This window comes from Perna viridis, chromosome 5 (assembly GCF_037379345.1).
Source record: "Perna viridis isolate PV_CMFRI_1.1 ecotype Kerala chromosome 5, ASM3737934v1, whole genome shotgun sequence".
Lineage (NCBI taxonomy): Eukaryota > Metazoa > Mollusca > Bivalvia > Mytilida > Mytilidae > Perna > Perna viridis.
In genome coordinates, this window is record NC_142449.1 from 38,978,892 (window position 1) to 39,050,980 (window position 72,089).

The window sequence follows — 72,089 nt, forward strand, 5'->3', positions numbered from 1 at the left end:
ATTTGAATGTGTGACTCTTAGTCTTTCTTCTTGTATAAGCAATTTAAGCATGATATTCATTACAACTACTTGAAGTTCCATCCATAGGCATACCAGTATAAGTTAATATAATAAAGTAATTATATATGATTTGATAAATTTTTGGAGAGTAACGTGATTTTTCTATCCTATGAGCCTTACAAGATAAAAAGATGCACTTTTATAAGATGCATTGGCTTTTGAAGAGATGCCTAGTCCAAATTTCCACTGGCCCGGAATATTCGGATATTGATTTGTCGGTTGGGGTCAGAACGATGTGTGATACAAAAAAAAATTTAGTGAATCTAGTAGGATTCCGGAATTCTTTTCCTGTATGCTAATACTATTTTACATGGTAAAATCGGAAAGTTTTTCTCATTTTTATCTCCATCCCGTCCCAAACTTAGAGGACAAGGATCCGGTTTTAACTGATAAACATGAATTAATTTTGTAATATTATGAACTAATTTTTAATAATAGTTCATTCGTTTTTTTTTATAAAAGAAATAAAGTTTTATTAATAGTTTTTTTTTCAAATATCTAAATTCATTTTTTGACAATTTTGTTTTACTATTAGAAAGGTTTATTCCTGATTGTTCAACAATAAAAGTTCTGATTGTCCTACTTTCATTGTTTTTAATTAACAGTTATGGTCATGCATCATTATAATTTAAGAGTTGCAAGGGGTTTCTATTGTAAATAAATAAAAAATAAATACATATTTATATAGATTAAATATAAAACAATTTCTTAAAATAGATGAAAGATAATTTCAATTTGAAATACATATTTATTTTTTATAATATTGTTTTGGATATTTTAATCTGAAGCAAACAATAATATTAAAACAAATCATTATTTTTAAAAGAAAAATATTTGATACATATTTTTTATAAAAAAAAATATCAAGTATTATTAATGCTTTAGGAATCAAATACTATATGAATTAATAATGATCTTGATTTGAGTATAAATTCCAGCAATGCAAATTATTTGATAAAATCATTATTAAAATTTAATACATGAAGTGTACTTTTGTAATGAGTTGTAGCACTTTAAGCTAATTGCTTAATAGTATGCTTCATTCAACAAAAATGACAAATGATTTACATGTATAATATCATATTTATTTGATGAAATAAAAACATTTGAATATAAAATGTATAAAAAAAGTCACCTTTCACAAGCTTCGAGCTGCTGCAGGTCTACTCTTTGATACCTGGAGGGGGCAATACAGCAACAACAAAAAAACAACGATAATCGAGATAAAGCATGAGCTAACAAATACTGATACAACAAACCAAAAACAAGAAAAACTAAGACAAATAGAGAACAAACTAACTTTACAAACCTAAAGCAACACATAAGTTTTTTATTCTTTCAATGAATATCCCTTATAGAACCTCAAAACTATCTTTATCAAAACATTTTCTAATTAGCAAACACATATGTTCCTTATCAAAACATTCCCGATTGTCCAACATTATTTTACCTGTAATTTTCAAATGTTGGACTATCGGGAAGACACCATTGGAAATTCATTCATTTTCTAATATTATTGTTTTTTTTTCTTTTTAATATTAAAATTCAACATCTTTTCTCATTAAAAATGCAGTGGACTTTTTAATATTAAATGCCATTTTCAATATTTAAAATCCATTTTCTTATTATTAAAAAAATTTCTTATTAGAAATCAAGTTATAAATTGAAATAAACTCTTATATTAGAATTATATAAGAATTAATATAAATTCTTATGTTAGAATTAAAATAAATTCTTATGTTAGAATTAAAATAAATTCTTATATTATAACTAAAATAAACTCTTATATTAGAAATTAAAATAAATTCTTTTTGTAGAAAACGATTTTTCTTTTAATCAGAGCTTGAATTTCCAATATTAAAAAATAGATTGCTTGTATAAAAAATAATGAATGGCTAACATCCCTGTGCTAATATTCAGAATTCTTTTTTATATAATGGAAAATTCTTTTTTAAATTAGAAACATATTTTTAATATTCAAAATTATTTTCTCATATTGAAAATTCATTTTCTATGATTAAAAAATCAATTTCTTGTTAGAAATAATATTAGAAATTTAAAGAAATTCTTACATTAGTAATTTAAATCAAAGTCTATTTTTAGAATACGATTTTCTTTATTAAAAATTGAATTTCTAATATCTAAAAATAAATCGCTAATATAAAAACAATGAATTGATAATATTTAACTATCTCTTTTTTTTAATATGGAAAATCTTCTTTTTTATACTAGAAATTCCAATTTTACTATTGAAAATACGACTTTTTGTGCACTTTCGTTTGTCACATACATGAACATCATTTACTTAAGTTAATAGATTTGTGGTATACTACAATGCAAGGAAGGGCGTGCCAGACGTTCGCCTTCCTACAATTGCTAATTATGAAGCAATAAAGTTTCTATTTCTTCAATTTAAAAAAATGCATAGTGTCGAGATTCTCTCCAACCCCAATCCCCCCCCCCATCCGTCCATTAATTTCCGTCCTGATTTTATTCGGCCCATCCAAAGTCCGCTGAAATTCTTAATTTCCAATCACAACAATATTCACTCCCTGATCACAGGTACGTACGTATACCTATGCAGGACGAACTCTTTATCTGGTGTCAATATATAGAAAGTGAGCCGTTTGTCGACGTTAACTGGGGGTGCATAAAATGTGGATACAACATGCGCCAGGGATGAACCCAAGGCAGAATTTTTTGAAAGACGGGAACCTATCCAGAAATTTATTCACAAATTGGCTTCAAGGACACCCGCGACCACTTTTTCTCTGGATCAAACCCCTATATTGAAATAAGCAATTAAAATCTTAATTCTATATGTCGAATATGCAGGCCGAAGAATCGAACCCCGATTTCCGGCATGCTGGCGTTGGTTCGGTGTGTTCCCATTTCGCCTTAGCTGTGAATTTCAGGTAAAAAAGGTAAAAAAAGTACTAAGGAGAAATGTGAATTTACAATAAATCCATTATAAAAACACAGTTACTAATTTATGGCATGTTTTGATAACTAAATAAACATAATTAAGAAAAACATTTTTGTATATTTTAATGTGATTTTATACATTTTTTGCATATTTTTCTGCATAAAACATAAAATATTTCTATGTAGAAAGTATTTTTAATTGCTAAAAACACAAGTAACACTTAATTACATGTTTACACATGTTCCTATTCCGCTTTAGTCCACTCCAAATTTTACTAACGCGAAATGGGAACAAGTCGGTGTTTTTTTCCATTATATGTTGTGAAATTTTGGAAGTACTGCTTCTAGAATTAGGTAAGTCATGATTTCAGGCTAGAAACCACTAATTCCACTTCCAATAGGCTTCTATGCTAATTTCACAATATTCAATGGCTTCTCTGGACTTTACCTTAACTTTAACCTGCAGAGGACTATATATCAGCATGTTTCTACATATGTCAGCTCACAATCCTCAGAATGGCATGTGGGGTTAGCAGACTTGCAGTGCAGTACTGGTCACCGGAAGTGAAGGGACTATAAATAGCATGGGAAATCCCAGTGTTTTCAAAAGATAGGGGTATATTTTGAAATTATTATGGAGGTTAGACTTCACATCACAAGAAGCACAATGCACCTATAAAATGTACAGAAATATTTTTCCTTTCAGAAACTGTTTAAATTTTTAAAATAAAATGAGAACTTTTTCGCAGCACTATGAGGAACAGGGGGTAATTTCTGCGTAGGACTATTTTTGCGTACGTTCCACATGCCCATTGGTTACATTGGTTGGCTATAACCTTCATACAGTTAAGGAAATATACGCGTTCCCAATTTTGTTATCAATATATTGATATTATGCTTTATAATCGATTTGTTTTCTTTGGCTTGTGTTGACTTAGATCACAATTCTGTATCAATAAATCGAAGTTTTTAAGATAATGTTAAACTTTTGCATTTTAAGTTTAGCGCGTGGTGATAATGACGGTGGTAATTTCGGTGATTGATTTTTTAATTTATAATTACCTCCTATTGAAAACTAATTGTTCGATGATATTTGTATATATAAGGTACTTAAACATGTATCGAAACACACGCTTCAGCAGTGGTAAACATTCTCATGGTGGGTGTGACATATGACGCGAAATAAATCGATTGAAACATATCGAACCAGATATATATACACAAACAGGGTGTAAATTGGTTTCATTCATAACTGATAGTACATACGAGATACGACAAAGATATACGACTCGTTTAATTTAATTTTATGATGATAATTATTATTTTTATGAGACGCAAAAAGGGAGGCTAAAGCCCCTTTAGCTCCCCCGGTAAATCGCCACTGATACGGTATATTGGAAACACAATGACTTAGATTCAGTAAATGTTTAGTATGGGAGAATCAACACATTATATTTTGAGCATGAGGAAGGCGCAGATTAAATATTACATGTATTTACCTATTTATAGGGGAGAGTATCTGTCCAAGACTGACCTTTAATATAAAAATGTAAAACAATACAGTTGTAAAAGTTCTCAGCATCTGCTATAAGACATATTGTGGTAAAATGTGATACATTGTACATGTATAATAAAAGAAAATTGAATACATTAAGTATGTTCTTGTTTCTTATATGTGGCAAAGCCCAGTGGAAATTTCATTATTCTGATATCCGGTACATTTACTATATACATTTGTGCATGCATAAACAGTATGCATTAAGGTGTCTATCTCCTTTTTTCCACTTGTATTTACACATTAAGCCAACACAATGGACAGTCCAATTAAACCATACTTTTAAATTTAAACTTAACCATTACTGTGAACAAGGATTTATATATAACTCTGTGCTGTGAACACAAATTTTGTATAACCAACCAGTTTATTACTTAAAGCAGTCTTCTAGGATTCCTATTCCCGTTACCCAGGGCAAGTGAAATTTGGGTCAGGGAAAGTTAGATACTTGTTCACACTTTCCCGTGGCAAGTTGAAAACTTCATATGCTGTAAGGATTTGTTTTGTTAGGAAAGCAGTCATTGACTGTGGGAATGTTGATTTTATATGGATTTTTCCCAAGGAAACCTAAATTTTTGAAAAATCCTGGAACACTGGACTTAGTACATGTGCATTTGTACATATTGGTTTGACCTAGGAATAATATATGTGGTCAGCAGTTTAAAAAATAGAAAATGAAAAAGTTTGACATTTTAAGTTAATAATAACAAAAGTCCAGGAAGCCATGCAGTCAACAGAGACTAATTTTGGTATCATTATCGCCTGCACTTGTGACTTTAGTGTTATAGGAGTGACGTACAGGCTTCTCTAATTAAAGTAAATTATTTTTTCATTATTGCCAAATGTTACATTAAAAATAAAAATGTAGCATTATACCACTGCGAATATCAGGGATACGTGTATCTGGACTTACATTATATTACTGTACTGAAAGTTGTACAGCATGAAAAATTAATATGGATGGTTTTAACATCATGAAAGTGAACTGCTATATGTACAAAATATGTATGTAAGATTTTTTTTATAGTTGCAACCTCTGCAAAGTCTACTTAAAACCTTGCAATCCCTTGTTAACATGAATTTTCAGATGAATTTCTGTACCCTCATTATGTAACACACCTAATTAAAATTACAATTTAAGTAAAGTTGCCACATTTTGATCATTTTAATGTATAAAATTGGTACATTATCTGTATCTTGAAATTCACAAAATAAATCATAGCACACCTTCTAAGTCATCCAATTATTAGTGGTATAAATTACCACATGAAAACGATGACTTCTCCAGGAGGAAGCATGCAATATCAAGACTCAATATGATCAGTCATCATATATATGATTGATCGTATTGAATAGGTAGAACGTAATATTGAGTATAGAGTTGAATAGAAATTTACCATGACATTAAATTTAATGTGAGCATTTTAAACGGTGTCATTTCTTTTATTAAATTTCACAAATGATAATAACACATTATGATATCAGAATGAAAACAAGTCCAAACATAAAGAATATTAAAATAATGTCCATATAAGTAAGCATCTCAATTTAAATGTCAATAATTTACACAAATATTATTCATATAAACAATTCGCAACGAGAAAGGTAGGTAACTCCGTCCACATTGCTTCCAAGTCCACAGACAAATACACGTAGTCTATGCGTTTGCACTTATTTAAAGCATGTGTGTACAGTATATGTCTATTTGAATAACAAAGAAGTGAACTTTACCTTTGAATATTCAATCAGTCAGTATGCAAATTATCTATCGTAGTATCTGAACCAAAAAAAAATCCGGAACTGTTCTTGTTTACTTAATTTTTCTCTGAAATAGATGGCAATAATTAGAGAGGTTCCGATGATGTACGCCATATTTCATTAACACCTGAGGCGACTTAGATTCCCCTACCTATGACCTCCCTTTTTACAACTGTTTCCATAAAAAAACAGAAAGCTTATGACTTTTACTGCTTGTTTTTTTTGTAAAATTCTTGAGAATATGGTAAGTTATGCGTGTTTAAAGGTCCGTTCAATGTAAATGTAGTGCACGTTTTGTTTTTTTTTTTTTTTTTGTTTTGTTTATTTGTTTATTTTTTTTTTTTTTTTTGGAGGGGAGGGGTCTGAATTTATTCTATTTTTTTTTACCTTATCCGGAGGTCAGACATCTGGGCTTGGACAGCGCGGAATTGCATCCTTAAAAAGATTAACTAAATTTGAGTAGTATGTGTTTTAAAATCAGAAAGTATACATAATAACATGATTACAAGAAATTCTTAACGATTATGCAGATTAGTAACATTCTAATCAATATTTTAAATTCACATTGAAAACCATTTTGTCTGAATTGTATTTCTGGAAGGCTTTTATTATTTGTTTGTTGCTTTTACAAAATTGCTTACATGAAGTAGTAGCATATGTATCTCATAGTACTATAAGTAAGTAGCATTGTAAAAACATAAATATAATGAAAATAGTTTAGTAAGGTCAATCAGTTATTTTCATTTTTCTCTCAATCACTCAATATATGAATGAGTGATGTCAGGCGTTTGAGGGAGCGAGGGTGAACTCAAAACCCTGACTTGGGAGGATGACGTGAAGAGTGATAACATACTTATGAATTAACTACAGGTAACTGTCAGCCATGTACATGATATAAGGTAATCAACATACATGTCACCTTGTATATTAACATTGGGTATCTCAGTTGATGGATTTTTTTATCTTCATAATACTTTTCACACTTATCTTATTTAATTTAATACTGAGGCAAAATTAAATCATTTTATAACAGTTTTATGTCCCCATAGATATTATAATCATGCACAGACAACTACTGAGAGAAAACCTAGACCACACTAATCTTGAAAATTTACTGTAACTAGTGCAACTTCAAAGTTATATGTTTAAGTAATGGGGGTATCAGTAAGAGCTTTATTAGTTCGGGGTTTGACACTTAACTTTTCTGGCTATGTAGCCCATAGGACTATTTGATAAGTAAATTAAGTGGTTCTCACAATTGTTTTTGGATCCTCTCCTTAAAACTAAACAAATAAGAATTAATTAAGGGTGCCTGAAGGACTATCAAATTTAAATTTCATGGTTGTCATGGCTCAAATACATGTATGTTGGCACAGGACTACCGGACCACTGTGAAGTGTCAAACACTGAAGTCCTTTTTAGCTACAACGCCAACTTCCATTCAGGAATTGAAAATTAAGATTTAGGAACACCCATAAGCAACACAAGGTTAAGTTTTGTTAGGGTTTTTCCTAAGACCATGATAGTGGTGTAGTCTCCAGATTTTGCAATCTTTTATTATATGGTACTGTTAATTTTGTCCTTAGACACTTAGTTGTTGTGGAATAACGTTGATATTTAAGTTGAGTTAATTTATCATAGTAAAGTTTTCAAATATGTCTCCAAACCACAAAAGAAGGGTTGGTATTGATTTTAGGGCTATGGCCCCAACTGGTTTGAAATTATAGGCCAAAAATATTTTAACTGTATATATGGCTTTCTATGATATTGTTCCACAATATTTATACCACAAAAGTAGGGTTGTGTTCAATTTTATTTTGGGTTAGGTCCTCTACCGTTTGGGATTGTAAGGACCAAATCTTTTTTATTACGCCAGAAACAACTATTTTCCTAATTCTTGACAATAATTTAACAATAAATGAATAGATTTCTTTGAAATTACAAGAAGTTGCAAACCATTCTAGTCAAATTCTTAATGTGTGTTAAATGTTTAATCACAATCAAAATTCCAGATTGTATCAAGCTTGACATGCTTGGAAGTGTTTCAGTACTTGCCCAAACTGTTAGGGTTCAAGGTTGAACTTCTGTGGCTGTATCAGGCTGTGCCCTGCAAAGCATTTTTAATGGGTCATACAAAGAAATTCTACAGTGAAATTTGGACTACTTACAGTGTATATTGTTACAAAATTGGGTTTAGGTCAGTAGGTTTATAATGAAGATATATTTTTGAGTGTCACTCAGGTTCCTTTTTCTTGTTTGTTCGTGTCCGTCTGAGTGAATTCACGCGCGATATGGACAATTTAAACATAGTTATGTGATTGTATCTGTATTATTGTATTGGGATTATTATGGGAATCTTTTCTAAGGGTCAAGACAGAGTTCGTTCTCATTGTTGCATCCCTCGTTTCCAGTCAGTCCCAGGCTGTCGACTAGTCCCCAGCTTCATTTGGTCTATTTATTCATATTTCTCACCTGTCATTATATTCGTATATTCTGCTAAGGGATATGATTGTTATGGGCTTATTTTCCCTGTATCATAAGATATAGTAGGTCCCGTCTTACTTCTTTTCCATCCCGTTACTATATTTTTCCCCTCGATGTCAACCATGTTTATATTTGGCACATCGGAATTAATTGGTTAGGAGAATATAAACTTCTTTGGGAATGCAGAGATTTCTTAACCAATCATAATTTTTGGGGGTCCACAAGGATAAACCAATGATATTAGCCGAATCCCCACATTCCTGAAAGTGGGCCTAAAATTCCAACAAGTGTGGCAGATATACATAAACGGGGGACCGGCGTCCTGAAATTAATCCTGGCAGAATTATTCTGAGAGCAGTTAGTTCTATTCAGCTCGATTTTGACCACTGAGCGCTACCAGCTCGCCAGGAGAACAACACCCGTGGTATGACCCTGTATTTTAGTAGTAAATATTTTTACTACGACCTGACCTTGACATAACCTATAGAACCTAGCAGCCCTTATCATATTTTGGGGGACCTTCGTTTATACTTTAGCGTTCAGTGGTAGGGTTTTAACATTATATATTGCATGTATTAAATTATTGAGAGGTTAATAAATGTTATTTATAAGTTGGAACTCTGTTGGGTTGTGTATTAAGAACAAGTATATGGAAATACCTTCAAAGGCCACGCTACCAGTGAAATACCACTTTCCTATACACTTGCGCTCGAAATATACCTACACACCCGTGAGGGCGTAACAATATATTCATTTAACCAAAAATGTGTTACCTCTTCTTCGTGTCATTCTTCGAATTATTATAAGGTGTTTTTTTCCTTAAGAAGCAAATATTTTTGATAAAAATGAATGAATTTATGTACTTGTAGGGATTAACTTTAAACATGGAAATAGGCAGAATCAAAAGGGCTTTACTGTACTCAACTGTACTATGCTAAGCTGTTCACAAAAATGTAAATACATGGAAGCGACTTGGTTTGACAGATCAATGATCAATGACAGATCACAATCTTAGTTCTGTGAATTGGTTAAGGTACTGTATGTTATTTTGCTTTGTATGTGTTAACAGTTATTTTGATGTTACGAATTGTCCATAATAGGCAATTTATGAAGATTTGACGGGAAACACAAACAATATGTATTTATATGTTATAGTTTTACCCCCTCAAAGATCGGAAAAACATAAGAAATCACCCTCAGTCCATATTTCTTGTAATGTTTATCACAAAAAGACTTTAAGTCCCATTTCGGAGGTACGTATGAATTAGAAACGTTCAACGTTTATAGGATTATACTTGAGTCGTTCCATTTTCACATAAAAACAGCAAAGGCGTTACCAATTTCCATAAATTTACTGTTATTTCAACAACAACAACAAAAAAAAAACAAAAATAATAAGGATTAACATGCTATGAAATTATAACTACAAAGTGGACTTAATTATGCTAATATTTCATTGGAAAGGATCTGGTGATAAACGATGGAAATTTATACTTTTAAGTTAAGTTCTGTTTCTGTATCCAAAAAAAAAGAATATAACACAATCCTTTTCCTGAATATGGACGTGTATAAGGGTCATAAGTTACGATTATTTTTAGTATATATTGACTTGTCTCATGTTGATACCTGAAATATAAATTGTGTTGGTTGTAATAAGACAATTTAAATCGATTTATGATCATGAATACAAACGAAAACGAGACAAATGAAATTCTGTCCTTTACTATTTGATCATTTCTTTTGTTTGATATTCCAGTAGATCCACTAAAACTTGTTATTTGTTAAGATACTTTAATCTCGTCTAATTTTAAGCATTGGAAACTGAACTGATACAAAATAGTATAGCAAATATTCAAAACTCAAATAATAACCACACGCATGTTAAAAGCAATACTATGTTAATTTTACACTTTACAGTTCAATAAATATAATAATATATATGTTTCGATTGTGTTATAGTTAAGTGCTATTCAATACCGACAAATTTTGAGTTTGTACTGCATTATGCCCTGATAACCTGCTATACCAAGTTCAACAAGTAAATAATACTCAAAATCTTGTTGTTTGCTTGTCTTGATAAAAGGAAACTTACGTGTGTCAATTTGTTTATTTAACATGAACACCATTTCGTAATTAAAGATTTAATATGAATATGATCATTTTTAGGACTTTCTTGTTTTCACATTAGAAGCTTTATTGCTCCTTCAAAACTTAAGGTTTATACGCATATACCGTAAGACTTTTGTTTACTATTACTTCTTTTTGATAAATTAAGAGGTTTCTTTTAATGCAGTCATACATTTTTAAGTGATTAATAATTACTCAAAATAGCTGAACTCTTGTCATTTGGTAACACAAAACCTACACAAATTTGCTTCAAGGTTTTGTCTCAAAAAAAGGATGATAAATACTCTTATACGGAATCTGCCTTGTGGAAAAGAAGTGAAAATTGGGTTTATGCGATTCAGAGTGCTCAGTGTTTGGCTACAAAACATATTATTTAATTCTTTATGTAGCAAAATTAATATTAAATGAAACTTTTACTTTATATCATTGTGAAGTCTTAGCAATATAACATACAGTATTATAGTGTATATCGGGACTCGAACTCGTAACGCTGTGACATCTATGGCAACACCGCCTGCACTAAGTCCAGCGCCCTAGACCACCCGGCCAGCTAGGCTAATTTAAAATATAGCTTTCGCTGGCCGGTTCATTCCTCGACTTCGTCTCGTGCGATATTCTCTCTTTGTGTGGTAATCCAGTATACCACCCTCAATTGCAGACAGTATGTGTATAATATTCTGTACCAAGATTATAATTTGAATAGCGGATGCCACAGTTGTCTACTTTGTTATCTGTAAGTCATTAAACAAGTAAAATCATGTAGTTTTATAGATAACACAAGTATGTTGAAACACAGAAGATTTATATTTACACAGTGTGTGATGTTCGTTTTTATTAGCAATTTGAATTAATATTGGATATCTTTATATTTTAATCGCCAACCCCATAGCGTCATCAAACAAGCAGTGCCGTAGTTAAAAAAAATGCAATGAATTTGCTGAACTGAACCTGTACGAACATTTGAGAAAATCAGACATAGGGTCGTCTCGTCTCACATTTTAAATGATTAGAACTAGTACCTAGTATAAGTAAACAATTCACTGAAAGCAAGAGATCATGTCGGGTGGATGCAGCATAATAGTGTCAGAGTTGCTTTTCGAGGTATGTTTTGTACGAGTATCGGGATTTTGTTTTCAGGTTTCTTGGGTCGGACTCTTGCCAACGTGACCTCCTTTACGTCTGGGTAGACTTTGGGTAAAGGGCTGAAATATATGTTCAAGACACAAAAATATTTTTTTGTTCTTTATTGTTCCGAAGCGCAATGTAAAGTGACCATATAATAATTGTAAATTATGAATAATATAACAACAATAATGTAAAATATTGAATAATGCCTAAACAAACATGTAGCATATATGTTATACATTGTCACTAAGTAACTCTTGCAAACGAATTATAATACATGAATGAACCCAAAAAGCTAACTGACTTAAAAGTCATGGGTGCAAGTCCAACTTGCACAATAAAAGTGATAAAGGGGAATAACTCTATTAAATTAGCTAACTAAACTTGGTTGATGAATACATAACTTAAGAATGTGAAGAGGGGGATATCTAATATGTATTACGGGATACTTTTTCATGCCTTCAGCATGTTATGTGCGCTGTTCTATTAATTGTGTAACAATAGCTTCGTATCACATTGTGCGGGAAAACCGTCTTAAATTTTGTTATGAAAAATCAGAGTAAAAACTTCAAAACAAACTTCACAAAGAGAAATCTTGCCATATTGGCTTCTAAATAAACAAACCTCATGCTTGCTAACCAGCTGTTTCTAAATAAACTATCAAAAACTAGAGGACTTGTTATTTTTCAACATTTGTGATTATGGTTACTTCCCTTGCACAAAATAATTTTAATATCATGATATCAGGCTAAACGTACCACTTAAATTGATAGCGGCAATGATAATATAATCATACCAAAACAAGTATTGAAGCACAGTTAACAGACAGTTCAATAAAGAATCTTTTCTTTCTTTTTAAAAATATTTACAAAGTTTCATGTATTTACAAGTTGCGAGACTACTAAAATAAACTGTCTTGCATGATATGGCATATTTTTCTTGAAAACTATTAAGTAACATTATTATAAATAATATTTACATCTCATTACAGATAAAATACTCACATTAATGTTTAATTAAAATATTTACAACTAAATAACCTTAAATATAAAATATAATACAGCATACATGAAATATATGTTAAAGACACAAAAATGATTTTTTGTTCTTTATTGTTCCGAAACGCAATGTGAAGTGAGCTTGGAACTACTTTTTTGCTGTATTTACCAAAATCACACTTGTTTCAACCAATCAAAATGTAAAATATATCTCGTTGCTTAGTAAAATGAGTGGAAGAATTGAACCCGAATTCCTTAAAACTAATTTTTGTCGCGTAGTGCTAAAGTATGTAAAAAGGGGCTTAAATTGTTTACCTCTTGGACATACCTATCCATTGTTGTTTACATAGTTTATTACTGCCAGGAAATCCAACAAATAAAATTAATCTGCTTTGACTTGTTCAAATTGCTATAACTCTTAATTAACAATAGAACATTCACAGCTTACCCAAAAGGAAATATATCTTACGTAATCCTCTTGCATGTGCAAAATACTTCAAATGATTTATTTAATTTCAGAAAATGTTAATAATTCTAAAATCTAACTGAAGAAAATTAATGTCTAAAACTTTAGTCTAAATTTCTGATATAAAATAAAAAGAATAATACTGCAATTTTTACCAAAATCACCATTTTTGTTAAAATCTGTACTAAAAGAATCTTTCAACCTTTTTGCTATATGCGACAATAGGTTTGGTTTAAATCTAGGGGGTCTTTTTTTAAACACTAAGTTCTTGATTGTTTTGAGAATGATGTGCATGTCGGGGGCTTCAGTTTATTATCCGCTCTAGGATCCAAGATCGTATTCTTCATGTCATGTAATCATAAAACAAGTAGTATCTTTAAAAAAGATTCCCGACGCATAAACATGTTGGGGTTTTACATTTATTACTAAAGAAAAAGTGGGAAAAAATGTGTTAACTTTTAAGAATCAATAAATATGTAGGGCCTATTTTTGTGTAATTCATTAAAATTCTTGTTCTTTCATTTGAAATTTACACATGCCTTAAACAGAAAATTTAGAGGTTAAGAAACTTGAGAATGCTTAAGAAGGGATCAGATTACGTACAAAACGATGACTAAGTACGACCGTAAACTATCGTAACATTGGCAAAAGTGTTTTAGTGGAGTGTTAAAAGTTTCCAGAGTACTATAGCTGAAATATAATAAGCACGTACATGTACAAATCGTTGTTGATAAACTTATTACTTTTAGTTAAATCAACAATTCCTATAATATTTGCGAAGTTTTAAAAAATATAAATGAGAAAAATAAAAGTGAAACTTTTTCATTAGAATAATGAATACGAATAATAGTAAATTATTGCGGGAAAGTTTAAAATAAATGCATCTCTATAGGTATTAAACCTCCCGCTAGCGACCGCTTTCGGCTGGAGCCTCCCGACATTTTTTCATACATTCCATAATCTCCAATGGTCTTGTCCGTCTCATGATGGGAGCTTAAATCCTGCCGCTTTCGAAATTTTCGCTATTCATCAGTCATAATAATGGGAAAGTTAAGAACCCAGAAGTGACGCACTTTAATTTTGGATAAAAATAACGGTAGTCTCCTTTTGTAAATTTCCGAAGATTAACACCAATGCTAACCGTATCTCCGCTAAAATGCATAAAAGCTTGGCATATGTTAAATTCAGGTTCGAAACTAATTTTCAATAAATGTCAAGTGGATATTCATAACACTAAACCTCAGATGGTTCACGGTCAGACCATGCTTATTTTACCTGACAACCTACATGTATAAGGCATAGTCGCACCCCATCAAATCCACCACCCGGGACGCGCCTGTTTTTGTTTTTTTTTTTATATTTTGAAAAGGCGGATAACAAAATATTCTAGACATGGATTTAATACAAACGTTACACAGGATGCAGCTGACTGAAATAAGACAACTTCGTTCATATAAAATACAGACGCTACAATTTGCATTAAATATTCAAGAAGGCACGGATATCATATTAGATCTAGCTGTCATAACAAATACTAAAACTACATGTAGGCTGTGTCTACATGTTTTTTTCCGGATAAAGAAAGCATTGTTGAAAGAACTTTGTTATACATAACTGTGCTTAATCATTGCGATAGATAAATACCCAGAACCTGGAGTTTTTACAGGCAAACAAAGCAAACGGCTTTTAATTTTTCTACTTTCAAAATAAAGACAGGAGCGATTAAAACGTTTTATTCGCGCTTGATCTTATAACAGTGTTTTTAACTTGCCAGATCGCATAAGGGAATAAAGTGCGTTGCAACATTTATTACAAATAAAATTATCTTTAGACAGCGTGCTACAGGTTTCTATATACTGATGCTTTTTCGAGCTTATTTAAAGCCTCTCATTTTATTTTACTACGTTCCACGCAAAAGTAATCATAATACAGAACAATCTTCTATCGAGGAGATTTAAACGGAAATTAGAGCAAACAAATATTTAAAACTATTAGATTCAAATTATAGATTCTATTAGATTAAACCCATGTAAATAGCAGTAAAGCGGTTAAAAATAAATACATTCACGTACATGCAATCATGTTCATAGCAATGGCTATATCAAAATCGACATCTGATCAAATATTATTTCAGACATTATTTCATTCTCTGACATAAAGATAAGGAAAAGCTCTTTAGTTAATATATCTACTGCACTTGCTACAGTGTAATTAGGGTTTCAATGTATATTACACGGCTGGCCAGGTGCTTAATCATGTGACAGTAGCTAGGTCACATGATTAAAATCCTTTTTCCTGTAGAAAGAATTTATAAATGCACACTTTCAGTTTCATTCTGATTTTTTTAACGCTGGATCTCACTATAAAATAAGTGGCAGAAGTGTGAAAAAATGCTATTTTATTTACAGAATAGCCTTCCAGGCGGTTTTTGTGCATTCGTTTCTGCATTGTTATTTTTTAAATCACAAACTAAATGCATAAAATTGAAAATTTACAATAAGAATTATATTATTATTTAGTTTTCTTCCGAATTGATAATATTTTTTAACAATTATTTCAGTAGTCAGAATAAGACCTTTTGGACCTTCATCCTTTCGGTTATTCCATATAATTCTGAAAAATAACGAAAATTACAATATTCTTACCACTGTTTCACTTATTTACACACAAACATCATTTGTTTTACCACTGTTTCACTTATTTACACACAAACATCATTTGTTTTGTTATTAAAAGAAGTAAGGCACTATTAGTGCAATTCATGCACAAACTCATACTGAAGATTATGTAAATTACCTCAGCGGATTCTGAGGAAAAAATCACACGTTTTATTTGTATATAAATTAAACAGAATAAAAACTCAAATATAGATATGATTTCTCATTTTTTCTGGAAGGTCACTATATACATACTATAGAAAAGCTTCTAAAATTTCCCGCAACAGCACTTTAATAAACACTAGATGCTCAGATGATTGATCATGAATTATTCACCTGGATACTGAGAACTAGTATATAAAAAGTTTTATATTTGGTATGCAATCTATTGATATTGTATGACCAAAACAATTTGACCATTCTTTGTTAGGGAATTAATTATGAATACTCCTAGAAAGTATACGTGAAAATTAACCAAGCTATAACAGAGAAGATTTCAAAATTTGTCTTGTTTATAGAATAGCTAACAGCAAATAGATGCAAAGTAATAACTCAAAATTGGCATTGACCAGGTAAGCTTAACACAATCAAATAAAGCAATATAAGCAACATTGAATACTCTAAATTTGAAAAAAAATTAAATCCGCCACTAACTAACTTATCAAGCATATAAGTAACGAAAAAGCAATGAATTATATCAAGAATCTTTGTTTTATACATTGGTACCAGTACTGATTGGAAATAAAAGATAAATACATATACACACAAAAGATAACAATTACTGAATGTAAAGTACAGTGTAATAATATTGCTATATCTTTCAGAACATATAATTATGTTGATCTTTACAAAATTAAAATATATTAAAAGAGTAATAAAACATTTTAACAGATAACAAGATATAAATCTTGATATTTTATTAACAATATTCATAATCCAAAAAAAAAATTATCACACATATGGAACACTTTGAAAAAAATTGAATGTAATACAAGATTGCACATGTTTGGAAAAACCTTTGGATAATTAATTAAATTTACTGAATGCGTGAGTTGTTTATACTGCAATGAGATTATACCACAAAGTTGAACAATATACAGCCAATATAACAAAAAAAGTTTCAGTGCAACATGATATTGGACGTGAGATTGTTGAATCATGTTTGTTCGGGAACCAATGTGGACAGCATTAATGTTTAACAGACGTCATGCTTAATATTCTTATCTGAAAAGCATCTCTGACTCTTGAAACAAGTTTGGATAATCGATAACAATAAAATTGTTGAATGCCAATGACTTAAAGAGACTATCCATGCAGAAACCAGGCAGTGCAGTTTCTTAAATAATAATGGCATTTTATCCCCCAGAATTTTGTGTTCCAATGTAATGTTTTAGATCATTTATATGTCAAATAGTACAAAGATTTTTTTAGTTGACAATGGATTGCTCAGAAAATTATTTTAACGTTCCCTAAGAAAGCAACCAAATTTCACACAATATAAATGCGTTACCTTTAGTTTTTCAATGAATTTCAAGGCTTTCTATGTAATTGGTTTCCATTTAACAGTAATCAAAAATTAACAGTCAAATCGAATCGAGAACTTTGTATTTATTTTATTTGTTATTCAGTACAGAATATTTAGGTATACATTTAATATTCTACGGTGCCTCATTTATTTCTAAATCATTACAAATGCACTAAAATGCAACCAAATTTAGAGGCATTTTTGTTCAGTGATTAAATAGTTAACTTTTGTCGAAAAAAGTTATTTGCTTATATTCTTGAAATTCTATGCATGTGATCTTTACATGTTACCCGTTTCCCGATACCTACAATGAACAATTAATAAATGACTTATCAAAGTGTATTGGGGTCGATTGATCTTTGACCCTTCTCTAATCAATGCAAAATAGCAGATAACTTTACTACTTTTCAATTAGAAAAGAATGATATTCAAAAACTGCATGAATTTATCTTTCCATTGACATATACTATAGCCGTATACCCTCTAGCCCCATTCAAGTTCAAAAAATCCTTAACCGTCCGCAGCACTAATACTATTCTTCAGTTTTCCATATTTTGCAAATTTATTAATGTTTAAAATATTAAATTGGGCAATAATAAATATTGATACATTTGGCAACAAGTTTGTTGAAAAGTGAAGAAATGCCAAATAAAGATGCATTTTCATGTATCAACAAAGATTTGCCTTGGCTATCAAAATAAAACTATAAAATAATGACAATTAAGCAAATTACTAAGACTACCAATTGTAAATTTTCAGAAGTATTTGATTGACTTGTAATAAGAAATGTCTGCAGATATCAGTAAGGTACAAATGTGTCAAATTAATGTTAATTGTCATACATACTTGGTTCACTTTTTTAATTTTTGTGGTTGCTAGTCATATTGCAAATATACATGTACAGAACCTGAACTTATCAAAATTTACATAAATTGGTGCAATGCATGTTTTTTATGCTTCCTTCGTATTTACATGCACCTTATCACTGATTAACATTAGAAATTTTGGCCATTTGACACATTCAAATTTAAAAGGTCCCATATAATGTTATTTTTTTTTACAAACAATGTTAATAATTGTTCCATTGAAAATCTGAATTTAATAGAATACGTCCCACTTTCAAATTTCTGATCACTGCCTTATAATCATTAAATATCATACATGTAGCATACATTTGTTGGAATTTAAATACACCAATCATGCATCAATTATGATAATACTTTATTTCAAGAGAGTAACACAATTAGTTTACAACTAATCTTCCCTAAGGCCCTCACACAAAAAAACAAAACTACAAGATTAATTTCAATGGCACATAATGAATACCAGCAATTACTATATGAATGCATGCTAACAAAAGTATCTTTTAACATTATAGTACATGCAAATTCAGTTGAATTATTCTTTTACCAGTTGTTCCATTAGGATGATTTTTAATTCATAGAAAACAAAGAAACTAAAACAAAGGAAGCCCAAAAAGCTGGAATGGCTCACTTGGTAAGCAAATGCAAGCATGTGCTTGTACATCAGAAATCCTTCTTTAGTGATCAGATTGTAAGTATTATTCAGAAATGATAGAAAGGAATAATAAATGCAATAGGAATAGCTAATGTGACCCTCCAACCAGGAAAATTAATAACGTACATGTGCATGTAATATAATGGCCAGTAACACATGTCGACTGCAATGTTTTGATCTCACCCTATCAATATTTAGAACAATAAAAAAGAAATCTTTTTTTTTTTGGAAAAATTAGTATTTTACAATAAATTCCAATTTTATTCTTAATATATATAATTTCCCTTTTGAAGCAGTCCTGTTATAAAATTAGCATTGTCTTACATCTACAACCCTGCCTATAACATTAAATGGTTCCCTCTTTTTCTTCAAGAAAATTGGAAACTTTGATCAGGCGATGTGAGGTTACTGTGTGTATATGAAAGCTCGCTTCTTTAGCTGCGGTTTTCACTTCTTCTGGCACCTGAACTACCTCTTCTGCTTTTCTGATAACCTTTGTGTCTCCGAGAGCAACAATTTTTGATATTGCTCCAGGGGAAGTCAACTCTGCTGTATACACTGATCTTTTTAAAACCACTGCCACCTGCCACTACTCCTTCTTTTACTACCATTTCCTTGTTTTTTGTTTTGTTTTGTTTTTGTTTTGTTTTTTTTTTAGGTTATGTATTCTCTTTCAGACTGTGCTGTGATAACTTGTACCCGAATGGGTTTCTCCAGTCTAACAATTTCTCTCAGATTTTCCATTGTAGAGACATCCTTCAATTATACAATGATTACATTACTTTCAAATATATTTTGCCACAAAAATAAATTTCAAAATAAAATCATAATTTGAAATTTGGGAAAATACAATCAATTTTCAGACATTTACTAACTATATTACTTATTTTGCACATGTTGTATAATTTAGTATGTTATAAAACCTTACATGTATCATTTTAATGATGAACATAAATGTTATTTATAATTTTTGTTTTGTTAATTTAACCTTACAATCAGAGCCGCAACTCTCTTTATATATGTATTCGACGACAGGTGTCAAAAAATAGATTTGTATACTGTATATATTATATTAGCAACTTGTATAAGTAGTGTCTTTGTATAAGCACATACAAAATGGGGTGAAAGACTATTTAATAAATAAAAGGAGGCACTGCAAATTGGGGTAAAGACTATTTAATACATAAAAAGAGGCACTGCAAAATGGGGTAAAAGACTATTCTATAAAAAGAAAGAGGCACTTATCTTGATAACAAAAGCGCAAGAAAAATGTAGATGACAAGATTAAATAAAAATTGATACCATGTCACTAATTTCCTTTCACAGATTACAGATCAAACATCAAATTTAAATTTAGTTGACTTGTGATAATTTCAAATGTTTCAACTTCAAACGTTACTTGAAAATTTCAAGTGTCTTCATGTATGTTTAAAAATTTAGTTCAATTACAAGTTGTATAACTGTACAGAAACATGTACATCTGGTAAATGTATATACATGTAGGTGTATTTTTTTTCATTCACATATTTGTTCAAAGCGAAACTTCTAACAGAAAAATCTAAAATAATATTATTTTGAATTATCACATGATTACTTCATGTAATAATGTCAAACTTGTTTTAAAGTTAATTTTTTTAAATTTCAACAAGACTGTTTTTTAACTTCTGGTATTGAATTGTAGAAATGAAGCACTGTTTGATCTGTTTTAATTTTTGTAGGATCAAGTAATTCTATTGCAAGTCCTTCCAGTGTTTTGACTCTGGACAAAGCAACATAAATCTGTCCTTGTGCGAAAAGTTTTTCCTATACCAAGCACTATTTCATCGCATGTTACTCCTTGAACTTTATGAATAGTTGATACCCAAGCAGGAAGATGTGTAAACTGATTTCTAGTAATTGATTTACCACTGTAATGAAATTCTTAAGATATTTGATCTTTAACAGTGGCATTGTGATATTTAACATATCATAGAAGTCCAATATTTGAATTATCATCAAACTGTATACATGTATATATTCTAGAAGGTTTGTTTTCATTCAAAGTAACCATCATTGTTTTTATAGCTGATAATCGTCTATAAATATAAAGTAATACTTGACTTGAAACCCTTGAGATTTCATCAATTAAAATAGTATGCACAGAATGACATATTCTACGTGAATCTTGAAGAGTTTTACTACTAAACTCTCCGTAAGTTGGTTCAGATCCATGTTGTACCAGTAGTTTAAAAGTTGAATGTAACGTTTTCCCGTGGATATTTTTGCACCCGTTCCAGTTTGTCCTCAAACTAATACTCCTACACATGGTGCAGTGAAGAGTCTTAACCAGTCTACCAGTGTATTAATTAGAAATTATTTTCTAGTACCTGCACCACCGCTTAAAAACAGATGCAGCGGTTTGGTACAAGAATTACTAAAACAATTTTCGACTACCCTGAAATGATCGTCTGTTAATTTTTGTTATATTTTTGCCTAAATCTTTGGACTCCGGTGATAATCTGTTAACTTGTAAAACGTGAAAAGTTTCTGATAGCTCCTTATTATAATTAAAACTTCTGTAGGACTATTTATATTTATATCTACAGTTCAAGGTATATCGAGTAAAAAATACACTGTTGAAATCTCGTCCTGTATTTTTTTCTGTTTCATGTATATTTGGAGCAACAATTGCTCTTATTTCTTCAAGTGTGGTACCTAAAACCGGACTGTTCTTCGACAAGAACGCTTCTTGAATATGGTAGAAATAACACTACTTCCACTTCGAAAAAGGATAAATGCAACATCTGGAGAGAAAAATAATCTGCTCACTATTACCTTGAAATTTTGGAGTTCTTATTGCAAATGTCCTTCTTTTTACATTTTTGTTATTAATAGAATGCAGCTTAATTCTTTGACAACTCCTGAATGAGACATCAGTATATTCAGATGACGAAAATTTATACCATGAAGCAAATTGAAAAGAGACATGTTATCTAATTTTATCGGGCGATCCATATAATAATACATTATATTCGAGCAAAAAATTCTGAGCTATTGTCACTTAATCGCTCTCTTCTTTCGTGGTAATAAAACTTTATAACTTTCATCACTAATACGTGTATTAACAAAATCTGTTGTTCTTGAAAACCAAACTAACTGCAAATGACCAACTCTAGCCGCTGCCCCCCTGTGCAGACATCCGTCTACTTTTTAATACACAAATGCCATTGATGTGTATTAGATTTTTACTTGTATATTGCTGCACATTAGCATGTATGTCTTTGTACACTTTATTCTGAACATATTTTAAATCATCAGTACAGCTTTTGTTATGTAACTACAAACATAATACGCTAACCCATGAACTCCACTAACCATTTGAATATCCATGCTAGCACGCCAGCTTTTTAACAATTTAGGATTGTACGGATTTATATAAACATCATCAACTGATCTAGCCCTTTGATAAACATGTCCTCTACTTCCCTGGTTTGTAACATCAACATTTGATAGTATCTTTGTTTTAGTACAAGGTGTCTTAGGAAAGCCAAAACAAGAGACATTACGTCTTTTTGCACGATCTTGTATGATGATGAATTGGTAGACGTTTCAATCAAAAATACAGATCTGGGGTTTTTTTTTTTTCAGAAGGTAATGCTGTACAAATTACCTTTTCATAGTAACGCACAATGTCTGATGATGTACTTTAAATCAAAGTAGGGACATTTGTTATACACAAAAAATATGTAAATGGGAATTCCTCTATTTTGGTATACAACAAGTGGAAAAAATCCTCAATATTCCCTAAAGGTTTTTCTTTTCCATTTAAAACATACTTATATAAAGAAAGCTTTCCATCTCCTTTCAAAATGATGAGAAATGAATAATGGATCTTTCCTCATATTTTCATTACAGGATTTAGAGTTTTTGGCTTCCTCGTATTATATTTCATTCAATTACATGTTTAATTCTGGCCAATTATTATCATATGCAGATAATGTAATAAATAATGTTGGATGTCCTAAGTTTTTTACAGTCGCTGCCCCGTGCAGGTCCGGGTGTTAAAAGAATAGGCCTGCAGCAGCGCTAAGCTTGTCGTATAAGGCGACTAAATAGTGCTCAGAAACCTAGCCGGGGGCTAGGCGCTCTGCCCACAGAGCAACTGGGATGTGTGCCCCAGGTGGTGGAATGGGGTACCCCTGGCATGTTACATGCTGGGGTTGTCAGGCTATAATACGGAAAACCTGACCGCAAACCATAGTGGTGCACCGTGTTGGGAAAGATGCCACGTTCCTCGCACGTTAAAGAACCCTGCTGTGGTATTCGATAGGAGTAGGAACCTTTGCGCTCTGCCACTGGAGGCTAAATTGCCCGACCTTACCCATCCCCCCTTTTCCAGTGGCAATCAAAATTTGTCGACCCTATTATCCTTGTGACCCATCCTTTTTTTTTGTCATTTCATGTTCATTTTATCATCAATTTCATATTCATCGTCTGAATATAGCTGAAATATTGCTGCTCGGACGTTAAACCCCAACAAACAAACAAACAAACATTTACAGTCGCTAATAAATTTTGCAATATATCTGCCCAATAAGCTACGTTACCTCTATTTCTCCCATCTATTGCCTTTTGGATGTATTTCGTAGTCACTGTAAGTATTTGATCACCTTGTGTATTGTAATCATGTTCACAATACGTGGTCGTAGGACGTAGGTGTTACTTCAAGGAATACTCAGGGCAATAAAAAAAAACTTCGAGATGGAAGTATTTTATTGCTTTTTTAAGGAAGTATGCCAAGATCACTCCAGGATTTTTACGACATTTTTGGGCAGTCCTTGGAGTCACTCCGTATGGGAGTTTGAAAATCTGTAATCTTTGGGTGTACTCTATTCATTGTCGTACTGCACTAGACTAGGTAATTCCTAATGCCCTAAAAAAATGGTGTTGGGTTATTTGAGTGATATAACAATTCTTCGTACATGTGATGGCCATTTGCTACGATTTGGTTGGTATTTACTTGGGTAAGTATGTTATGTGAGTTAGAAACCGTCAAAGCTACCAACAGGGCGTACAGGGCGATTGTAGTGCATTGAAATCTCGCTAAATTTTACACACTTACTATTTACACCGATGTTGGTTCTCACTGGGCACAACTTAACTCATACATGTCGTTAGTGGGTTATTGCGATAGTGGCATATCATTTACACATTTTCTGTCAATTTAAACGAAGAATCAGAATTTCTTAAATAATCCTTAAAATCGAAATACAATGTGGAGATTGGACGTTTTCGTTTCTGCTGAGGTTTGTACATGCACAAGAAATATAATATTATACATTCAACCGCACTATGAACATGATAAATGAAAAATTATCCAATTAAGTTGTTTAATTTCATGTACTAACTTTAGACAGATGAAGCTGGTTGTTTTTTACACATAAAGGCATCAAAATTTATCATTCAAACCTAGTCTATGGCAATATTTTAAAAATGATAAGATAACTGTAAAATAAATAGGAAATTAACCACGTTCTGACATCACAGATATATTGCTTGATTTTTTATTAACACCAAGAATGTGTTTCATAAATCTAGTATATGACCTATAAGTAGTACGTATGACCTATATGTAGTATCTTGGCATAAGACTTTTTCGAAAATATATACATTTGTTTTCTTACATGCAGCAGAATCAGTAGCAAGCATTCCCTAAAAAATTCAGAACCATACAAAAGAATAGATTTTATCGAATGATCGTACGGATGTATAAAGGATGTAATGCAAGGATAAGGGGAAGACAATCACCTCTGTAACTTGAAACATTCTTTAAGTGATTTCTTTATAAGTCATCTTTATGTTGTTTGAATTTAACACTACACGTAAATATAATTCTACGATTTGTATAGAAATTATCATATTCAATCTCTGTCCCTCCGAAACAAATTGGGTATTTGAAAAAGTTTACTTATTTCTTAGAAAAAATTTTCTTATAAGATTTATATCAAAACACCATTCTTCACAAAAAGTATACAATGTATCAATTCTCTTTCGCAAACTATCGATCATGTGTTTTTGAAAATATTACAACATTATCAGCATACATTAGACAGTCAATCATTTGATTGTTAATATAACACGATTAAGACGTGATAAGAACTTTAAGATAAATATTTTGAAAATATTTGGGCTTAAAACATCACGCTGTCTCACATAAATGGAAAACTTGAAACATGGAGTCAACTTTCCAAATATACTATTTATTAAAAGTATGATTATATTTTCCTGCATGTATAACTTTATTCAAAGCTTTTTTGGAATAAAAAAAATAGGCAAAAATATTTCCCTTTTTATATATTGTCAGTAATAGTACTTAATCAGATGATCTTCTGAGAAAATCCAATCTGACAAGAATTTATCACTGAAATATGAAGTCTGCTATTCAAATCAAAGTTAAATAATGTATCAAGCATGCATTAATGGCTATCTGTTTTACGCGGTTTACCTGATTTAAAAACAGGGTACAGATATACTGAAAACCACTGTGTATGATGTATACCGGATGAGAATACAGGATTAAATAGTTTCTAAATTAAGGGGTTAAGTATAGAATTACAATCCTTAAGGATCTCAATTGGAATACCATTTAAACTAGATGCCTTTCCACTTTGCATATTTAAGCTTTAAAATGATTGGAAACTTAGAGGGATTCCCCTTTTAAAATAAGGGTTTCCTTCTTTATACTCAGGTAGGAATCAACCCATAAACAAAAATAAGGTCTCTACTGACTTGACGATTTATTATGAAAAAATATTTCCCTTTGAAGCAGCCATCTGTAATTTATTTTTTTTTAAACCTGAGGCTGCTTCTTGTGGTCTGTATTGTGGTAATCATAATTCATAAAATAATTCATTTGTACTTTACATTGATTGTAATTATTGTAATTATTCAAATCAAATACTGTAGATAACTCCAAGATTTTTTCCTTGCACAGATCAGTATTCCAAACTTGTAGCATAAGTATGACTTACTTCACGTAATGGATTATGATCAGTCCTTTGTATAAACTTAATATGAAAATCATCAAATACATTGATTTTACATCATAAATTCCTTTATGTCTGAGGACATAAATACACTTCAGTAAGAAGCCCTAATGTAGCGGAACAACAATTAAAATATTTAAAGGATTCTGCGCCATTCCCCACTTTGATCCATCATTTAGAAATGACACACAACACTGAATCTTAATCAAAAATAAGTAGTTTTTAACATATATTATCATAATTTTACATTTTAAACATTTTATAATATAAAATTCAGTTGTAATATAACATAAAATTTAAAATATGTATGCTCTTGAAATCTAAAAGATTCGTAATTACATGTATGATTCAATTATCATATATTAATGTTTTACACTTGATCATGATTATACAAAAAATGACCGGTACAACTCTTGAATAATACATTACAGATGACGTTTGTGGATAACGCTATATGGAAGAAAAGCACGCTGGCGGAAGAGGAGTGAATTCCTAGTCTTGTGTCATCGGTGTATACAAAGTTAAAATGATAGCAAATACAAACCGATTTTATAAGTCACTGTACAGCTCAATATAACGCCTCTTTCGCTAAGTTCAACCTTTCAAACTCTGTTCTTAACGAACTAACATCTTACTTCAATCAAACACTACAGGGACGAAGGAGCTACAAACCTCTGTTTCGGAGATTGAACGTCAACTCTCAAAAACTTCATAGATTGTCAAAATGCAGGAAATCTTACAACGTCCTTTGAAACCAAAATTCACAAGGACTAATTAATTTTTAAATCAATTCCATTAGTTTCACTTACTAGGGTCCGTAACTTTTTCTCCAGAGCAATAAATAAAATGCTCTGAAAAGTACTTCACATCAAGGTTTTTCAAATAAAAAAAACATTCCACATGTCTTTCAAATGCACGTCAAACCATAACATTACGGGAGTATTGTCTTTCCTGAATGGTCCTCATTCGATTTAACAGGTACTTGGAGATATTTAGCTGTACTACAAAACTGACCTTCATAAAGAAGCTACATGAATATTTTGATTCTTGGTTATAGTTTTATTCGAAAGATTCATTTACATGGAGTAGAAGGTAGGGCCGTTGGAAAAAACCCTACACGATGATATGGAAGTTTTTAACAGATGTTCTTTTCAAAGTTTGTACATCAGTATACAGGCGGCTATGACAGTTGATAATCCTGCTGATGAATGTTTATCCTGTTATGATATATACGATAATAGTTGGTTCCATCTATTGTCCTCAGCGGCTAGGGCAAATGTCAACAAATGCACATGATCGGAACTAAAAATGATCAACAAGTTCCTGTTAGAAGAATTTGGTGCCAACAAACAGGTTTAAAGAAAAATTTCCTTTACCCACACATTCTTCAATGATTCATTCTTCAAGTGAAACAGGTACTACTACAACAGCGTCCAGTCAAGTCAGCAATTGATTGGCTGAAGAAAATGGATTTCCATCGGTGCATCAATATGCTGACTTCTAAACACAACTCTTTAAAAGGCTACACATATTGCTCAAAAAGATGTATTTGTTACATTTACATATGGAATAGAATAAAATATAACAGAATGTGCTTTATTCCAAACGAAAGGCCCTTTATAAAGTGTATGATAGTTGCATACATTGATATAGAGTAGGAAATGCTTTCGAATCAATGGACCTTTTACAGAGCATACACGACTCTTAAAAACAGCAATACTTACATGTATCAGACATTTACAAACACAGAAGAGAAAAAAGTATATAAATATGTATAACGTCTTAGAATGCGACTATTTGCTACAAAGCTCCATCGGATCAGATTCATACAGGGAAGATGATGAAAGTATAGAAGGGTCAGAAAAATTCCCTACAGTGTTAGAACTGTCCAATTTGCAAAGCAAATTTTTGGTCATTCCCTCCGCAGGACTCGAACTCGTACCGCTGTGACATCTTTGGCAACACCGCCTGCACAAAGTTCAGCGCCCTAGACCACTCGACCAACTAGGTTATATAAAAATATAGCTTTCGATGGCCGGGTCACTGCTTCTCTTAGGATTAACCTAGGTCTGTAACTTAGTACATGATGTATGGTAGTACGGGACAGTTTATCTAGGTGTTGTTATATAGGATAGAGGTTAACGATACATGTCACAATAAATCAATATTATACAAAGTCTCAGAATGTGATGACTCTATTTGCTACACTGTTCCATCGAATCAAATTCATACAGGGAAGATAATATAAGTGTAGAAGTGTATGAAAAATTCCCAACGATGTTAGAACTGTCAAATTTGTAAAACAAATGTTTGGTCATTCCCTCCACGGGACCCGAACTCGAACCATTGTGACATCTGTGAGAACACCGCCAGCACTAGCACCCTAGACCACTCGGTCAGCAAGGGTATATTAAAATATAGCTTTCGCTGGCCGGGTCATTCCTCCTCGTAGGATTAATCTAGGGCTGTAACTTAGTATACAATGTATGGTAGTACAGGACAGTATATCTAGTTGTTAATAAAGTCCAGTGCCTTAGACCACTCTGCTAGGCTATAAAATATAGCAAGCTGTTAATATAGCTTGATGAAAATTTTAATATTCCACTTTCTACTCAAATGTACTACTATTGAAATCATATTAAAAAACAATATATTTGAATTTAAAGATAAATCATAAAAACAGGAAGTGGGAGTTCCGGGGATGAAGATGGCCGCCGCCGTAGCAGTAGTCAGCTAAGTTGGCTCTCAGTTTTTTTTTTTTTTGTTGTTTTTTTATTTTTTCGGGGGGAGTTGGGATGTTTTGTTCTGGTTGTTGTTGTCGTCGTCGTTGTTGTTATTGTTGTTGGTTTGCATTTGATAAGTTCTCAGATGGATTATTTTAATAAAAGTTATATGTGGATTTTGCTGTCCTGGTGTACTCTCTGCATTTTTTTTTCTTTGCATTATTTATTGATTTGTAAGAAACTCTGCATCAACTAATACTTTGTGTAATTTTGGACTGGTAGTATTGAGGAAAAAATGAAAGACTAAATGATGAAGTCAGTTCTTGAAAACGATTTGGAGGAGGAAAGACTGAGGGAAAATACAAACCAATAGATGAATTGAAAGATGTAGTAAAGGACTGTAACAACAGATCAATAGATGCTAGGTAATTATATGAAAAATACTCCAGAAAAAAGACATAATAATCTTCGTGTAGAGTGTGTTGAAATTGTGAATAAGATAAATGGGTGAATATAGAACCATTTAATGTGATTGCCATTCATTGCATTCCGAAGAGGGGAGGTGAGATTAGACCAGTAATTGTTACAGTCAGAAATACAGAAGTGAAAATTGACATATTGATAATTAAAAACCTTAGTAACAACATTAAATTACATGATGACATTACATAAAGAAATCTTGGGCTTGTTACAAGACTAGAACAAAAATTTACTATAGATAATGCCTATTTTATTACTGTAATGTTTACGGACAATTGAAGTATAGTAAACAGAGGATAAAATTTGAGGTATTTGATTATATAGATGAGCATTTTGTTTTAATTATCAAAATCCTTAACTTTTTCAGTTCTACTAGGTGCTTTATTGTTGAGTTAAATAACTTATGATGCATATATTATTCAAAAGCCTATTTTGTTCTCATTTTCCCTTTAGTTCTGATTTACTGTATATTATGTGATATAAACAATTCGGTACCTGATTACCTCTGATGTAAATTTTGTATGTTTTTTATCTTCTGGATTTCTGCTAGGATGCCATTGCACATTTCCGCTCTGGCTGTACATCTTTTTCCTATCAATTCAGTGTGAAACGAAAAAGTACGTTCATACATATACATTAATTTTGATGTGGTGAAGAAAAAGTAGAAAAGTTTCCACTTTTTCCTTTATATGCTGCAGTAGTATTGCTTGTATCAGCCAATGATATCTAATTCCGTAATTGTTGTTTCCCCTTGATGAAAATATAGAATTAAAGTAGAATGACAGACACTCACTAAATTTATAAGTTAAAGTAGGAGTAAGCAGGGTTGAATTTCTCTTTACCATTTCTCATATTTATGAAGTCTTCTTGGGGAAATTCGTGAATTTATTGTCATGCTTTTGAACAAAAGATCTCAGTTTGGATGACAAGCCAATTCGACTGTTAAATGTACCTGATGTGTATTATGCATTGTAAAAAGTGTCATCTTTGTATGTACGATATGTATGTCTGCATGTATGTTATATTATGTCCTGTGCTAAATTATTATTGTTTGACCAATGTACTTTTTCCATTAGTAGATGTTATTACATGATGAGTATTGATAATAATGCAACAGTTCTGTTTGTGAATGTTCGAGTTCTATCTGGAAATAGGAAAAGAGATTGAAAATTTTTTGACTGTGTTAAATAAAAGGGGGCATCTATATTTTTCAAGAAACTCACAGTAGTGAATATGTTCAAAACATTTGGAAGATGAATTTGGCAGCATATGCATTGTTAGTCATTGTAATAATAGATGTGCTGATGTTTGTATTATGTTTAAAAGGGTTTAGATTTTAATATCACTGATTCTAAAACTGATCTTGATGGGCAGTTTACATTGTTCTTGGTTTTTCCTTATGCGAACAAAAGTTAACTTTTGTTTGTGTGTATGGACATAATGCAGATGAACCATCGTTAAAATTTATTGTAGAGAATTATTGTTTTGCAAATACCAGTATTTTATTATGTGATGACTGGAATGTTGTTCAGGATTTTACTTAGATACATATAATATTTTGAATAACAAAAACCCTAACTCTCGTAAAATGATTAAAGACATTCTTGAAACATTCGAACTCCTTGATCTATGGTGATTCCGTGCAATCTGGAATGAAAATGGGGAAAATGTACCCAAATTTTTGTTAGCTAGAGAAAAAAACATTTTGTAAAGAAGACAACAGCCGGAATGGTATGTGACCGAGGTATTTATATATCTAATCAGACTGAAAATTTACAGGAACAACATAACTTTTATAAACATCTGTACTCATCTAGGAGTAATTAGTTCATATTTTTAAACACGATATTACATTCACACAGGAACAACAGGACCTCTGTAAAGGTAATCTGAACTATGAGGAATGTTATATGTCACTACAAGGAATGGAAAATGGAAGAGTCCTGAATTAGATGGATTTACCGTTAATTTTTACGAATTTTTGTAGAGACATCTCGGGCGTTTTCTTTATCGTTCTTTATCCTTTGGATATGAGTGTGGAAATTTTTCAAATTTTCAATTTCAAAGTGACATTACTTAAATGGTGACCAATTAGCCTATTAAATACTAATATTAAAGTAGCACCAGCTGCTATTTCAAATACACTGAAATCTGAGTTGCAGCAAGTCATCTGTAACACTCAAATAGGGTTTTTGAAGGGTAGATTTATAGGGAAGAATACTAGAATTTTATGTAAGATGCACTATCTTAAAAAAATAATGATAATTCAGGATTGCTTCTTTTAGTAGATTTTGAAAAATTATTTGATTTAAACTTGGACTTGTTACAGATATTTCTAAAGAGTTTTAATTTTTGATCTGCAGATGGTTCGAGACTCGATATAATGAGGATAAGCGCTGTTTTATTAACAATGGACACATCCAATTTCTTCAATCTTGAGAGGGGTTGCAGACAAGGGGATCCACTTTCTCCTTACTATTTATCATAGGTGTTAAATTGTTATCATTAAAAACTAACATCACAACATTCATGAAATCTATATACATTGTACATGTAGATGATGATGAAAAGCTTTTAAGCCAGTATGCCGATGACATTTTTCTTACATTGGATGGTAGTGAAAAGTCTTTAGATGAATCCCTCACATGCTTTAACAAGTTTTTTTTTCTCTATATCTGGTTTAAAGATGAGCTTGTATAACACTAGAGCGGTATGAATTGGGATGACCAAAAAATTGATCCAGATTTTAAACCTACAGGGTTACATGCAAATTTCGAGTTTCTTGGGATAGATTTCTCAACTTGATGTAAAAACTAATATTGGATAAATCAAAGAGTAATCAAGGGAACCAAGGTTACAGTGATAATCAAAAGAATGTAACACCGGGACAAAGACTAGACATGGAAAACAGACATACACAACATGGAACATAAAGTAACTAAAATCATACATACAAAGTATCAAAAGCAAATGAGTAACTGGGACTCAACTAAAAAAACTGGGAGCATGGACTAGGTGCACCGATAGGATAAGCGTCCTCTGCTTTTCTAGAAACACCCGCCGATTTGTTAATAAAAAGTCAAGTCCGGGATAGACAAAGGAGGAAAAGAAAACTATGACGCGTTGAATAAATCAGTTTTCATGTGCAGATTGATACACCATAACGATCCACGAGTTCATGAAGACGACCATAAAACATCTATAGTGATGACTTCAATCTTGTAGCAACATAACCCTATTCCAGAATCCAATTTTAAGAATTTTAGCACGATACAAAAAGTCTGCGTAGTTTCGGCAAGCTCTGGCATAACGTAGCAGTTGTGATATGAACACTCCATACGCAGTTACTAAAGGGATGTTGTCACAGATGAAAGGAAAGTTGACAATTTTGAATGAAAAGTCATCACGTTTGTCGTAAAGTTTGGTCAATACTTTTCCTTTACCATCGATTTCTAAGTGTAGGTCAAGATATGAGGCTGACTTCACATTGTCTGTAGTATCCTTTATCTCAAGTTCGTTGGGGTAGATGCGATGTATGAAATCCTCGAAATTAGGATTGTTTAAAGATAATACGTCATCTATATAGCGGAAACTGAGATTAAAGGATCTAGCTAAACGATATTCTTTCTTTCAAATCAGATCAGATATAAAGTCAGCCTCATAAGAGTGAAGGAAAAGGTCAGCAAGTAAAGGAGCACAATTTGTTCCCATTGGAATGCCGACCGTTTGTTGAAAAACACGTCCGCCACACTGGACAAATATGTTGTAGATTAAATATTTCAGCATTTTGTAAACATGTTCCTCTGTATATTTGGAAGATGATTTGGAATTATTTCTTACAAAGTATGAGCAATCTCTAACAAGAACTATATATTTGTATCTAGTTGTACCATCGTTTTTGGAAAAACAACGATGTATAATGTTTTCAGTCGGGATTTTAACTGAGTGAAGATTGATTTAAATTGGGCAATGCAGTCAATAAATGTACTAGTTTTTGAAATTCTAGATTTTCAGTTATAGTTATTTTACCATGCACTGACACTTTTCTATGTAGCCAGATTTTCATTTTCTTTTGATTACCGCTATAACCTTGGTTCCCCTGACATTACTCTGTAAGTAAACCTTGTTATTCTCTTATTTTCCTTTTAAAATTCAACAATATATGCCAAGATACCTTAAGTTTGAAAATGACCAATCAAGTTTAATGTCAAGGCATGAGATCAAACTTGAAAAATTTTTACTACCTAGCCATAACACTTTTGTCTTTGATTTTCTCATTCGTAGCCTGATATTGAATAAGAATCATTAAAACATTTAAAAGTTTCTCTTAAAGATGATTTGCTAACATCCCATGATGAAAATGTATCATCTACATATTGGCTTACTTTGGTTCAAAGTCATCCACATATACTCCTTTTATACCAGATGTTGATTTACGCTTCATGGCTAAAGTTCAACTGCAATTACAAATAGGTTAGGTGAGAAAGGATCACCTTGACGACCACCTCTTTCTACTTAAAAAAATAAAAATAAATAAAAAAACATTTAATAAGAGTCTATTGTTAATCACACAACTTTTTGCCCCTTTATATAAAATATCAACCCAGCTGCAATTCACAAAAATTAAAACTTTGAAGCGCTTTTTGATGAAATCCAATTCAACTGAATCAAAAGCCTTCTAAACATCAATAGACCTTCCTCATTAGTTCATGTTAAATAATTCATCAAGACATAGAATAGTCTGGAATTCTCCCAAATGAATCTATTTCCATAAACCCTTTTTGAAAATCACTGATAACGGAAGAGAAACCTGCTTAATTCAAATGGAAATGACAGCTTACGTTATTTTCATATCAGTGTACATCGGATTAATTCCTCTCCATTTTTTTTTAAATGCATTTTCAATCATTTCCTTCATTAGGGATGCAGGTATTAGTACTTTGGTAATGAAAATTTGAATAAAAAACTCCTGAATTGTACCCATACCTTAGTCATCTAAATAAGAAGGATTCAATATTTTTAAAAATATATATATATTAATCAACCGAAAAGCCATCAGAGCCAGGACTTTTCCATATTTCACCCTGCTCAACCCTTGACTACACTCACCAAATGTCAGATTACTTTCACATGATTTTTGTTTTGTTCTCCACTGAGCTGCAATGACATTTTTAGATAAATAGAAGTAGTCCATTTGTTTGTGCTAAGATATAGATAATGCTCTAAACAAGTTTTTGTCTTTGAACTTCTTACTCGAGCCTTTTCTGATTCAGAGGAAATGATAAGTTTTTTGAAGAATTGTTGTTTACATCTTTTTCTAATTACTCTATTTCTGCTTCTTATTTACTGAATGTATGCAGGGATATTTATATTTACCGACAAACATGGCGGCCGCTACTAAAGAGAATCAAGGGAACCAAGATTCAAAAACAGAAATCAAAAGAATGTAATTCGTGGTCAAAGACCAGAGTAACAAAGAAAATGAGCAAATCGGACTCCACTAAAAACTGGAAGCATGGACCAGGTGCACCGGTTGGTAAGCGTGCTCTGCTTTTCTATAAACACCCAGAGAGTTACTCATAAAAAATCAAGAAGTCCAGGGTAGACGAAAAAGGAAAGGTATACTATGACACGTTGAACAAATTGATTTTCATTGTGTAGATGGATACACCCAAACGATGCATTAGCTCATGATGACGACCATAGAACTTCTGTAGTGATGACTTTAATCTTGTAGCAACATAACCTTGTTCCTATTTATAAGTATAAAGACTGCGTAGTTACAACAAACTCTGGCATAACGTATAAGTTGTGATATGCTGAAGGGATGTTGCCACTGATGAAAGAAAAATTGACAATACGGAATGAAAAGTCATTGCGTTTGTCGTATAGTTTGGTCAATAGTTTTTCTTTACCATCGATCTGTAAGTGTAGGTCACGATATGAGGCTTAGTTCGCAGTGTCTGAAGTATACTTTCTCTCAAGTTCTATGGAAGAGTAATCAATGGAACCAAGGTACTAGCGGTAATCAAAAGAATGGAATCCAGGAACAAAGACCAGGCATGGAAAACATACATACACAACAATGAAGAACATGAAGTAACTAAAATAAAACATACAAAGTAACAAAAGCAAATGAGCAAGTCGCACTCGACTAAAAACTGGGAGCATGGACCAGACGAATCGGGAGCGTCCTCTGCTTTTCTAGAAACACCCGCCGAGGTGCTCATAAAAAGTCAAGTCTTGGGTACACTAAAGAGGAAAGGAGAACTATGGCCCGTTGAACAAATCCGTTTTCATGGTGCAGATGGATACACCGTAACAACCCACGAGTTCATGATGACGACCATAAAACTTCTGTAGTGATGACTTCATCTTGTAACAACATAACCCTGTTTCAAAATCCTACTTGTTAGAAGTCTAGCACGATACAAAAAGTCACCGTAGTTTCGGCAAGCTCTAGCATAACGTATGAGTTATGATATGGAAACTCCATACGCAGGTGCTGAAGGGATGTTGCCACAGATGAAAGGAAAGTTGACAATTCTGAATGAAAAGTCATCACTTTTGTAGAAAATATGCAATGTATCAAATCCCCGAAACTAGGATTGGTTAACGATTATAGTATTAAATACGTCATCTTACATAGCGAAACTGACATTAAAGGATCTAGCTAAACGATGTTCCTTGGCTATAAAGTCAGCCTCATAAGAGTGAATGAATAGGTCGGCAAGTAGAGGAGCACAATTTGTTCCCATTGGAATACGACCGTTTATGAAAAACACGTCCACCACACTGGACGAATATGTTGTCGATCAAAATTCCGGCATTTTGAAAAAAACATCTTCTTCAGTATAGTTGGAAAATGATTTGGAATTATTCTATAAAAAGTATGAGGAATCTCTTCCAAGAACTTTATATTTGTATCCTAGTGCACCATTTTATTTATTAATAACAACGATGTATAAGGTTTTTGAGTCAGGATTTTAACTTAATATGGGGAATAGAAAGAGTAGAAAAATCATAGGTTTAATGCTATTGTATTCTGATAATAATCTTAAATTGAGAGATTCCAGAAGATCTCTCGAATTTTTCAGGATCCACATTGAATTAATACCACTACGGCAGTACCAAGTGTCGTGGTACATAGGGTCAGACATAAGTTTTACGAATATATTCCTAAAACTGATAGGTTCAGCCAAATTCTGACATAGAATACATGTGTTTAGTATAGTTAGCATGTGGTCAAATTTTCATGTAAATCCGTTCAGCCATGTTAGAGTTATTGCCCTTCTTTGACATACTTTTGCTATTTTTTATGTTACTACAAACAATTTCTCCACAGAAACTATTAGAAAAAATTTAATGAAAATTGATATGATTTTTCTTTCAGGTATGAGCGTTTTATCCAAGAAAAAACATGGTCGCTTTTACAAAAATATGTTGCGTATCGATCCAGGTGACCGATTCAGGCTCTTCAGAGCCTCTAGTTATATATGTTAATTGGGAAAAACAATGGTATACAGTTTTTGAAAGATATTACAGACTGTTAAAGTAAGATACTTCTCACATTTCAGCAAATTAAACAAAAAACATACACAACCCTTCCTTATTGTTTTATTGTATAATTATAGACTTTTGTAAAATAACTTCCAAAATTTATCAAGGAGTTAAGGAATATTGTCAAGAGTAAAATTTAGATATATTTGTATCATTTGATTCATTCATTTAAAATAACTTCACTAAATGAAAAGCTAAATAAAAATAAAAATATTGTGTATATCAGGTATTTGTCAAACCTCAAGAAAAGTAACTGGAATTAGAAAATGTTTTTGAAACTGCAAGTAACAACTGGTACTGTATTTTTAAAATATTTTCATAACTACTGGATATTATGACAAATCATAAAGTAGGATGTTGCCAACAAATTATTTTCTATATAAGATTAAACTTAATGCCACAAATTTATCTTCCTTATGTGGCATGGAAGAAGCACCTTTAGAACATCTTTTTTATGACTGCCACATCACATATAACATTTGGCTGTCTTTTCAGCAAACAATAAGAAATTATGATGCTGATTTTATCTTCAGCAAAGTCAGATTCTATTAGGATTTACTAAAAAATGTTTATTAATCTCATTTTAATAATAGCAAAATAAATTCGTATATGGATGCAAACTGAAAGACCTATTTAAAATATTAATGGTTTGACTTGACATCAAGGATTAAACAGTACCAATCCTAAAAATCCTATAAACTAGATCCTATAATAAAATTTAGGCCCTTTTGCAAAAAATATTTCGGAATTAATTTTCATTAAACAGTACAATACTACTGGATTCCAATTTGCCCTGTAACGTATAAATATGTAATTGGTCCAAGTGATATAAGTGTATTTTCCAACCACTATTTTATAATACAAACAAAATAATATTCATATGAAGTGTGCTTTCATTATAACAATAACATATGGATGCCTGGGTTGGAAATTAACATACGACACAGATGAGACAAAAAAGTACACGATAGATGTGAATCATCCACAAAAAACCAGAGATGAATAAATGTGGCGCTTTAAAGCCACCGACCACGAAGTGTCAGGAATTTACATGTATTGCTTTAGTCCGTTTCTTTTAATTATTCTACCGAGTATTAATTACTTTTCATTTTACTGACAATTCCTTGGCAACAGTTGAACCGAAACTTGGTCATGACATACTAGTATTCAATTAGGTCTTTTTACCAATTCAACAAATATGACAAAACTATTTTGAAGGGATTTTTCCATAAAAGCAGATAGAGGACGCTTACCCTACCAATGTATAAAATACTCCCAGTACGAATTGCTGATTTCTTTTGAGTTTCCATTGAGTTCAAACTGCTTTCGTCCATGTGACTTCTTGTTTCTGTTTCCGCTTTGTATTTGTTTTTTTATTTCTTTTGATTTTCGTATTTTTTCACTTTATGCACGATTGCCCGTGAATTCAGCAACCGAATAGGCATGTAGTAGAGATAATTTTTCTCTAAACCTAAACAAGCGGAACAAATTTGTATTTCAGAAGTGAAAAAGCAAGCAGGATACAAATATTTTAATGAGGGACAATCACGAAACTCAATTCTTGGGTTAGGCTTTGTGGTATCTACAGTACTCTAAAAGCCAATTATTGAACTCAATCCTCAGTGACTAACAGTATCAGGTTATATGATATCTGGTCACTTGTTTTAACAGGGTTTTTTTTTATATATAAATATCGTTTTAAAGATTTACTTTGAAACTCGGGTATTGTGGATTAAATTCAAAGCTTCGATGAACCTATTGTACCATCAAATACTGTTCTAACATAAATATCTTTTTTCATCCTAGCCAACGCATCACGGTCAATATTATTGTTCCCGAGTGCACGCCTTGCAAGACGCTTGGCTTCAGGTAACAAATCATCAAGTGTTGATACAGAATTTACTAAACCCAGGGATTTTGCTTCTGGTGCTGTTATTCTTCTACCAAAAACTACGGCTTCTTGCATTGCCTCTAAATTCCAAACTTTAGTTCTAGGAAGAAAATTGTGGCAAAAAACTGGTTAAATTGCCAAATAAAAAAAATGATGAAGAAACCATCACTTTACGATCCAGATGTTCTATACGTTAGAATCATAGAAAGGACTACACACAATTTATACACATAGATGTGCTTGAGCATGCATTATTATCATGTGTTTTTGTTTACAATTATGATTCTTTATCAAAATATACTGGTCTTGAAATGAGTAAAACTTTAGTTATCTGAGATTATGGCTTCATAGCAGGGTACGATGAAAATGTGCGTGATATGATCTTGTCTTTGAAAAGAAAAAATGGTTTTCGTGTTTATATATATACTATATATCAACTTGTCCTGCATATCTCTTTTACATAATCTTTTTAGTTTTTTACATACTTTAAAATTTCCATCAAAGCATCACCAATTGGCATTTTAAGATGAGTCTCATTCCATGATATCCAACCGCGATCGGACCGCATTACTCTGTAATCATGACACATGGCCATAAAGGCTCCACCGGCGAAAGTGTGACCTTTGAAATAAATATAAAACATTTTACGTGATTAAACAGTGCATAATACTTTTTTTCTAAATACGATCGAGCCTGTGATCTCTTTCACACAATAAAAACTCGTACGTCAGTGCTAACTTGTAGTGCCCATTGTTATGATATACTTAAATATTAAAATAGGAAATGTAGTATAATTAACAATACGTCAAAGTTATTATCTTACCAATGCATATAAATACCTATATACTAGCAAAAAAAGAACAGTAATGCCTTTGTCAAATCCGAATTACTTTGGTATTAGATTAAGTTAAGGGCAAAAAATTAGTTTTTTCACAATAGTATACATCAGTTAGAATCATGATAAAAACTATCTGAATATATGTGGATAGTTTAGCTACTCGGCTTGTGTTTCTAGAAAAGCAGAAGACGCTTACCCTACCGATGCACCTAATTCATACTCCCAGTTTGCAGTAGAGTCCGAGCTGCTGATTAACTTTGGCTTTTTTGGAGGTATTATTTTCGTTATTGCATGTTCTTTGTTGTGTTAGTCTGTTTTACATGTCTGGTCTTTGTCCCTTGGTTGTGTTCTTTAGTTTCCGCTAGAATCTCGGTTCCCTTGATTACTTTTTATCAACATATCAATTTAATTGAGACCTGATCCAACTGGTTGTTTAACCAATTCAGTTCACTAACGTGGTTTCTAATCCTTGTAGATCTGTGGCGTGTTTTGTGGGCCATTTGCAGGGTCATTGTTACAAGGAATAGTTTCGCCAGGTCGATAGGTTTTGTGAAAGACTTAGAATCAGTTCCTAAATAAAATTCGCCATTACGTCCTAATAATACCCTAGTTACCGTTTGCCTTACCATTTAAAGCAGCAACAGTCGGAATTGGAAAGTGCATAATCCTCCACATTGTATCTTGTAATAACTTGGAGAATTTCGTTCTCATGTCGATGTCTTGTACCACCAACCAATCAAGATCGATCCCATTACTGTAGAACTTCCCTTCGGATGTTGTTATCAAAGCCTTGCAGTTTTCATTGCTGAAAATCAAGAGTAACTTATTTTTAAAATCATCGAAAAGTAGATTTTCTACTCCAGCAAGGCTAGATGTTTTTCTGACTTGGTGTTTGAGTGTGAAGAAACGGTACTCTTATATTCTTATATTCTTATATTAACCTCTTACGTTATAGAAGTAGCCGGATTCCCACAAATGAAAATGCAATGTCCATATCTAATTGCTAATCTATGTATTCATTTGTGATGCAAATACGCACTTTTTTACTCATCCTAAAATTAATCAACAAATTCAATCAAACAAACAATCCTCAAATGTTCTTTGCGTGCATTTTGGTACAATTTTGAGTGTTTTTTTATTTATTTATTTTTTTTTTTTGTCTATGTAAGAGAAAAGAAGTGGAGTAATCCAATCACTGAGACTCTTTTAAATCTCCTTCACTATACAGTTACTAATCTGGATCCCTGGTCAATATCATAAGCGACCCAAAGATCCCTTAAAATTTGAGCGAAACTTGTTGAACGAAAACACTATACCTGGTAACCAGTTGTTTTGATTGAGAAATATTCCGGTCATCACGGTTACGAAAGAGAAACCATATCAAGGGAACCAAGATTCTAGCGGAAGTCAACCTATTTTAAAGCGTATCGCATTCGTGCCATTTCAGATGTTGAAAGCAAGCCAAAATCAATGGCACAGAATATTTGACGATTAGCGACTTTGAAGACTACAGTCTCTGATTTTTAATTGAAGTTAAATATTCAAAGTAATATTTATATTACATATGTTAGTATGTTAGTATGTTAGTATGTGGGAATTAATTAATATTTAATCACCTGTTCACACGGATAAAATAAAAAAAAATCTGAAATTCTGAAAATTCACAATCAATCATTAATTAAAACCCTAATATGTAAAACTAAGCGCTTTAATTGAGCAGATATGTTAGATACATCATTATACACTCGGAAGTCATGTGACTTCTGAGTCTTGCATGTAAAACCATCTGATGTCAATCAAAAAGACTTCCGGTTGATAACCGCTTTAAAAGTACTCCCACCTCGAAAGAGATCTGGCGGATGAATAGTAAAATTTATCAATTGATTATTTTATATAAATACATTGCCCGTTTTTACAGTGTACGATTAAAATTCTATTTTACATGATTGGTTATAAAAGAAAAATTCAAATACACATATAGAAGTTTGAACTACATTTTATTAACGTCTTCGATATCCATATATGGATTCCTCGTGATTGGCTACGTTTAAAATCAAACATTATAGGTTGTCAAGATTACACATTGAGAAACAAAATAAAAACGAAATGAAACGAAACCACAAAATAGGAAACGTAATTTAAATTGAAATTTTGACTCATCAGTATTGTGTGGATGTGTAGTTCTAGTAATGGTAAAAGCGTTAATCCCGTTGCAAATAATAAATCTTTTTTGGAAATACAGAAAGAACAAATTACCATTAGCGGATGATAATAAAAGTTTTTTTTAAAATACCTATAAATATCTCATGACTTCCGAGGTTCAACGCCATCGGCGCTTTGATTTATAGTTATGAAAACCAAAAATATGAGATTTACAGTATGCTCTGAATAAGGATATTGTTTCATACTGAGACATGTTTTCTAAGTGTAGTGGTAGTATTTTCTTAATATTCTTATTCTTACAAAAATAAATAAATAAATTTTGAATTCACGATGTAGAAAATTAAATTATCCATCGAATGATACCAAATTTGAGATGTTTTCGTCGCGCAATAGCTTGTACAGCTGAATTTGTAGGACGGTTGTAAGTAAATCGAAAATCCCATTTTTAGCAGTTTTTGATAAATTCTGACGATGAAAATTGCCAAAAGTCATTAAACAAACTAAAGAAGACTTAATATCAATCGTGATACAACTAAACAGAAAATACCAAATAAATATGTTTTTACTGAAGCATTAATACCCTAGAGGTTTTTAAATTGAAACATGTCAATTTAAGCAACTTTTCGGAGGGGTAATGTTACATACATGTATACTGTATATAATAATTCGATAACCGTAAGTATTACTGAAATTCTCGTGATACCATTGAAGGACTGATACATTGAGCTATATGATTGATATACCAGTATTTATTTCGATTATTCATATTTTTTTCATCTATTTAAAACAATCCACCTCATTACACTTCATACTGTAATAATATCCTATATAACATATGGTGTAACATTCTTCTTTTTCCGTTGATTATCATGATCACGTGATTAAAAGGATATTCAACGTACCTGATTGATTAATTGATTGATTGTTCGGGTTTAACGCCCGAGCTGCAATATTTCAGCTATATTCAGGCGGTGAACATGAAAGGGGTGATAAAATGAACATGAAATGATGATGAAATGGAAAAGGGATGGTACACAAGGATAACAAGGTCAATAAGTTTTGATTACCACAAGTTAAAAGGAAGACATGAGTAGGGTCGGGCAATTTAGCCTCCTGTGGCGGAGCGCAAAGGTTCCTACTCCTATCGAATACCACAGCAAGGTTCTTTAACGTGCGAGGAACGTGGCATATTTCCCAACACGGTGCACCACTATGGTTTGCGGTCAGGTTATCCGTATTATAGCCTGATAACCCCAGCATGTAACACACCAGGGGTACCCCATTCCACCACATGGGGCACACCTCCCAGTTGTTCTATGGGCAGAGCGCCTAGCCCCCGGCTAAGTTTCTGAGCACGATTTAGTCGCCTTTTACGACAAGCTTAGCGCTGCTGCAGGTCTATTCTTTTGACACCCGGACCTGCACGCGGCTGAAACCCTATTTCTATTTTAAAGCGTATTGACGCTATATTACTATTTAATATGATATTTTTTATAATTAAACATTATTGATTTATCCTTATTTTCAATTGCAGGGAACAATTTTGCAAAATACAAAATTAATGGCCAACCCCATATATAATACATTATTGACATATGTATTATTTAAGTTAAAGGAATTTGACTCAGTCAATCCGTGATATATGGACCTGTTAGATTATATTGCATCTTTGTAATTACTATTGTATTATGATGTCTATGTAGTTTGCCTGACAAAAGCCCATGATTGGTAAAATAAAACAATAATGTCTGATGTTTATTTGATGTCTAAAGATGATTTAGTCGCTTGAACAAGAAAAGTTAACTTTTTGACTCAGATGGGTTCAAAGATACTAGGTTTATACCGAAAAAGAACCCAAGAATATTCTTTGGCGACAAATTGATTCGTAATTTATGGGAAGGTACAGGGGCGTAGCCTAGTACGACAGGTACTGCTAGAGTAGTACCAATAATTTTCATTGGTACCTAAACATATGTTACTTATTCTGTAGTACCAATCAATAGGATATGTCAGTCTCGTCATGTGACCCCGTGATTTCACGAGAATGGGTCCTAGTCTACTATTCAAAAGCATCGAGACTTGTCATTATGAGAGCGTTGAGTTCAGTGTTGAGGGCAAAACATCTTTTTGTGTAAAACATACCGATAAAAAATAACAAATATCTGTTTCTACATGATAAAGGTACATGTATTAAGAAAAAAAAACATAAAATAGAAGATTTTGCATTGTTATACAGCGTTTCGAGTACCCGGAAGTAAACAATAAAATGCTAATCGGTCTTCGGTTTTCAATACTTTTTACGTCGTAAATTCCGGTAAAGAAAATGAAACTAGAACGAGACTTGCATACTCTATTTTGGGTTGCTACGCCTCTGAGGTATAAATTAAAATACCTAAAAATCATAATGAAGTAAATTAGTGAGATCTCATAACATCCCAGATTACTACTCAAAGCACCCGAATATGATTAGTTTGGTGGATTATTGTCCATCTGTAATGTTCAATTATACAAAAGAGTGTGTGTTTTTTTACGAAGAATTGTAAACGTCATATGAAATTTGTATGGATTTCTTGGAACTCCAGACCATCTTCCTGTTTCTATGGGTATCTAAGTTGGAACATCCTAATTTTGTCAAATGAATACGATCTGCTGGGGACAATCTAAGAAGATAAGGTTCAATTCTGAATTCAAATTTAAAGATAGAATAGAATTCACCACGAGATGTGTTGTGCATTTGGGAAAACCAAGATTGATAGAATTGATTACACATTAGTATTAACTTTAACGTGTTCGTTCCATAAGTAACCAAGACCCGTATCATCATAGATTTTACATAGTTAATCCACCTAAATTTGGTTGGATTATTGTCATGGAATTTTATCATACGCCTAAGCATTAGATTCTTTTTGCATAGTTCTTGTCCAGTAGCTAACCATTCTTACTTTAACAAATATTTCAAGTGGAATTCTCCCTAACTCCCCATAAACCATAAAATTCGGAGTGCTGCTTCTCAGCTTGAGGATATTTTTACAAAATTTAATATGCACCTGTTCATTGTTTTGAATGTTTTCAAACTCCCATACCTCAATGTAATATAACACTTCAACTGTAAATCCATTGGCAGTAGAATGTTTCTAAGTACCCTACAGAGATCAAAAAGAGCTTTTGGGGCTTGATCTATCAGACGCTTTCTTGAAATAGTGAAACTGCCGTTGTAATTTAAAACCGTGCCTAGGTATGTATACGACTCTACTATTTCTATATTTTTGTTATATATTTTAAATTGAAAATGTTATTTACACGTTCTTTTACTGAAGACAACAACTTTTGTATTTTCAGTATTATCTTGTAACTTCAATTCTTTACAGTAATCATCAAACACATCCAATGTTTTTTGCATACCTTCCTTTGTTTTTTGAAACTCATGATAATTGTATCATCTGCATAAAGCACCAAAAATATTTTTACATATCAAGCATTTCAGAGCATGAACTTTCTATGAAATCCAGATTTTTTACTTCATTGTCTTGTGAAAAGATTTCTAGATCATTAAGAAAATGAGAACAAAAAGGCGACAAGTTTTCTCCTTGTCTTATACCAATCCACAGTTAAAAGCTGCAGACAGTTTTCCTTTATGCCTGATGCAAGACCAAATATTCTGACACATTATTTACATATTGAAAATAACTGAAAGTATTTTCCCTGTTATATTGGATTTTTTTACCTTTTAGCCACAGACCATCTCTCCAAAATGTGTCAAATGCTTTTATAAAGTCAAAAAATGTACAAAATAGTGTTTTACCTTTTAAAAAATATAAAGCTAATAGAATGTGACAAAAAATTTGTCAACAGTAAAATAACCCCTTCGAAATCCAGTCTGCGACTCAGACATAAACTCAATATCATCAGAAAACTTAGTAAGTCTCTAATTCAAAATGGAAGAGAAGGTTTTTCCATAAGCATGAATTTAGTGTAATTCCTCTATAATCATTCAGGTCCAATGCCAAACCTTTGTTCTTATAAATAGGTACTATAATTTCTTGTGACCAAAGTTCTAGTACAATACCTGTATCGAGTTTTTAATTAAAAATCTTGAAGTGTACAGGCATTAGCTCCAAAACAGTGATTTTAAGATATTCATTAAAAATATCATCTACACAGGTTTTGCCATTTTTTTATATTTTTTTTTTTTTTTTTTTTTTTTTTTTGTAGATTTCTAATATTTTTAACTATTTCGTTCTCGGACCAGTAAGTATTTCATTCAATTCACTTGGTAAGTTGTTAACAAAATTTCCAAAAGAAAGAGTTACATTTTCATCTATTTTTTTCTTTCTCATTTAGTTCTTGGGAAAATAGTACAATGTACATGTATCTACGGAAATATTGCTTTTGTCTTTTTTGACAATAGTGTACAATATTTTCCTAAAAGCCTTTGGCTGGGAATTGTTTCCTTTCCGTAAATTATTTCCAATTTTATTCTGAAAGGTATCAAACCTTTTTTTAATTTAACCTTTATATGCTTTGCTTCTCTTCTTCATTAGTTTACTGTTTTCGAATTTAAAAAAAAACCTATCGCTTCCTGACTTAATGAAATTTCTTTCTACTCTCTTTACATTTATCATTAAACCAAGGTTGATCTTAGTCTAATCTTTCCGGATTTTTTTACTTCAATTTTTACCAAAAGTTTGTACAGTACAGCTACAGACTTAAAATGATTAAAGGCGCTTTTTCTATCTATCTTCCATTGTTTTCATTCTTTGATCCATGTGTTTCATCCATTTATTAATATTCTCCATTCTTTGAGACAAAATTCATATAGATTGTACATAAAATTAGCACGTTGCAAGACTTATCATTCTTGATTTTGTTCGATTTGGTTGATTTTAGTGGGTCCCTGAGATAATTGTATGATTTTCTCAAAAGTACATTTTATGTACAGATCTGAATATGGAAAGGGCAACTGTTAAGTAAAAAAATATCATATTTAGATTGAAAAAGCATTGTTGGTTTGGGAAGTTTTCTTTACCATCATTTACTTTAATATGGACAGTGTCTAAATATTAAATGGACTGGTACTTACATGTAATATTTTATTTTGACTTAATGCAAAACGAGAGCACGAGTAACCGTGCCTGAATATTTTTCAATTGGTCAATTAATTTATCGTGTGGTTAATTCATGTCACAAATCATTTATAGTACCGCCTTCGCCGTTATAAATAGACTCTCGGCCTTCGGGCTCAAAGTCTAATTGAATAACTCGTAAGATCGTGCTATAAATATAAAAGTTCAATTTCATCGACAGTGATAATGAGTATAGTTCGATATTCCGAGGGTCATCTACCCAGAGTTCTATGAACAGGTCTATACTTGTAGTACATGTAAATACAAAATTTATGAACATAAAGACGGGCAATAGACCCTTTTGTGCTAACTTAAGACTGCTCGATGAGCATGGTCAATATACAACTCCGCGGAGAAAATTCTTTTGTTCTATCCAAGCCCTACCTCGCAGAAGTGTATACTGAGCATGCTCATTAACTTACCACAAAAGGGTCTATTAGCAACAAAAAAGTAGATTGGTACAATAATTAGTAATATTTACGACATTGAAGTCATACTATATCACCGCAGAAGTGAAATTTCCAAAATTTAGAATTTTCCAAGAGTAGAAAAATACGTCAATGTCCTGAGGTCACTTTTCATATATTCAGCGACATCATCGATTCAGCGACTATCACTTAACGGTAGAAACCTTTTTAGCAAACTGTGTAAAAATAGAACTTTCAGACTTTATGGTTTTTGATTTTAGTACGATTTATCATGTTTAGTGAACAATAAATAACACATTGGTTTTAGTGGACATAACTTTTTTTAAATATCCTGCTCAAATCCTACTTCCATCTTTCCGTGGTGTACAGGGGTAGTGGCTAACGGAAGGGGTTTTACATGTACAATGTATTTTCTCCAATAAAAATCTCAGGTAAATGTAGCTGAATTTATCAGATAAAAAGTCTCTGAATTTCTACGTTTTTTTTTATTATTATTATTATTATTTGGGGGGGTTTCATGCCAAGAAATACCCCTAAATTTCTGGTCTGCCCCCTAAGGAAACTAATTATCTTTGCACATGTTAACACGATAGTACAGATGTGGTCATTAATCTATTATCTCAGCAGGGTCTAAAGTTGGATTCTGGAGCGGTTTGTCTTGGCATGGTATAGACTTTACAAATTCGCACATAAGAAATGTTTTTTTCATTTTGTATTTACTTTTTTTTGTTGGGGTCACATTTAAACGACGGTCTTAGATTGTTATATATTTACAACTGTTTTGATTAAATAAAACAATGAAAAATAATAATAATTAAGAAATGTTATCTGGCTAGATTACAGTTTTGAACCGTGTCCAAGCAAACAAAATTTGGTAAAAGATCGAGCGCCATTTAAAGTTCTGTAACAACATACATACATGTATAAAAGAACTCATCAGTTCCGCGCCATTTAAAAAAAAGTGAAAATAGATGTTCACAAATATAAGGGACAAAATTGTAGTCTTTTTTATACATATACAACGAAACCTGTCTAAACCGGATCCCTTTCCGATTTTAAGGTTATTCGATTTAGAAGGGAGTTTAGTTTACCCAGGTTAAAATACATTAAAATTGATACAAAGTGACTTCAAGAAGTATCTGGTTTAGACAGGTTTTTGGATTATTCAGGTTCTGTTTAGATAGGTTTCACTGTATATAAAAATAGGTAATTATAAGGCCTATCGGACGACCTTATAAAAATTTCCACAAAAGCCACGGTTTAACATGGCCGCCCTCGGAAAATGAAAATCATTTATAAAAATAACCTAAAAAATCGTAAAAATAGGAAGAAGATCGTAAAGACTTGATTTTATTTCTTAAAGAAAACCTGTAAGTAGGAAATGGAACAAGCGCTGGGCAGACCTCCTTGCATAGCAAAATAGTCTCAAGTGACCACTACCCTTATTTATTGACATACTGATCTATCGTACTTTACGGGTATTCATACTAAATATAGAAGGGTATTCCGAGGAACACGAGTCTAGTCGAGGTTCTACTTATCTATTTATCACCACAAACAAACTGCAAATGTTGTTGGTAGTTTTTATGTAATTATTATTTTCCAAAAACGAAATTGGAAAACATATTCTATTTTGTCAGTTTCGTCTTCTTATTATCATTACAAGTATTCAGTCTCTCAAACATTTCTCCATGCCAAGAAATATTCCTAAAAATTTCTGGTCTTCACCCTACAGGCACTAATTATCTTTGGTCACGCGATACTACAGATGTGGTCATTAATGTATCTATTATCTCAGCAGGGTCTCAAGTTGAACTCTGGAGCGGTTTGTATTGGCATGTTGTCATTGAAATGTCTATGTAGCTGAATTTATCATCTCCCGGTACATTGACCCCCCAGCTAATGGACTAATATATATACGTTATGCTTTAAATGAAATAGCTTTATAATTCCATAATTAAGGTCCCATAATTCATAAGAGGCTGAGTTTCAACATATATATGTTAATTTCTAATTATAAACTATTAGCGATTTACCTTAAAACTTTATCAAGTGCAGCATTTAGAGCCGTAAAGAAATCAATATTCAACCGATTCTGTTCATTTAGCATGCGGATTATTCCAAATCCATCGTCAGAAAATTCAGTTGTTATTTTCTGTTTCGTTCCCATTTTTAACCCCATGTCACATGATCAGATAACCTGATTGATAATAAAAATAGTTAAAAAGGGGGTATATTTATTGATGAAATATGTTCTTTTTACGTGGACGCATTACTGATCCACGCAATAAATATTGTTATCGGAAAGTGTGGGAGGCTGCAATGGAAAATACTGCATTGTAGAAGATTGCCTCAAAGAAGGACTTAGAAGTTTTCCTGTATCTATAAATAACTATATTGGTCATTCACCTCGGTGAATACAGGGGTATTATAGTGTACGGGAGAGAAACTCATTAGGTCTCAGTATCGTATAGATTTCTTCATTGGCTCCAATGCTAACGGTGCATGTTTCACAAAAATTTTAAAAATTGAAAAGTTGATTCAAATAAACTTTCATACATATATCATGTTTCAGGAAATGTTCAAATTTGATTTTAACTTAAAAAACCTAGACCAGTCCACGAAGATCGGAATATCATTAAACCTTGAAGTCAAAAGCATATGTTTTCTACTTTCACTTTGATATTGTTGTTGTGCTGCAGTACTGCCTATCAACTGGAAATCCTTCCTCTTTCCTGTCTTTGAATCTGTAAATAAAAATCACACATTTTTTCTACTTGGATACATCTTTAAATATGGCCAAAATTCAAGTTCAAAATTAAATGCAGCTGTTTAAAAAAAATAAGGAAAAAAAGAAACTTTATTAACCTCCATGTTTTGACGTACTCAAGAATATCAATACGATACTGGTACTATTACAAAAGGCGTGGAAGATTTTTTAGGTATTTAGTTATACCATTTATGAAACGGACCCTTTTACTTGACTTTGACCAAAGTACTTTATCATTACTATCTGACGGGGTAGTGTAGACAAAAAGTTTGCCGTTCTAACAGCCTGTGACATAGACTGGTTATAAATATACATTTCATGCTTCTTTACATGAATAAGGATTTTAATTTAATCAATACATATGACAAATGTTTCTAAAAGATAGGTCAGTATTCCTATTTTTCATGCCTGGTCGTTCAAATAATTGATTTTTTTTATATACTTCGCAAAGTGGTCTTGTTCTTTCAGTTGTTACAGTCTGGCATTGAATTAAAAATTGGACGATTATATATCTAAACTAAATGAATGGAATGTATTTGAATGCAGGGGTTCTGAAACGCCCCTGCATCACAATACATTTCAATCATTTTTTTTGATCAAATAAACATCCAATTGATTCAGCATCAAGTTTTTGAAAAAGAAATAATTTGATCATGTAACTTTTACACTAATTTTGAAACTAAGTTGCATGTTTAACCCAATAAGACATGGACTTTATATTCCTAAAAGTAAGTATTATATAGTCTCTGAATAAAGCTATATACAACCTCTGAATGCCACTGAGTCCATGATTGAGGTATTTCGGCTTTAACGGGACCAATATGGGTAAAAATCAATGACATCTTTATTGAGAAGTTGTGAAGGATATGATAACAGTTTTAGGTGTATATATTGAAGGCTACTAGATTTTTCAATTTTTTTGTTCTTGTTTCGGTTTATGTAGTATAAACAGGCTCTTTTCCTTTGTTATTCACTTGTGTCTTTATTTCCTCATTAAGATATAATGCCAATACCTTAAACAATCAAATACAAACTAAGGATGCAATGTAAACAGAAAGTCAACATAAAAAAAAAACACAGAAAACACACTTTTACCTCGCATTTCCACATTTACTTGGCGGATCCGCCATCTTGGTATCATGGGTTGCATATCCCTGGTGAATACAGTGTTGAATCCTAGCCTTGAAAACGTTTCTAAGTGACGTACACGTTATAACTAATGTAGACTGGTTCCCGATCGCAATATCCAGTATGTTACACATATACAAATAATGGTACCAGTATCGTATTGCATATCCCTGAGCGGGTGTACGTCAAAACATGGATGCTATAAAAATATAGTGCATTTTCTTTTTGCCTCTCTACAAACTAATGTTTTGTCAAAAGATATGAACAATAACTTATAAAATAGAGCAAACATCACATTGTAAGATGAAGAACTTTTTTAAAAGAAAATCTAACATAATATCATAAAAATGTTCCACTGAAAAGGTTGGTTTGGTGAGTGCAAAACGAAAGTGAAAGTAAGGAAAATGGCTATTTATAGTTCAAGACTACTTTTCTGTCCGATCTTCGTGGACTCACCCTATTTTCTTTGCGGGAAATTATTTTTTCACATGTCCTTAGAAATGCTACATAAGTGGAAGTTTTATTGAATCAATTTGCATATTTTTTTAAAAATCCTAAAAATATGCACTTCACTATAGAAGTCTATGGGAAAATTAATACGATACTGAGACCTAATACTCGTGAGAGTGTATTGCTAGTAGCTAATACCTGGAACGTAGTCCCGGGAACCTGGATATAACTAAAGTAGCTTCGAAGCGCTTGGCAAAATTGGATACCAGGGGCGGATTCAGGTGGGGGTGTGGCGCCCCCCCCCTCCTAAAATTTGCAAAGCATGGGCTGTCAGAGGTAGATTTAGGCGGTTTTAGGTTGAAACTTTAATTTCTCGCTAATTTTACCACAAAAGATATCTACCTTGCACCCACTTTAGAAGAATATATCAAACATTTAACCTCAATTTGTTTTTCGTCTCGCTCCGATCGGCAAAATTTTAACTGTGCGCCCCTAATCTAAAATCCTGGATTCGCCCCTGGCTACACTGGTCATTGATGAAGTGTTGATCTAAAAATATCTGTTTCTACAGAAGTTTCATTCTATTTAGAAAGTTCCTTAAATAAGACGAAGTTGTTCCGCAAATAAATGACATAAGTGTTTCGACATTTTAAGAAATGAAAAGCTTTAGTTTGTACTTGATATCAAGTATGCTATGCTACTCTAGCAGTGCTAGAGATTGTCTGGCAAGCTATTTTCTACCTTGAGGCCATCCTAACTTTTGGGGTGTGGAGGAACGGAATTCCAAAATCTTACGTTGTAGGAGTAATGCTATGCGCGATTGCAGTAATTTCTTTTGATATAAATGAACACTATACTCAGAGTTGCGGTTTTGCTGCTATGTGTATTTTGACTCTTCCCTAAAAGTTTGTAATTATTGTGATTTTGAAATGTGAGAATTAATGATTTTATAAATCAATATCATATTTGATAATTTGTTTCAATTTTACAAAAAATATATGGGCGATTTTTTTTTATTTTTACGCCACAGGGAGCAGGGACAAAGAAAAACCTGGCATCTTTCCGCCCACGAGTGCGTGCATATGTCTGTCACATTCTTGGTAACACTCGCATGGCTACAATTCTTAATAAATTTTCTTGAAATGTATACCAAATGTTAAAACCATATCATAAGTTTGAAAACCAGTACAGTTCAACTTCGTCTTTTGGTCTTTGCACTTTATGAGGGATACTCAGCTATTCCTCTTGTAAATTTATATTGAGGGAAATTTATATCCACCAAAAATTTCACATCAAACTCAAGAAATATGCAATCAAACCAACAGAACAATGCAATCTTAAAGTATGACCATAAAAACCAAGTTATAAAAAATAGAGCACAGAATAAAAAAAACACATCTTCCTATTTTTACGATTTTTTAGGTTATTTTTATAATTAATTTTCATTTTCCGAGGGCGGCCATGTTAAACCGTGGCTTTTGTGGAAATTTTTATAAGGTCGTCCGATAGGCCTTATAATTACCTATTTTTATATACAGTGAAACCTATCTAAACAGAACCTGAATAATCCAAAAACCTGTCTAAACCAGATACTTCTTGAAGTCACTTTGTATCAATTTTAATGTATTTTAACCTGGGTAAACTAAACTCCCTTCTAAATCGAATAACCTTAAAATCGGAAAGGGATCCGGTTTAGACAGGTTTCGTTGTATATGTATAAAAAAAGACTACAATTTTGTCCCTTATATTTGTGAACATCTATTTTCACTTTTTTTTTGAAATGGCGCGGTACTGATGAGTTCTTTTATACATGTATGTATGCTGTTACAGAACTTTAAATGGCGCCCGATCTTTTACCAAATTTTGTTTGCTTGGACACGGTTCAAAACTGTAATCTAGCCAGATAACATTTCTTAATTATTATTATTATACCTCTTAAAATACATTCTAACCTTTCTGTATGCTTCAGAGGGTCAGAAAACCCCGCTTTCAAATAAAAAAAAATCTGATACCAGACAAATAAAGCTTAATAGTTGAATATAAAACAGACGCTGTGAAGTCAGCTTCATATCTTGACCTACACTTAGAAATCGATGGTAAAGGAAAACTATTGACCAAATTTTACTACAAACGTGATGACTTTTCTTTCAGAATTGTCAACTTTCCTTTCATCTGAGGCAACATCCCTTCGGCACCTGCGTATGGAGTGTTCATATCACAACTCATACGTTATGCCAGAGCTTGCCGAAACTACGCAGACTTTTTGTATCGCGCTAGAATTCTAACAATTCGAACAGGGTTATGTTGCTACAAGATTGAAGTCATCACTACAGAAGTTTTATGGTCGTTATGGTGTATCCATCTGCGCCATGAAAACTGATTTATTCAACGGGTCATGGTTTTTTTTCCTCATTTGTCTAATCCGGACTTGACTTTTTTATGAGCAACCCGGCGGGTTTTTCTAGAAAAGCAGAGGACGCTTACACTACCGGTGCACCTGGTCCATGCTCCCTGTTTTTAGTGGAGTCCGAGTTGCTCATTTGCTTTTGTTGTTTCGTATGTATGATTTAAGTTACTTTATGTTCTTTGTTGTGTATGTCTGTTTTCCATGTCTGGTTGTTGTCCCTGGATTACATTCTTTTGATTACCGCTATAACCTTGCTTCCCTTGATTACTTTTAAACTAAGAGATTCGCTGCAATATGCTACAAATTTTATTAACAGGTCCTCATTGATAATAGGTACCCGTCCCAAAGGAGTGACAATACCAATCAAAGTGGTGAATAAGCCAGCACTCCACAGTATTGTAGAACTGCCTAATTTTGGTCTTGTAATCTGATGCTTTGTAACATTTATCACTTTAAAAAATTGTCAAGCATCTGTAAATCTGTATATCTAGAAATAGCTCAAGCCAAGGCCTTCAGGATGCAGTAAAAATTTTCTGGAAAAAAATTACCCACAGCATATAGGGTTACCATAGAAACCATGCAAAAATATGCGAAAATTTGCAAAAAAGTTCATAAAATCAGGTTTAAAAATATCAAATTTCCCGCAAAATATCTGAAATTTTTATTTCAATCCCTGAAACTGTTCAAACTTTTCCCTTCAAAAACCCCTTCCTCATATGGGCATCGCCGTTAGATTTTGAGCTATTTCACTTTGTAATCCACTTATTAAATTTAGCATGGTAAAAAATTGACTTACTTTCACTTTCACAATGAAGTCAAATTGTCATTGAAAAAAAGCCCCTTCAACATTGAATATATATAAAACATTGCAAAATACTTTTAAAAGTCCCCTTTTTTCAGAAAATGTTTTATCAACAATAGATTCTTCATTTTTAATCACTATAGCAACTACCGGTTTCCATTTATGTCATTTTTCATCCCTAGCCAAAAGTGCGAAACTAAACTAAACTGTGGAGTGCTGGCTTAAGCAAAATGCAATATTAAATATTGTAATTTTCTAGTTATTTCTTGAAAGCTTACCTTCTTACGAGTAAAATGATACCAAATTTATCATAATTGGACAATTGATAACAATTTTAGAGGCATTCTCATACTAGGCTATCTCCTCTTCATTAGTGGAGAACTTTCCTTATACCTAAGTACAGATATGCATTTCACTGTTTTGCTATAATCATCTTTTAGATGAAAATTTCCACTTAAAACATACAAAATCACAACCCATATGTACTTATAAACCCTAAATTTGGGGTTTTGTAAGCTTTTAACACAGGTTTTCTGCCAAAATAGTGCATTTGAAGCTCATCACATGAAAAATCACAGAAATCTGAATGAACTGAAAACCAAATACTAAAAAGTCCACTCCAGGTCTAAGGTTATTAAACCTTTGCTTATTGTGCACTTAAAAGTTGCCCGGTTAACTATTTTACATGTAACCTGCGCAAATATTTAGCTTTTAAAAATATATTTCATTCTTTGTGATGACAAGAGCCATATTCACACATGAATTAGTTCAATGATTGTTCTGTTAACTTTGCAAAAAATCTGCATACTTGGTTGCTAGGGACTTATTAGCTAACAACAACATAGGTCCATACCATAAGTTACATTGTTTTAACCCTTGTATCAAAGCATAGCATAAAAACACTAGTTTCTAAGGTGTAAAGCAATTTTTTAAATGTGTAGGGGTATAGGCAGCTCCCTTTAAGCCAGCACTCCACAGTATTGTAGAACTGCCTAATTTTGGTCTTGTAATCTGATGCTTTGTAACATTTATCACTTTAAAAAATTGTCAAGCATCTGTAAATCTGTATATCTAGAAATAGCTCAAGCCAAGGCCTTCAGGATGCAGTAAAAATTTTCTGGAAAAAAATTACCCACAGCATATAGGGTTACCATAGAAACCATGCAAAAATATGCGAAAATTTGCAAAAAAGTTCATAAAATCAGGTTTAAAAATATCAAATTTCCCGCAAAATATCTGAAATTTTTATTTCAATCCCTGAAACTGTTCAAACTTTTCCCTTCAAAAACCCCTTCCTCATATGGGCATCGCCGGTTAGATTTTGAGCTATTTCACTTTGTAATCCACTTATTAAATTTAGCATGGTAAAAAATTGACTTACTTTCACTTTCACAATGAAGTCAAATTGTCATTGAAAAAAAGCCCCTTCAACATTGAATATATATAAAACATTGCAAAATACTTTTAAAAGTCCCCTTTTTTCAGAAAATGTTTTATCAACAATAGATTCTTCATTTTTAATCACTATAGCAACTACCGGTTTCCATTTATGTCATTTTTCATCCCTAGCCAAAAGTGCGAAACTAAACTAAACTGTGGAGTGCTGTCTAAAGTCCAACGTTGGAAACCACTTGCATAAGAAGTATCTGTATAACCATTTATAGATGTATTCCACAGTTTATCCAAATGAGAATGAATCAGTTCATCAGCAGCATCTCCAGTGGTAAACACGGGATAGCTTGCTGTTTTGCCCAAGGAGCTAATCTTGGAACCGGTTCATCTGGAAACGAGAAATGGAATCAGCAATGTCATTATCCACGCCCCTAACAAGAATTTAAGCCACATTGCAAGGACCAAAAAAGTTTGAATAATATCCAATATCCTGCCAATTTTTTTGTGCTGGAAGCCGCGCTTGCATTTTCTTAGTGTCCAAAATTACACATAAATACTTCAAACACTGTGTAGGTCCAACAATTTTATGAGGGGCTAGTTTTATTTTTAACTGTTTAAACAACATAGTTAAAATGGAAATAGTTCTGTCAGCATCACAATCAGAGGGTCAATAATCGGAAAATCGGCAAGTAAATGTAGAATATTCGATACACCAAGTTTATTTGATGCAATCCAGCAAACAGAGGTAGACAATGAATCAAATATCTTCGGACTAGAACGACTACCGAACACTAACCTTGTATAAAAATAATACTGTGAGTTCCACTTTATACCGTGAAATGGCCATAAATACTGCGCAATAGGGATTAATTTAAATGCATCACAAATGTCATTCTTGCATAGCCAACTACCATAACTACATTTTTTAATAATCCTAATAGCATGATCAATAGTTACATATTGCAAGGAAAAATCCTGTTTATCAATAAAATCATTCGATCTACCATTATTATCGTCATTGTGTGGAGCTGAAAGGTCCATTATCATTCTCTTCTTTTTTGAATATTTACTTTCCACAATACCAATTGGGTTTATTCTATATCTATTGAAGGGAATAGTTTTCTATGGCCCTATCAAAAACCCCTTGTTAAGTTCAGTCTCTATACAGCTAGAAGTAACTTGTGGTTGTGTTCTAGCGGACGAAAAATTCTTACCTTCAATAGAGTTCGAAGGTGTTCTATTAAATCCAGTATCAAAACCCCCACATTAACCCTGCATTAACTTATCCACAAATATATTGTCATTGTGGCCTTTCAAGTAAGACTCAAGCTTGGCAACATTGATATACGAAGGGGTGTATTCTACTTCTTGACCATTTACTAAGGTTTTGACAGTGCCTTGGGGGGGGGTTGCAAGTTTTTTTTTTTAATTCGGGCATTTCATTTAGATTTTGCATGATCTGACTTCTTGCAATAAAAGCATAAATGCACATTATTACATCTAGGTCTGGAACAACGTCTATCAGAATTAAAGTTGTTACATATTTCCAACCCTCCAAACATGTGTCTCTGTCTACCATACAAGTCTGTCATCCTGAATGTTTCATTACTACGCACAAATTGGTGTCCCATGCCTTGTATGACTAAAGGGCAGAAGGCAGGGGTATGAAAGGTGCTGTTACACGTAAAACATGTAATAGGTTTGTGATTTGCAAATATGTTGCAAACAGTGCGTTATTTCTGATTGACCAATCCACAGGAATGCCTTGGAATTTAAGATGGGCAGCTGCTTTAGCACTGAATTGTCTGTGATATTCATAAAAACAATTACCACTATATCTTGTGGCCATGTCCACAATATCTCTCTCATACAGATCCAGTTCAACTCTGTGGAAAAGTCTTAGACATTATACTCTTATAAATGCCAAATGCCGTGACAAAGTCACTAATATTTAACTGTTTAGCAAGCCTGGGATAAGGTTTGTCTTCTTTGATTTCTTTCCCAGTGAAGTAAGGAATTAGGAGGGAGGCTAAATTAATGTCCTTACCTTCCACTTCTTGAGTAAAGGATTCACGGTTTCCACAAAAGGCAGAGATTCAACGGCATAGCAAAATCATGTTTTTGAAACTCCTGTGTCGTTTATTACCGGAAGTCTGCCATACGCAGTTTCTAATGTGGGCTCCGTTTCCAAATCAGTACATGTAACATTAGACCGTTGCTGTAGCGGGTTGAAGTTTATTTGATCAGGGCTTCCAGCAGCTGCCGGAATGTCCCGATTGTCCTTAAGTGTAGATATTTCTGTTTTACAGCTGCCCCGTGTAGGTCCGGGTGTTAAAAGAATAGGCCTGCAGCAGCGCTAAGCTTGTCGTATAAGGCGACTAAATAGTGCTCAGAAACCTAGCTGGGGGCTAGGCGCTCTGCCCACAGAGCAACTGGGATGTGTGCCCCAAGTGGTGGAATGGGGTACCCCTGGCGTGTTACATGCTGGGGTTGTCAGGCTATAATACGGAAAACCTGACCGCAAACCATAGTGGTGCACCGTGTTGGGAAAGATGCCACGTTCCTCGCACGTTAAAGAACCCTGCTGTGGTATTCGATAGGAGTAGGAACCTTTTGCGCTCCGCCACAGGAGGCTAAATTGCCCGACCGTACCCATCCCCCCTTTTTCCAGTGGCAATCAAAATTTGTCGACCCTATTATCCTTGTGACCCATCCTTTCTTTTTTTCATTTCATGTTCATTTTATCATCCATTTCATGTTCATTGTCTGAATATAGCTGAAATATTGCTGCTCGGATGTTAAACCCCAATAAACAAACATGTTTACAGCTTGTTCATGTCTGATTTCATACCATTGACAGTTGAGTTAAGTATCTAGAAATATACTGTCATTTGGTCTTAGGCTTGACCCTTGAACAGACAAGACATCCGGTACTGGCTCTTCCATCTCGTTGTTGATCTCGGTCAGAAGCTGTTCCATTTAACTCCGTCTCTCTGACCACGTCTTTGAACAAAGTCAAGAGACGAGCATTTTTAGAATGCACCGGCGGAATAATGTCAAATTTGATCAGTTCTGTCCTCAATTTAGACGCAGTCCAATTCTCCGGCATATCAGGATAATACAACCTAGACTGAAGCAAACGCGTTCGTCTGGAAGTCCTACTGATAATTATGTAAAGAAAGTGTCCAAAGTCAATATAGCACAATTATACGAGTTTCATTGAATAATCCGTGTAGAACAATAGATAACTGCATAAAACACAAAATAAATAAAACGGAAAATAGTTGAATTTAAAGTTCGCAAATCGTGAAACTCTCAAAAAGCTCGTCATGAAACAAAAGGCAGCATCATCAAGATTCTTACATAATCACTGACCCTTCCCAAATCACGTGACCTAAAACTGCTGAAAGTTTCCTGCTAAAATTACCTCCACGAGGAGATATCCGTGATCTGCACTCACACACCAAATTATAATACTCCAATAAAACTTAAGTGCATGCATGTATAGATGTAACTCTGGAAACGGGGTATTTTTGTATAAACATTTATTAAAAATAAACATTTTATGATATTCTGAAGGTGACAGGGGCAAATTTCTGTAAGCCATCTCAATGTCACATTTTGCCATATAAACAGGAGAACTTAACAGTTTTATGGTGGCAATTATCTACAGTAGTAAAATTAACCAATTTTACTTCAGGCAAAATACGATTATTAACTGAGTTACCTTTAGGGTATGATAAATGATGAATCATTCAAAATTTGTAAGGTTTTTTTTTATACAAACCAACTGGTGACACATAGTAATCTTGACATAGTGGTTGAATAAATGATCCCAAAAATCGACCAGCAGCTTAATCTTGTTTGCAATATTCATAGATGATGAGTTTGTATGAATGGTACTTCAACTTGGTGTGGTAAAAAGTTATAAGTCAGAAGAAAAATGTCTTTCAAGGGCACACAAACACATGTGTGTTCTTGATTTAAATGTGATGACACATACATTAATATCGATTTCAGGTAAACTATAGAAGTATATTGATTTACTAGAATAAAGATGTAAAATAACATTTTACAACCGTCATCACCCCTACAGCCGTTTATGGTTTTCTACAATCTCTTGGGTGTAATGTCTGACAACCTGCCCTGTGACTTATATTACAGGTTCAGTCAAACAGTGCAACTCTATTTACTATGTTGTTATAACGGTAGAGAAGACCGAGAAATCTTGTAGTATTGAGGCAATAGAAAAAGACATGATCCGACATCAGAAAGCAGTAACGTTAAAAAGACATAAAATATTATTTAATGAATTAACAAATGGAAGTCATTATTGTGTTTTCATATTCTAATTCAAATAATGAAATATATTTTCCCAAATCCTTATAAATCAGAGATGACAATTTGCTAATTTGGCATGCAAGAGAATTCGGTACAACAAATCTCGAAAAGATAAGAGAATATTAAAATAGGCAGGAGTTTAAACAAATAAATAGCTAAGATCAAGAGCAATTATTATCAAGTAATCGGGTAAATTGACATTGATGCCATATCCGAGTTTTCCAATTCGTAAATCAAAATTAAGATGGGACCAAATCAAGAATGAGTCATTGGAGGACAATGAGAATATGAAAAAAAAGAAATTATTAATACATAAACAGGAGTTTTAAATTTAAATCACATTTGTACATTTATGTTGGCAGGTAGCACACAATTCCGACATTTTTCTTTTTCTCTGATTATGAATTAGCAATATAAGGGAAGGTCTTTATCTGTAACATTATGACTTTACAATGAAATTGCTACAGAAACTTTTTCCACGGAGGTAGAGCTGTGAATTTATTTTTTTTTGAAGAATGTGGCCAGTATTTTGTCCAAAAAAAGTTTTTGATCAGTATCTGGAGTGAAAAAATATTCTGGCCCGTTTAATGTTTACCCGTGGTTAATACAATCTTGCAATAAAAATACGTAACCTTTAATCGTTAAGAGGCCTACATATTATCAAAACCATCAAGTACATGTAGGCATTTTGAAAATTATATATATATATATATATATATATATATATATATATATATATATATATATTACTTTTCGTTTATCTATTTTTACCCTACTGATACACCTGGTTAAATGCTCCCAGTTTTTAGTGGAGTCTGATTTACTCATTTACTTTTGTTTCTTTGTACGTGTTATTTTGGATTTTTTATGTAAATTGCGTTCTTCCGATTACCGCTAGAATATTGGTCAGACATCAAAAGTGGTTAATCCATGGTAACAGAAAATTACATTTTTTTTTTCAAAATCACTTTTAAAAAAATATATATTGACACAAAGACAGTCACATTTAAGACCAAAATCTCCTAAATGTGGACAGGTGCATGAAATCTTGGATTGGGTTAAAATATTTTTATAAAGCCTTACAGATCCCCTTTTAATGTAAAATAAAAAAAAATGAACTGAAACAACAAACAAACACACCACAAAATTCACTCAATAATACATCCAATTCTCTCTATGAAATATCTCAACATGCATGTATATCATATACACAAAATGAGATATACACTAAAGGAATGCTTGCAGTGACAGAAAGCTAGCTTAAACAATAGGCTCTCGAAGAGCCTGAATCGCTCCATTTGCAAAGCATGCCCTATTAACTAAGTAAGTAAATGTATCATGCTATATTACCATGTTTTACAAAAAAAATTGCTGAAAAAGGGCATATACTGACGAATGCTGTAAGTTCAACTGAGCACCTAACACTTTTTACAGAATGCATTTTTAAGAAACGATCCATCTATATTTACATATGCACTACCAAAATCACTGACGGCAAAACAAATAAAAAGTTCGTATGCTTCATTCTTGTTAGCTAAAAATAATTAAATGTTAAATTCATAAAATCTCTCATAATTCTGAAGTTTTCGTAAGTCAGAGGCGTCAATACATGTAGTGTATGAATCACAATAAAATCAATATATGTTTATTATCTACAATACCAACACTTTCATTCCTTTGTAATTGTCGAACAAACCTGTGAAAATTGGAATGAAAAATCGCAAAAAAAATATAAAATACGTATATGCGTTAAAAAAATATGTAGCCAATCGTGGAATTCATATTCTTAGATATTATCCGATTAAATTCGACATTTTAAGAACAACAAATTGTTATTTAACATGTGTTTCAACAACCTGTTCAATCCGAAATAATTATATGATATATATTTTACAACCAACGGATTATCAAGAAAAGGACCAAACTTTAAATTGACAGTGCTCAAATCTACACAAAACTTGATTTCAAGTGCTGATTACCACCATATTTAGGTAAATATAGCCCTCAAAGTTTAATATTTGATATTTCTACTAAATTTTCTACACGTTTTACAAGATAGGACATAAAAATCAGCCAAAAAGACCAATTTTCCATAATTTGGACCTATAACTTAAAATTTTGAAGGATTTTTGTAGTGTTTTCCTTTCGTGGCAAAGTTTACAAGATCTTCAAGTAGTTTAAAGCTATTTCAAGAAACTTTTCATTTTGCCATTTGGCTTCAGCTTAAGGCTAGAAACCACTAATTCCACTTCCCATAGGCTTCTATGCTAATTTCACAATATTCAATGGCTTCTCTGGACTTTACCTTAACTTTAACCTGCAGAGGACTATGTATCAGCATGATTCTACATATGTCAGCTCACAATCCTCAGAATGGCATGTGGGGTTAGCAAACTTGCAGTGCAGTACTGGTCACCGGAAGTGAAGGGTCTATAAATAGCATGGGAAATCCCAGTGTTTTCACAAGATAGGGGATAATATAGAAATCATTATGGAGATTAGGCTTCACATCACAAGAAGCAAAATGCACCTATAAATTGTACAGACATGTTTTTCCTTTCAGAAACTGTTTAATTTTTTTTTAAATAAGATGAGAACTTTTTTCACAGCACTATGAGGAACAGGGGTAATTTCTGCGTAGGACTAATTTTGCGTACGTTCCAAATGCTCATTGGTTGAATTGGTGGTGTAACCTTAAGTAATAATCATATAATTCTTTCAAGGGTTATTAAGAAAGAGGAAAAATCCTGAAGACACAACAAGAATAGATTAATAATACAAATTATGTTAGACTGCAAACAAAATGAGAGTATTAAACACTTGAAACAAATTAAGCAACTTCCCGAACATAAAGTAACAAATAGACAACTCTCTTTTGATCGTTTTTCTTAACATATTCGCTTGTCGTACAATATATAATGTCACAATGTCATTATAAAAACTGCAGTTCACTAGAAAATGGAGTTCGCCCTCTATTTGGTCATGGTAATTTAACATAACCTACATATTGTTACTTCAGGCATCTCACCTGTTTAATGGCCAGGTTATACCCTACATGTAAATAATAAAATTCAACATTTAAATTGTGCAATTGACAACCTGTCGTTTTTTCTGCAATGTTAAGTTCGACATATTCTTCTAAATCAAAGTCAGTCTTGAATGTACTGTATTGTATTAAATTGTAAGTTAAAGATTACACAAAGTATGACTGGTATCGTTCTCAACAGAAGGTGACAAAATGACTAAGTTCAGTAATAAAGGAAAGTGGTTGTCGAATTCTTCCATAAAAGGAGGTCACATCTTCAACATGTATATTAACAATGTACTTAGTTAAATAATAATATTGGTTGGATACTTTACATAATTTAGATACCATGTAAAGAATGGTCGGCGGAGTCAAGCGGCTACTTAAACATGCTTACAATGTTGTTGATACAGGTTTAACAGTTCATTTTCCTTGAACATTTTCGTAGTAAACGCGTATACATTTTTCTCTTATAATGATAAATCCACATGTAACAAAAGCTGTAGTTCAACATACATGAAAAGCTAATTTATCATTATTCACCTTAACTGAAAAGTATATACATAGAATTTTGTTACCACATATCGTTTGATCAACATAATAAATATGTTCTTGGTGTTTATCTTACCCTTCGAATACTACGACATCACCATCCACTAGTACGGGTACCTCTTGGTGTGGCTGCTGTTTGAACACATCTGGTAATGAGGATCTTTTCGACAAATCGACCTCGTGAAGAACATGGGGTATCTCATACTTAAAATAAACATAAAATTACTTTTGTGTAAAATGTATTTACCAAACTCAACTGCATACACACTCATACAGCACGGACTGAAAAAAGGATAGTACCTTTTTCATCTACCTGACATGACCAAAAACCGGAATTAGAAATTTTAAAAATGGGGATCCTTCTATGATCTTGCTAAACCTACATTTGTACAAGACTGTAAAAAGGACATTATCTCCCCCTTTTTATTTCACTGGAGTGCAACTCTAGTACTTGACTTGTGCTTTAAAATCATTTATTATAGGCATATCTGTAAACTTTACAATATGGGTATGAGCAGAGCAGGACGTGTGGAATTTTTAGATATATTACAGTGAGCAGCTCAGAAAATAGTTGAACTTTATGGCCTTTTAATTAGTAGAAGAAAAAGTAGAAGATCATGTAGTATGTGTGGGATTACCGCAGGCGAAATGAGGTTACGGCAGAAGAGAGCGGGGATATTCCAGAAGAAGCGAAAAGTAGAAATCTGATATTCTTCGCAATTTACGACGATTTGTAGGAATAATTACCTACAAATCTTGGTAGGCTTAACTTTAAGACTGTGGTAACGGAGAATATCCTACTCGGCTTTACACGATAATCAAATAATACCATTACTTGGGTCAGACAATATTTTGTTTGTGTGTTGAAACTATTTTTTTTTTTAAATTTTAACTAAGCATAGCATTCTGTTTTTCTAATCTTACCTGTTTGGAAACTTTCTAAATATCGTTTGGTTGCAGCAAAACAAGAGGAACAACTACTTGATTTGGAGGTATGATGAAATTTGAAAAAAGAAAAACGTATCATAAATCCGGAATGAGCACTTATTCATAACTAAAAAGACATGATATCTATTAAAAATCGCCATTTCAAGAACTGCCTTTTAAATTTAGAATTTGTAGACAGGATATCTATTAAAAATCGTCATTTCAAATACTACTTGTTTTTTTTTCTATTTTTTTTATTTAAAAATGTCGATGTGATAAGCTGTTGTTTAGGACGTTTGCTTTTTGGCATAAAATCACAATTACATGTAATATTATCAAGGTGTTGATTTAAACAGGCCAGTGAAAACCTGTCGTTTTGTGTACAAGGCTAGACGTTACCTGCTTTTTTATCTGAATTTTTTCTTCATCCTATACTTCTGTCTCTTGGTATGGCATTTATACCATTACCCATAATTGGATAGCCAATTAGTATATAGAAAAGTAAACGCAGACACAGAAAACTTCAAGTTAAGCTTCACTTGCTCTTGAATATGTACTATTTAATTCCAAACATTTTGAGAATGATTATTTACGAAGAGTTTTCTATAATCCAAGGCACTTAAATTCCCAGGTGTTGTTAAGTGCATGTGAGCTTCTTTTTCTCTTCGTTCTGCCCGGCATTACTTCTCCAACATGCTTTAGTACACACGATTATGCACTTGTTTTTTTTTTTTTTTTTTTTTTTGGTTTTTTTTAACTTTAATTAATCTTTAGGTCACTAGAAATTGGAGTATGCGCATTTAGTTGTCATAGAAGAGGGGTCGTTTGCCATAGAGCGCAGGAATTGGGTTTTCAATTTCAACCGAGCCATGTAAAATGTCACGATGTAAACACGGATGGACCATATATTTGTTTTTATTTGAAAAGTTAAAAAAAAATAGGACTTCATATCGTCAGTCCGTTTAAGTAAAGTCATTATGACATCGTCATCTACAATTAGCTTTTTCTACAATCAGTTTTTGCCACATGGAAACAAGATAACAGATTTAAATTTCTATAGGCTAGCCACAGGCTTCCGTTTCAGACAGAGTCTTGCCCCCTAAGTATTACCAGTCTGTGTTACCAGCTCTGCCTGAAACGGGGGCCTGTGAGGCTAGCTTACATAATTATGCGTTGCTCAAAGTGAATCTCATATACCAGTTAATTTAATGTTTTATATACATCTTCAATATGGGCAAAAATATTTATGGGCAACAAATAAACGTTTTTTTTCTCAAAAAATACAAATTCACAATTGTATCTTTCATGCTTATGATGAATACTTTCAATCGTCTTACACTTATGAAAATGTACCGTATTACTACATTTAACTGTCTTTCTACTCGGTTTGGTTAAATTTGAATCATTTCCACCGAAGTGGTACAAATGTACCTTGTTCTTTAATTATCAATTTTATACTTTTTTAAAACGAGTCGTTCGTCGCGCCTCTGTAAACAGTAGTTATTACATAATAAAAGCACTTGAAATGAATTGCATGAGCCTTCACTTTAATTAAACTCTCAATTTATAACTCGACAGCAACGAAACAAGGAAACTATACTTAAAATCCTTAATAAACGCTGATACACAAGTGATACTGTTCGTGTAATCGGGTTTCATTTCAATATGTCACTTTGTTAACACATCCTCTTGCATGTCCTGTTTACAGATCCAAGGATGATTCCGGGGGTTGGAACCTAAGTCCACCTACTTTTGTTCGAAAGTATTTTTTATTATATATAAAATATTGGAAAAAATGAGCAAACGATAGCAACCACCCTTTATAAACTTCTGGATTCGACCCCACCCCACCCCCCCACCCCCAAAAAAAAAAAAAAAATTGCATCTGCCATAACTTAATTTTAGTGACTTTTATTTTGCTATTTGAACAACGTAAGTTGTCATTTCTTTTAACTAACATTTATTCAGAGAAAATATTTTACACAACTACAGACAAACTTTATTTCTTATCTTTCGAACTTTGTACTTTTTATGTTGACATTTTTTTAATTTTAAGGCATAGAAATATAGTATTTTCTCGTAATGACTATCCATATCTATCATATTTCCTTTTTTTTAAAAACCAAAAATAAACAACAACAAAAAACAGAAAAAAACACCTTTTTCAAAAAAGTACATTTCAAATGAGAATGAACTAATATCATTAAGTTGAGTACATACATGTATATATGTAATTATATTTCAAACAAAAAAAAATCTACGGCGGCAGGTACACGTATGTTTTAATTCCTGAAAAAGCCGATCGCGCTTTCCCTTTTTTATCATTCATTTTAAGTTAGAATAAGTAAATTAATGAATTTCCCAGTACTGTGGGCAACCCCAAAACTAGAAGTGTGAAAGATCTAAATGTTACTGTTTCAAGTCGCTAATATTTGTTTACTTAGCGACTTCTTGCACTCGTAATTTCAGTACTTTACATTTGCATATGATTTGCATAATTATCTATTCCTACTCCACATTAAGCTCTGATCGGTGCCCTGTTTACCGTAATAGCTTCATAGTTCTAGCTTCATACGAGATCAAAATGTACCTCTTCAATATCATACGCATGTGTTCTACGCGTGTTTTTTTACTTGTTTGAGAATTGGAAGTTTACATTAAAAGATGAAATGATCGGTTAGCAGTGAACATTACCCAGTTTCCGATTCAGACACCGGGGCTCGTTACAATTGACTGTATTTTAATATTTACATCTACACTTCGAACATATTATGCCAACCCAAAATCGACCCCGGGGTCGATTTCGGGTTGGCATATATATAATCCATATCAATTATAAACGTTACTTCTTTAGAGATACATGTATATCATGGAATTGCTTGTAAAAAATGCAGTTTTACTGAAATGGCTGGGGAAGACAACATAATATATGTTCACGATCCTGAAAATCCTCCATAATCTTACTGCTATACTTGACATCCGTTACGGATCTGTTCACAATCATATTGCACTTTTCATTCCATTTCGTCTCGACTTCGTTTATGACATTTTTGCCTTGATCACATTTTTACATATACATTGTAATCTTCCAGTCAGTTTCACTTTCGAGTTTAAAACGGATCCCTCATAGAGAAACATATTAATAATTCTCTACAAATAAATTAAATTCAGTATGTTTAAAGTTTTGAAATATTCTATCAAGTTGACCCTACCTGTAACAGATACAACCAAACGGCCCGACAAGGTGGCGAGATACGGATGATGTACAAATCCAGTGGACCTTTGTGGTGGCAAGGTGTAGCTACACGAAACGACCCAGTTTTATGCAGGTGACCACTGCTTCTTCCTGGACTTTCAAGTGAACCGTTCTCCATTAACTTTAAAACATTATACGAATACGAACAAAACTAATTTTAAGTTTTTATAGGGTAAAGTTGGTTTAGCCGTAGATCAATACAAAGACCTATCAAACTCAAAATTGAATTTTAACTGAACGGAGAAGTTTAAATTATCCGAATCCGTGATCGTATTTACTTATTAATTCTAAATTCAGTTAAATGTTTTAAATGTTTGTTTCCAAAGCAGTTCTTAAGACCTTGGATTTATTGACAAATTATACAAAGTTGGACGTTCAACGACGATTTTCTTAACTGTTATATTTGTTTATGTTCGGCTATTTTTTAAATCTAAATTAGAAGATACATTTCGTACATATACATTAAATACACGTTTTATTTTTATTTCTTGGGCGTTCTTACCACACACGGATATGCTTTTTAACTTGATTTTTTTAATTTGAACTTTTTTTTAAAAAAATCAGCTTATTGCTTTATCATTGATTGATTGATTATGTTTTAACGTATTCAATCAATCAATCATATGTAATTACCCAATATCTTTTGATTTATTTCAATAAATCGACATAATGCCTAAAACAGTTAATTCAGTGGGTCCCGTTATTATGACTTTGGCACATCTGTATGTGTACCCATATCTCATACATGTATCATGGAGTTGCATTTTAGTTTCAGTATATGTACACAAAACTGATCCGATCTTTGCAAAATAAATTGCCGCTTGAGTACACCCTTGTCGACGTCTGATTAAACTGTCGATTAAACTGACTATTGCAGATTAGAATGATATTTTCCCTATTATAATTTATTTTAAAAACAGAAGATGTTAAATCAATTTAAAACTATGGGCCCGTTTAACAAGAGTTTATTGATATAAAAATAAGAGATGTGGTATGAGTGCCAATGAGGTAGTCGTCCACCAAATGCTTAGCAACGAACATTTAAACTTATACAGGTCAACACACGGTCTTCAATGATGGGCAAAACCCGTGCCATAAACTAGCTGTAAAAAGCCCTAAAATAAATGATATGAAACTATGAATAATTCATAAGAAAAGAAAAATCGACCTAATGAATTAAAAAAAAACGAATAACATAGACCAAAAATACAACTACAACCACTGGACTACAAATTTGTGGTTATGGACAGGCACATTGATTATTTTGGCGGAGTTAAATATGTTTATGAGCGCTAAACCCTTCCTCCGGCTTGGGACAGTGGTGGGAAAATACAACAGTAAAACGAAATAATAAAGTTAATTGGTGTTAAATGTATTAACAAGAGAGTCAGTATTTGCACCGATAAAACAGAGTTCAAAGATTTAATAATGATACGGTGAAGATGACCCTTACAGATAAATTTATTCAAATATTTTGCCAGACTTAAGGATTCTGTTTAAGCTATATTTATTATAGTACAATAAAAACTACAATGTAGGATGTGAAATCTACGTTTTGATTAAGTTCAAACTTCAGCATCAGATCTTTGTATTTATGAAAGAATTAGAAAAAAAATTAACTAATTTATGGAACGAAAACTTTGACTTAATTTACCGGTAATGCAGAGAAGGGGGAAGTATAGTCGAAAAAAAGCCTATACCATGATATGGGAGTTGTAGATGGTTATAATTACGACCTGATGTTGTCTTTTTCGAAGTTGGGTGTAATGATATTACTGACTTCATTACCCAGATGGAAGTATTCAGACGGATACGAGGGTTGGCAACCGTGCTGATAAGTGATTTCCATGTTGCTACGGTAACACTTTGCTCTTAAGACTAAAACTTGTCTTAGGATGTCTTAAGGATATATCTTAGTCTTAAGTGTCGCAAGTTAAGACATCTTTTTACTTTGATCCTAACTTAAGGATGTCTAATTAGCAGTCTTATGATCATCTTAAGTGAAGATATTGAGTTAGGATATCCTAAACAAGTAAACAAAAATGACAGCTGCCTTTTTTTCATACATGTATGAGATATAGACAATAATTACAGAAGGAACCGAACTTTTAGGGACCGCAACAACCCATTTTATTACTTGGATTATACAGTATAGTACGTACATACTAGACTTACTCTTCAATTGGTTCCAAAGCTATATCAAATGTTCAAACAAGATATACAACTGCCCAATTTTTTTTCTGATCTCATCCACTATACTTTGATAGTTCAAATAACTAATTGCGTTTTAATACGAATTCCTGCCAAAATTTTATTTGTGGTGACATTTGTAATAGTGTTTCATAGCTTGCTAAACAATACGGCTTTATTCTTGTCGACCCCAATCTGAAGTCCTGTCTCGGTGAAATTTTGACTCCTTTTTAGACTATCATTGCAAAATGTGAATGCATAAATATGTTTTTCATCGATTTGTCGTAAACTTTCATACACAGATCAAATCGAACAAGCTGGCGTTTTTGCGAATAGGACTTCTATAAATACTTACTGAAATATGTAGACGCTACGTACGTTGTTGGTGTCACATTCGACTCAACTACACAGCCAAATGTGCCACATGATAATCATGTGGTAATCATATGACAATCCTATGATATTGAACATATGATAGTCATACGATTATCATATGATTCTCATATGGTAATTTTGGCTTAAAAAACATATAACAATCATATGTTTGTGAAAAAAACATATGACTATCATATGATAATCATATGTATACCGAAACATATGAATATCATATGGTGCTCGATTTATATGATAAACATATGATGCAAACCATATGACACATGTGACACTTTGCCTGTGTAGATCTGATTATGAAAATTGAAATGTTGCTATTAGAATATGGGGTTATCAAAGGCAATAGAGATATTAAAATGTTCGAAAATAATTGATGTTTAAGGATTATAATAATAAATCTTTGAAAGATACCAACAAATGCATAAAGTAATCACAATTCAATCGAACAGCTATTTTTATATGTGGACAATTAACATTAAGAAATGTTTGCTACAAATTTCACCAATACATCTTAAAGTTTGTTGTTTCTTGGCGTATTTTAATTACACAAAGTTTTTCTTTCTTGATAGGTTTTTATTGGTCCATTTGCAAGATCATGTTGATGAAATTTGACTCCAAAAGCCACAATAAAAATGCATCAGTTGTATAATTATATAGTGTTTACGACTACTTACTATTATATGTGATGTACACCTGGCTTCTATCTATAGTTGCGTATTAATCGCCTCTTCGTATATAAAATGCGTCTAACTAGGCTGGAATCTGAAAACCGTCTGCTCGTTCCGGCTGGCTGGTTTTTGCGGGAACAGTGTCGGGGATTCCCCAAAAGCTGCATCCTATTGGGGCAACCTAAACCCCGGACCACTTCACTCCCCTCCGTTTTATTAAAGGCCCCCATTTACCCCTTGTGTTCCCCTTGGGCTTATAAAAATTCCCATATCCCATTTTTACGGAGAGCGAGCTGCGGCCCCTGGGCCCCCAACTAGTGAATACCCCTGGTTCCCTGCAGCCTCCCCAGCCCTGCAGAGGC

General features: G+C 32.6%; 1 protein-coding gene and 3 long non-coding RNA genes across 5 annotated transcripts; all 4 read right to left on the reverse strand.

The window, feature by feature from the left end:
• Nucleotides 1-10,115: 10,115 nt before the first annotated feature.
• LOC148617428 (uncharacterized) lies at nucleotides 10,116-14,831 on the reverse strand. The gene is made up of 3 exons (XR_015922487.1): nucleotides 12,659-14,831; nucleotides 11,363-11,640; nucleotides 10,116-10,408 (listed from the first exon to the last, which is right to left on the reverse strand). It is a non-coding gene; the product is annotated as an uncharacterized LOC148617428 (long non-coding RNA).
• A 16,181-nt stretch (nucleotides 14,832-31,012) lies between these two features.
• On the reverse strand, nucleotides 31,013-34,513 carry LOC148617429 (uncharacterized). Its single transcript, XR_015922488.1, has 2 exons — nucleotides 33,812-34,513; nucleotides 31,013-31,073 (listed from the first exon to the last, which is right to left on the reverse strand). It is a non-coding gene; the product is annotated as an uncharacterized LOC148617429 (long non-coding RNA).
• A 3,989-nt stretch (nucleotides 34,514-38,502) lies between these two features.
• LOC148617430 (uncharacterized) lies at nucleotides 38,503-51,316 on the reverse strand. Of its 2 annotated transcripts, XM_088585029.1 has the most exons (5): nucleotides 51,295-51,316; nucleotides 50,074-50,176; nucleotides 40,342-40,520; nucleotides 39,363-39,498; nucleotides 38,503-38,977 (listed from the first exon to the last, which is right to left on the reverse strand). In XM_088585029.1, the coding sequence occupies exons 1-5, from the start codon at nucleotides 51,299-51,301 to the stop codon at nucleotides 38,725-38,727; spliced, it is 678 nt and encodes a 225-aa protein (XP_088441155.1). In that variant the 5' UTR covers nucleotides 51,302-51,316; the 3' UTR covers nucleotides 38,503-38,724. The 2 variants fall into 2 exon arrangements, with proteins under 2 accessions (XP_088441155.1, XP_088441157.1); XM_088585031.1 differs by lacking the exons at nucleotides 50,074-50,176; nucleotides 51,295-51,316 and adding an exon at nucleotides 49,466-49,625.
• A 13,056-nt stretch (nucleotides 51,317-64,372) lies between these two features.
• LOC148617431 (uncharacterized) lies at nucleotides 64,373-68,824 on the reverse strand. Its single transcript, XR_015922489.1, has 3 exons — nucleotides 68,436-68,824; nucleotides 65,221-65,273; nucleotides 64,373-64,500 (listed from the first exon to the last, which is right to left on the reverse strand). It is a non-coding gene; the product is annotated as an uncharacterized LOC148617431 (long non-coding RNA).
• Between the last annotated feature and the right edge of the window lie 3,265 nt (nucleotides 68,825-72,089).

Coding starts and splice junctions, on each gene's coding strand:
- LOC148617430 (XM_088585031.1), bottom strand. CDS start 49,611: ATGGGGTTAAAAATGGGAACGAAACAGAAAATAACAACTGAATTTTCT. Junction 40,521..49,465: donor GCACTTGATAAAGTTTTAAG/GTAAATCGCTAA, acceptor CTTGATTTTCAG/CAATGAAAACTGCAAGGCTT. Junction 38,978..39,362: donor GCTTTGATGGAAATTTTAAA/GTATGTAAAAAA, acceptor TTTTCTTCCTAG/AACTAAAGTTTGGAATTTAG.